A 72,089-nucleotide genomic window follows, 5' to 3' on the forward strand; every position below is an offset into this window, starting at 1 on the left:
GGATGCACAAGGGTGTCTGAGGGTTTGTCATGGGTGTTACTTATATTGAATTTCTGAACAACTCACATTACATATTATAATGGCACCACTACTGCCATGTCTTCGTGAATGCTGACTGGTTTGTGCAATAATGACCTCTCCTGAGGATCACTATGAGGACCCACAACTGATGCCACCCATTGTGTCACTGCAGAGTGGGTGTAGGTGTATTTGCAGGGCTCTTTTGCGCAGACGACTGAGAGACATCGGCGATGTCCCCGGTTGCACCCTGGAAGGATGCGGAGGAGAAGTTGTTGAGGGCAGTGGTGACTTTGACAGCGACAGGTAAGAAGATGGTGCTCGGGCCAACCAGGAGCAGCTCGGCATGAAAGAGGCTGCAGATGTCAACGACTACATGTCGAGTGACTCTGAGCATCCGTGTGCACTGCTGCTCAGAGAGGTCCAGGAAGCTGTGCCTCGGTCTGTGGACCCTGTGGCGAGGGTAGTGCCCTCTGCGACACATCTCTCTCTGCGGTAGCCCTCCCTCCTGCTGTACAGGTGGATGTGTCACAGCACTCTGTTGTGGAGCTCCACGTGTCAGAGGTGGACGGCGTGGATGGCGAGGCTGGTGATGCTGTTCGCCCTCCGAGGAGGTCATGACTGCAGCTACAGCGGCCCCCATCCGCAAGATGTACATCTGAAGGGGTCCGCAAGGTAGGTACATGTATCTGGACCCCGGGGTAAGTGTGCAGGTTGGTGACTTTGACTGTCAGGAGGAGGGTGGTGGATGCCAAACTTTGTTCCAAGTGACAGAGTGGCCTCCTGCAATGGGTGAGGGTCTCCCCCCACCTGTCAAATGGACCTTTGCAGCTGCCACAGGCTGACAGCTGCAACAGGTCCATTTGACCTGGGAGTGTTTCCCCCAGTGTGGGAAACAGTCCCAGTTTGCTCTAAAATCCCACATAATCCTTTAATCAGGTCAGTTAATGACCTGAAATACCTAAATAAATACCTTCAAGTGGAACTCCGCTGGCTTTAATTGCCTGCGGGATTCCCACCAGCGGGGGCTGCGCGCGCACGCCGGCGCGTCAGCGGGGAACCCGGAAGTGCGCGGGTTCGGGGCGGGCTCCGGTACCACGCCGGGATTCTCCGATTTTCGGAGCCCCCCCGCCAGGAACGCACCCGATAGCGGGTGCTAAAATGACGCCCAATGTTTCAGGTCGTTGACCTTTTGTCAAAACTGGAAGAAGTTAAAGATCTAACAGTTTTTAAACAAGTGCAGAGCCAAGGAAAGGGCAGAGGGGGAGGAAAGAACAAAAGGGAAGGTCTCTAATAGGATGGAGGGCAGGAGTGATTCAATGATAAAAGGGATGATGGTGTAAGGTAAGGAGGGTGGTAATGGGACACGTAAAGAAACAAAAGACGGGTCTAGAGGAGCTGTAAATGGCGACATCAGAACCATTACCAGCACTTGCTGTCCGAAAAAATGGGAGTAGTGGTTATGATCTGAAGTTATTGAAATCAGCGTTGAGTCCAGAGGGTTGAAAAATGCCTAAATCGAAAGATTGGGTGCTGTTTCTCGAGCTTCCGTTGAACTTCATTGGAACAATGTAGGAGGCCAAGGACAGAGGGGTCAGAGTGGGAGTGGGACGAGAAAATAAAATGACAAACGGCCGGAAGCTCAGGGTTACGCTTGCAGACTGAGTGGAGGTGTTCAGCAAAGCGATCACCCAATCTGCGTTTGGTCTCCCCATTGTAGAGGAGACCGCATCGTGAGCAGCGAATACAGTATACTAATTTGAAAGAAGTACAAGTAAATCACTGTTTCACCTGAAAGGAGGGTTTGGGGCCCCTAGATAGTGGGAAGGGAGGAGGTGAAAGGGCAGATGTTGCATCTCCTGCGCTCGCAGGTGAAGGTGCCGTGGGAAGGAGAGTGGATGTTGGGAGTAAGGAAGAGTAGAGCACAGTGTTACAGAGGGAATGGTCCTTTCAGAATGCTGAAAGAGGAGGGGATGCCTGTGCGATGCCACCACCAGCATGTGTTTGGTGGTGGCATCGCACTGGAGGTGATGGAAATGGTGGAGGATGATCCACTGAATGTGGGGGCTGGTAAGGTGGAAGGTGAAGACAAGGGAGACCCTATCGTGGTTCCGGGAGGGTGGGGAAGGAGTGGGGGCAGACGTGCAGGAAATGGGACGGACACGGTCAAGGGCCCTGTCAATTACAGTGGAGAGGAATCCTTGGTTGAGGAAAAAGGAAATCATATCGGAAGCACTGGTGTGGAAGGTGGCATCGTCAAAACAGGGAGAAGGGAATAGAGTCCTTACAGGAAGTGGGGTGGGAGAAAATGTAGTCAAGGTAGCTGTGGGAGTCGATGGGCTTGTAGTAGATATTGGTTGACAGCCTATCTCATCAATGTACTAGAAAAAGAGGTGAGGGAGGGGACCTAAGCAGGACTGGAACAAAGAATGTTCCACATTTCCCACAAAAAGGCAGGCATAGAAAGGACCCATACGGGTTCACACAGCGACACCTTTTATTTGGAGGAAGTGGGTGGAGTCAAAGGAGAAGTTGTTCAACGTAATAACAAATTCAGCCAGGCGGAGGAGGGTGGTGGTGGATGGGGACTGGTTGGGCCTCCATTCATGGAAGAAGTGGAGGGCCCGCAGGCCATCCTGGTGGGGGATGGAGGTGTAGAGGACTGGACATCCATGGTGAAAAGGAGACTGTTAGGGCTGGGGAACTGGAAACTGTAAAAGTGTTGGAGGGCGTCTGAAAGAGACTGGACAAGGGGAGGAGAAATAGAGTCGAGTTAGGAAGTAATAAATCCTGTGTGGCAAGATAAAATATTTCCTTTTTTGCTGAAGTTAATGAAAAACTTAACAGCATGTTCTCGCACAGGTTGTCCATAAACCTTTATTTTCCCAAATTGCCTAGCCTCACCCATTTTCTACATGTGGAAGGATTTCAAAGGTGTGTAATTTGGGGTGATTCAGTTCCTGTTGCCTACAGGCTTTTATAATCTAAATTTAGTCTCTCATGGCTTGGCAAGATTATTCAGTGAGCTGCTGAGCCACAGAGACCAGGAAGGTTCCAGATTTGATTTCTGATTTGTGCTGAGTTAATTGATCAGTAAGGGCAATACAATTGATCCTTCCTTAACCCAGGAGTAAAAACTTTGCCAAGATTTATGTACTTGATTGCTTTACAGGAACCCCTGCTGGAAGTATGCAGGTATGGATGTTGGGTGAGGACAAGAGCAGGCTTGGCTGTAAGGCTCCCTCCTCCACTCCCTCCTCCACTCCCTCCGCCAAACAGTCACTGTCAAGACTCACATGAATCATGGCCAGTTGGGAGAAGGACCGGAGGGTGACTGCTGCTTGTGCAATTATACCCCAGCAAGGAAGCAACACTTTCAGGAGAGAAGGGGAGGAGAGAAAATTGGTGAGAAGCAAGAAAACCCCAAGATTGGCATCAAATAATCATCATCTCTCCTAATCTTTTCAAGCTTGATGGTATCTGGCATCATGGGCCTTGCCTTTGCCTAGGCTTCCCAATTTAGAAAAAAAACATTATCCAATAGTCCACAGACATAGCTCCTTTATTTACGCAACTTCTAAAAATATTAACCACAGCCGCACCTATTTCCCTTATTTGTTTGAGGATTCTAGGATATCTTTCAACTGACTTGGGTTCCTTGCAGGCATTTAATTCTCTGAGGTTGTTTTTCCACGATGCTTGCTTCAATGCTGTATACTTGTGCTCTAGATTCTTGTGGCAAAATGCCTGCACTGAAAACACAAGAGTGCATTTAGGGTGCATTTATAATGCAACTTTAATGTCACTGCTGTATAACTCCTGTTCAGGGCCAGTCCAGCAGGAAAGAAATAGGAACAGACCACAGGAAAAGCCAATATCTACTGGCTGCATTCTTCTCAAAACAGTCATTCTTATCCTCTGATGTTGTATGTGCACATGGGTAGAGTATATATGTGAGGGAGTTGAATTGTCTCTGACACAATTACTCATTTTATTTTTTTATTCGTTCATGGGATGTGGACGTCACTGGTGAGGCCAGCATTTATTGCCCATCCCTAATTGCCCTTCAGAAGGTGGTGGTGAGCCGCGTTCTTGAACCGCTGCAGTCCGTGTGGTGAAGGTTCTCCCACAGTGCTGCTAGGTAGGGAGTTCCAGGATTTTGACCCAGCGATGATGAAGGAACGGCGACATATTTCCAAGTCGGGATGGTGTGTGACTTGGAGGGGAACATGCAGGTGGTATTGTTCCCATGCGCCTGCTGCCCTTGTCCTTCTAGGTGGTAGAGGTCGCGGGTTTGGGAGGTGCTGTCGAAGATGCCTTGGCGAGTTGCTCAGTCATGAATCACTCTCCTCTTCGAATTAATATTTTGGATTGTATAGAAACTAAAATGTTCCTGAAGAGTGGCTGAAAGTTATTGGTTTCCATAGAATCTGTTTCACTGCTGTTTGATTCCATTCACTCATCTGTTGTTGGGTTCAATTCTCCCTCATGTTGACCTTGCCTATTCATATCTTTACATCCATGCCATTATTCTGACACTTATTTCAGCATTCCTCAAAAGAGCAATTTTTTGTCATGTACTTAGTGGAAACCTGGATTATACTGCCTCAATTTATTTTACTCTTACTCTTACAATTAGAAGAGAGACTATTGTTTGTCATAAACTTTTGATTTGGATTCTTTATCCAAATCAAAGCCAAACTTAGTGGGAGGATAGAAGATTGGGAAGTCTTCAAAAGACAGCAAAAAGTAACTAAAGGATTGATTAAGAAAGGGAAGATAGATTATGAAAATAAATTAGCAAAAAATATAAAAACAGATAGCAAGAGTTTCTATAGTTATATAAAAAGAAAAAGGGTGGCTAAGGCAAACGTAGGTCCCTTAGAGGATGAGACCGGGAAATTAATGGTGGGAAACATGGAGATGGCAAAAATGCTGAACAAATATTTTGTTTCAGTCTTTACGGTAGAGGACACTAAGAATATCCCAACACTGGACAAACAGGGGGCTCTAGGGGAGGAGGAGCTTAATATGATTAAAATCACTAATTGGTACTCAGTAAATTAATGGGACTCAAGGCGGATAAATCCCCTGGACCTGATGGCTTACATCCTAGGGTCTTGAGGGAAGTGGCAGTAGGGATTGTGGATGCTTTGGTAATAATTTTCCAAAATTCTCTGGACTCGGCAAAGGCCCCGGCAGATTGGAAAACTGCTAATGTAACACCCTTATTTAAAAAGGGTAGTAGGCAGAAGGCTGGAAATTATAGACCAGTTAGCCTAACATCTGTGGTGGGTAAAATTTTGGAGTCTATTATTAAGGAGACAGTAGCGGAACATTTGGATAAGCATAATTTAATTGGACAAAGTCAGCATGGCTTTACGAAGGGGAAGTCATGTCTGACAAATTTGCTTGAGTTCTTTGAGGACATAACGTATAGGGTGGATAAAGGGGAACCAGTGGACGTAGTGTATTTAGACTTCCAGAAGGCATTCGACAAGGTGCCACATAAAAGATTATTGCTCAAGATAAAGAATCACTGGATTGGGGGTAATATTCTGGCATGGGTGGAGGATTGGTTATCTAACAGGAAGCAGAGAGTTGGGATAAATTGTTCATTCTCGGACTGGCAACCAGTAGCTAGTAGTGTTCCGCAGGGGTCGGTGCTGGGTCCCCAACTCTTTACAATCTATATTAACGATTTGGAGGAGGGGACCGAGTGTAACATATCAAAGTTTGCAGATGATACAAAGATGGGAGGGAAAGTAGAGAGTGAGGAGGACTTAAAAAACCTACAAGGGGATATAGACAGGCTGGGTGAGTGGGCGGAGATTTGGCAGATGCAATACAATATTGGAAAATGTGAGGTTATCCACTTTGGCAGGAAAAATCAGAGAGCAAGTTATTATCTTAATGGCGAGAAACTGGAAAGTACTGCAGTTCAAAGGGATCTGGGGGTCCTAGTGCAAGAAAATCAAAAAGTTAGTATGCAGGTGCAGCAGGTGATCAAGAAGGCCAATGGAATGTTGGCTTTTATTGCTAGGGGGATAGAATATAAAAACAGGGAGGTATTGCTGCAGTTATATAAGCCATGATGTGGAGATGCCAGTGATGGACTGGGGTTGACAATTGTAAACAATTTTACAACACCAAGTTATAGTCCAACGATTTTATTTGAAATCTACAAGCTTTCGGAGGCTTCCTCCTTCCTCAGGACATTTACCTGAGGAAGGAGGAAGCCTCAGAAAGCTTGTAGATTTCAAATAAAATCGTTGGACTATAACTTGTTGTTGTAAAATTGTTTACAGCAGTTATATAAGGTATTGGTGAGACCGCACCTGGAATACTGCATACAGTTTTGCTCTCCATACTTAAGAAAAGACATACTTGCTCTCGAGGCAGTACAAAGAAGGTTCACTCGGTTAATCCCGGGGATGAGGGGGCAGACGTATGAGGAGAGGTTGAGTAGATTGGGACTCTACTCATTGGAGTTCAGAAGAATGAGAGGCGATCTTATTGAAACATATAAGATTGTGAAGGGGCTTGATCGGGTGGATGCGGTAAGGATGTTCCCAAGGATGGGTGAAACTAGAACTAGGGGGCATAATCTTAGAATAAGGGGCTGCTCTTTCAAAACTGAGATGAGGAGAAACTTCTTCACTCAGAGGGTAGTAGGTCTGTGGAATTTGCTGCCCCAGGAAGCTGTGGAAGCTACATCATTAAATAAATTTAAAACAGAAATAGACAGTTTCCTAGAAGTAAAGGGAATTAGGGGTTACGGGGAGCGGGCAGGAAATTGGACATGAATTTAGATTTGAGGTTAGGATCAGATCAGCCATGATCTTATTGAATGGCGGAGCAGGCTCGAGGGGTCGATTGGCCTACTCCTGCTCCTATTTCTTATGTTCTTATGTTCTTATTTATCATTAGAAACAGAATGCGATGTGTTTAATAACCCTAGATCACATAAGGTTAAGCAGATATGGCTTGCTATTTTCTGAAAGATGGCCGGAATTTACATTACAATCTGCAATGCAAAAGGGTCACTTCATGATACATTCCAGTAAAGCTTCTCTGATGTGATCACTAGGTCTTCTATGATTTACTCACATACTTCAGAAAAAGGTACACTCTGGATCATAGCGTTAAAACCCCAAAATGTACTAGGTATCTTCATCATGTTCTGGTTGCATTTGAACCAAGATGTCGCCAATATTCTGACACTCCATTTCAACATTTCTCAACAGGGAAATTCTGTTTCATAACATTCATTAAGAACTTGACAAACACTGCCTCAACTCATTTCACTCTGACCTTGCAGCTGGAAGAGAGGGACATTCGTCTCATCTGGCTGGATTTGAACCAGTGTTCTGACCCAGTCCCTCTTCAAGACCCCGGACTGTATTATGAAACCTAAAAAGAAAAAGAACAAATATGCATATATATATAGCACTTTTCACAACCTCAGGACATCCCAAAGCGCTTTAGTTCTCAATTTAAATCAGTTGTTGCTGACTTTGAAAATTTCTGTACATGTTGAAAATCTTTACATGATGTCCAAATATCAATTGACCATTACGGTGATCCTTCTTTAAAGAAGAAGGCAGTACTGGGAAGCAATTACTTGCTCAATCTGAAAAATACATTTTTAAAATTAGGTCAACGTTGATTGTCATTTCCAGGCATTCAGTAATCCGTCAGCACAACTGTGATAAACATTCTTTTATCATCTAACATTAATATGCTGCTAATCTTTCAAAATTGTCCCAATCTCCTTTCATGTCAAAAATATTAATATAGTCATAAATAGATCTGCACAGATATATCTGGCCATAGATCTTCACTAATCAATATCAGAGAGTTCTGTCAATTGTTTTTTACTGATCTACATCATGAGGCACGCCCTAATACAAGAAAGTAGTTAAGCTGATCTAATATTGTGCATTATTCCACAGTGAACACTGATGTCACTGTGTGACATTAATCAGTCACAATAAGACATTAATAGCATGAAAGTTGTTGGGATATAGCTGTGTAATGAACAAATGTTGTCATAGTTTGACATCCTACACTCATTGTAAAAAACAAGATATTGCCTTAATTTGTCGTGTGATATTTCTCGGTGAACTGATCCAGGTGATTGATAAGGTCCACACTTGTCTCTTTTATGTTGACCCCGTTTACAAACTCGGGATCCAAATCCATAACCAAACTGTGTGGGGAGAAGGCAATTACCAACCTTCGAAATGTACAAATCAACGTTTGGATGGGGGATGGGAATTGGAAAGTTAACCTGTGAATGTGCACTTGGTCTAGTCTCCAAAATAAATAAATAAATAAGTATTTCATTAACTCTATTATTGTTCTCCCATATTTTCCATTGCCTCATTTTACATATTATTCCCGAGCTGAAAAATTGTACAACCTTCTCCTGAAGTGCTTCCTAGATATATCAATTTGCTGCCTGTCAGGAAACGCCAAGCCTTCACTTAATCACTTTCTGTGATAGCACAGTTGAGATTGGAAATTCATCTTTGAGGAAATCACAGATGCAAATTGGCAAATCAGGTATGGTAACGTTGTGGTTACGTCACTGGACTAATAATCCAGAGAATCTGGCCTAGTAATTTGGCCATGTAGCTCCTATTTTTCGGGAGCTAAACAAGCTCGTAGGCCTCCAATATGGAAGGCAGGAAGTGCACGTTCATTTCGAGCTGAAAATGCGCTGCCCGCCATATTGGTAAAGGCCAAAAAAATCGGTGTGCAGTGCCCGTGCCTGAAACAGACATTAGTCCCCATGTATATGCAATTAAGGGGACTAACGCCTGTTTGAGGCCCCCCACTGTAAGATTGGTTTGTCCTGAGGCAGCCGATACTTGCTGCATTAAAACCAGGTCTACACGTGGCCTAACTGATGGTCTTTAAAGGACCGCTGCAGGCCGTAAGCAACAAGTTGAGTTTCTTTAATATACTTATCTGAATGTGGAGCCGGGGGGAACAGGAATGCACCTCCCAATCCTACATTCAAAGAGCGCGGGCCGCTGTCGGCCACCACTCCCCAACCCCCCCACCGATCACCGCCGCTCCCCCCACCAATCGCAGCTACTTTCCCCCCTCCGATTGCCCCCCCTTTCTGTCCCGATCGACCCCTTTCCGACCCTGCGAAGACAGGAGCGGCCTGATTTTCAATCCTGTTTGGCTGACGAGCTGCCTGTTGCTGTCAGCTTCATGGAAATGAAGCCCAAGGCCCAATATCAGGTTTGCCCTAAGCCTCATCATTCAGGCATAGGGAATGACCCTTGCTCCTGAATGTTTGGGTCACTGAGTTTAAATTGCAGTTTGACAATTTGAATTAAGTTTTAAAAAATCTGTAAATTAAAAGCTGGCATCAGTAAAAGTGACCGTGAAGCTGACAGATTGTTTTTGGTTCAATAATGTCCTTTAGGGAAGGAAACCTGCCATCCTTACCCAGTCTGGCCTATATATGGCTCCAGTCTCACGTCAACGTGGTTGACTCCTAACTGCTCTCTGCCACTCAGTTGTATCAAAGCACTACATGCAATGTTTCATGAAGAAGGCCCACAACCACCTTTTCAGGGCAACTAGTGATGAGCAATAAATGCCGGCCTTGCCAGCAATGCCCACATCCCGTGAATGAATTTTTGAAAATTGCCAATGGTTGCTACAGTGCATTATGTAATCATGCTACTTAAATGTTTTCAATGTAAATGCCAATATTTTGGCCTTGAGGTTGGATTACAATATAATCCTTTTCTAACGGAACTGCTGGAATTAAGACAGTACTTAAGAAGGTCGTTTTACATTGGCAGAGTGCTGCCAATAATAAATGCGCAGTCACCCACTGTCAGCTGTACTTGTAAATTTAAATGATTCAACCTGCATTGTTCTGGCAGTATCTGAGATCCACTTTCCATGGGTCTTGTGAGTTGCTATGGGATCACTTGGATCCACTTCTGGATCACCAAACATGCAGAAGTGGCCTAGCGCATCTGAAAGGAACATAGGAACAGGAGTATGTCATTCAGCCCCTCGAGCCTGTTCCACCATTCAATTAGATCATGGCTAATCTGTATCTTAACTCCCGCCTTGGTTCTGTAAGTCATAACACTCTTGGCTAACAAAAGTCTATCAATCTCAGTTTTGAAATTTTGAGGGAGAGAGTTCCAGGTTTCCACTACCCTTTGTGTGAAGAAGTGGTTCATGACATCAATCTAATTTTAAGGTTATGCCCCCTTGTTCTGGACTCCCCACCAGAGGAAATAGTTTCTCTCTATTTAACCTATCAAATCATTTAATCATCTTAAACACTTCAATTAAATCACCTCTTAATCTTCTATACTCAAGGGAATATAAGCCCAGTAAATAATAATGTCAGAAGCTGCTCAATTATAATGCTCGAATTGAAACAAAGTGGGGTACTGATAATATTACACTCCACATATCCGCAGGAAAACATATTCTCCATCAGCCTCCTACAGGCCTATTGAGACAAGCCCCTGGTGAATAATATAAGTGGGGAAGAGCAATGCATGGAGGTCGATATAGCGTCACTCACTCAAAACCAGACAAACAAATCAACAGTAAAATAAAAGTAGCTGAAGATAAAAGCTTACTTTTGGACTCCATATACCTTCCATACCTGTACCTTCCTAGTACAAACATCCAGGTGGGGAGAAGCCAGTATTGGTATTTTAGCAATCTAGCCGCTCTAAATGTATCTATAGCAACAGAAGCTTCTTTTTCTTACCTTCTGTTTCTTGATGGTTACGTTCATATTCACAGCTGTCCTGCTGTGACTGTAATGCAAACAGGGCAGACCCCGATCTAATAATGTATTGAGTAGCAACGTGAGAGCGCAGGCAAAAGTGTATGTTGTCTCAGGTAGTGTGACCTTCTCAAATGCACTCGCACTCAATGGGAGAAGAAAAAAAGACAAGCGATCTGTCATTTTATCCTCATTACCCCAAAAAAGGAGAACCATTCCTGTCCTCGCAATACTTAATCAAATGAAGACATGAAAGAAAGAATGAATCAATCACAGTGTACTAAATATGAACTAGGATGTACTACAGAGAGATTACTGCCTGAGAGATCATGTTAGTTCCTGGGGAAAATAATACATGATCTGTTAAGTCTCTAAACTACTTATTGTGTCAATAGTCTTGTTAATGTCAAATCAGTACCCAAAGCATAGAAGCCAGTCACAGTGCAGGTAAGCAGAATAAATCAGTGTAATTTCTTTTACTGAATCCTGTCATACAATCTGCGTTTGGTATGCTGATGGAGTTGCCCTGGACTAAACACCTTGGGATGTTTATCTATATTAAAGACACAATATAAATGCAAGCTGTTGTTGTTCACAGTTTGGGGTCATCATTAGACCCTAATTTCTACATACAGTACATCATCGGTTTGTATGCAGCTTTAGATAACTTCTGTCTATCTGTGCAAGGTGCACAAGCACTTTTTCCTCATAGAGAAGAAGCAGAACAGACAGTTTGTGTAACTGAGAGTGGACGGCACATGAAATTAATTAGATGTAGTGGGGAAAAGTGGAGGAAAGTAAGGGGAGGACAGGGCTCCAATCACTCACACTATCGAGCCTCTGGTTTAGCCCCACTCTTAAACCTATACCTGAAGCATATTTACTTAGAGCTAGGACTGATTGCGAGCACACAATTCAGTGTTTACACCATCAGTCAAAGGTCAGGTTTCACCAGATATCAACTGAACATCAGTCTCCAAAAATTCTTAAGGGGTGAATTTCAACTTGAGTGGGGACACAAAACGGACAGTATTGCATCTCCTGCCCGTTATAGGCCCTGCCCAATATTCAGTCCCAATGACTTCAGTGGAACTCAATATCGGACGCAACCTGTGACGGGCAGGAGATGATACTGCCCGTTTTGCGTCCCCGCCTAAGTCGAATTTCACCCCCTTAATCTTGTACAGCAACTTTTTCTTTCTTACCGACTAAAATATCTTTTATTCAAACACAATACTATAGTAACATGAGTTCTCAGGTGAGTCTCAGGATTTGTTTATAGAACCATTTTTCAGAATGAATGATAAGAAATGAGTATGTACAAATATGTAAGACGCGGCTGCTGCTGTTTGAGGTCGATTGAGAATGGCTTCCTACCGCGTTGCTTAAGCTGACTATCAATAAGTGAGGACAGATAAACAAGTAGATAATAGTGTGACTTGTCAGTGGAGATTTAAAAGCTGCCTTGTGTTATTTAATGTGACCTATATCATCTCTTGTTAATGCAAAAGAGCTATGATGCATTGATAAAAGTGCATTGAGCTCCGGCAGTCATCATACTACATTGCTGCTGCTGGCAAGCCAAGTCTAATATAAATGAGACAGTGCTGTTATGGGGTACCACCTCAAGATGTTGATTTCTTCACACTGTAGAGATCTAGGAGCAACGGTGGCAAAAGGAAATAGTCAACTCTCATGCTGGGAGCTACCACAGGCGACCAATTTTTTTCCATGCTCGTCTAGGTGGACTGAGCACTTTAGCCCCCCTGTACAGGCCAACAATGTGATGTTTGCATTGCTCACCACTTCGGGTCTTCCCCAAAGTGGTGGAAAGTCTGCAGCCAGAAAATTAAAACCATGATTGTATTTTTTTTATAGCTACCCTGTGAAGTTTGTGTTCCAGCTAGAATTCTGAAAAATCACTCCTCCAAAATTCCTGAGCACTGGTAACCTCCTTGTACATTGCAAAATCTCTATTATTTAGAAGTGGTTCTGCAATATAAGCATGACTTTAGGTTGACTTGAAAAAACTGTAAAAATTGCTTCAAAGAAAGTGATCCATTCAACATTCTCAATCTAAGAGTCTCAAGGAGGGAAGTTAAGAAAAGTCTGTCTACGCTGACAAACTTTGTGATCGACTTCAGGTGGCCAGTTTCATGCTTGGTTCATTAAATGGTGGCTGGGACTTATTCTGAGTGGATGCAGCACACAGCTGGTCTTTGAGGAAGAGTCGATTACTGTGGAAAGGGATTGGAACATCTGGAAGCAGATCTGAAACTTGAGTTTAGTGCATTTGTGGGGAAAATGCACTAAACTCAAGTCTGAAGTCTGCCACAGCAAGGATATCCAAGGTGAGGCCCATGAGTCCTAGTAATCTGGCTCTGAAGACAAGGCAACTCAGTCCTATTTGTGCTTATAATTCTTATTTGCTGATTTGTCCTCTTTGAATTTTGTGCACTTGGAAGTTTTGGAGGGGTTGCTTCATTGGTAGATAAATCCTAAATCAGAACACCACGACCTGTTAGCATCAGCAACTTGAGGTATAAATGCAAGTTGATGGACTTAAACATTAGACGCAGCCCTCTAGGATCCATGGTACGCACCTCAGTGACCTACAAAGATGAAAGCTTGAACACGCTTCTGCTACAGGACTTAAGCTGTTGTACCCTAGTATTTTCTTCTACATCAATAACCATTAAAAAAATATTTGTAGATCTTTTCTAATTTAAAAACAAACTAGTTATTGGTGAAAAGGATGGAAAGAATCATCCAATTGCTTGGAGGTGCACTTGAAGTGCTGTAACCTACAAAGCTACGGACCAAGAGCTGGAAAGTGGGATTAGGCTGGATGGCTCTCTTTCGGCCGGCATAGACATGATGGGCCGAATGGCCTCCTTCTGTACTGTAAATTTCTATGATTTTAATAAATGGGCCTTGCTGCACATGTTCTGAAACTGTAACCATCGAATTGGCAACTCTGAAATAATGGACTGCTTCTGTCGCCTGCCCCCCTGTAGTTAGCATCTGAGTTCTGTGGAATGTTAACACCTATAATTCATCTTTAGAGTTTTAATGTTCTCTTTTTATACATGTTCTTCAACAAAGAAGCACCATTCCTGTCTCTTCTATTGACTAAGCAAGTAAACCGCTTTAGGTGCATCAAACTTATTCTAAAACTCTGCTCGTAGACAGATGGTTCTCAGTGTTAATATTATTTCACAGGGGGATGATTGTATGAAATTTGCATTTCAAATCTGAAAGAACCACAAAAATTGCAAGGAGCATCTGGCTGTGTGCCCAGAAAATAATGTAATTATACGTGTGATAAATGTTATCAGTTCTTAAAGCTGTAGTGGCTCCTTGTATAACACCATACAATACTACATTTAATTTGGTTTTTTAACTCTTTCCCATCCATAACTATTCAGAAATGCTTTTATTTTCAGTGAGTGTTGAGCATATGTGGTTGGAGGCATTGCAGAGAACAAGTTGATGAAGTTTACACTGAATAATTTTTGTTTATAGTGAAGAATTGAGTATATTTAACGGTCATTTTAATTACATCAACACAAATGATGAACTGTGCTTACAATGCCTTAAATAGAATGTGTAGTGCTGTAAAAAGTTACTAAAAGGATATAAATAATTTTATAAGAGCTTTCATTTCAGGTTGGTCTGAATCTGAAGGAGTCTCTAGTAGAAATGCTAATTGAGTTTTGTTAGTGGTACTCCTTTATAGAATTGGATGCAAAAGCTTATGATTGTATTTAATATTTTATTTTGGTCCATTTCTATATATTTTTATAATTCTGTTTCAATTGTGTTGCTGTTTTAATCTCATCTGGAAACTGTGTGACTGGATGGCACAATCTATCAGCATACTTATCTCTCACCTCCAGGTTCTGAGTTCGCACCGAGCCCAGACTGATAGGATATAGGAGTGCTGAGTGGGCGGGAGGTGGGCGTGGTGGATTTTGCATGCACTGCATTGGAGCAGGGCTGATCTCATCAGAACTTCTAGGGTCAGCCTCATATTCATAATAGCAGTGAGCTCCTGGCAAGAAGTATACTTGATGTTTGGGTGGTCGGAAATCCAGTACTGCTGCATGATATGAAGGCTTGTCTGAAGGGAAGGTGTATTTGTGCCAGCTAAATTACAAATATAACTAATTAAAGTTCCAAATAATAGTGAACGCTTCTAGCAACCTGAACCCTAGGATGGCATAATCTGTCAGCATATTTCACTCTCACCTCCAGGCCCCGAGTTTGTATTAAGCCCAAATTGGTGGGATACAGGAGTGCTGCTTTTATCAGTCCAAGTGAGGACTGAGTAATACTTCTGTTCAAGAACAGTTGGACCAAATATGACAGAGGAGGATGGCTCTGTTGGCACCCGAGGGCACCGTCCGCACAGGTGAGCAACACAAAGTACTTGGGGGGAGGTGGCCAGGCATAACGATGCAGAATGCGATGCTCAGAGAAGCAGGCTGCCAGTCAGGAAGAAAGAACAGACCTCACCAGGCTAGCCAAGGTCATGCTATCAACCATAAGCATATATTAATTAGCTATCCAAAGTATGCATGGCACATAGGCCTTGAAATTCCATGCCCCCGCCATATTGATATCGGCATCAAAGGAGACATTCAGGGTTTGAGCCTGAAATAGGCGTTAGGTCCTTTACATATGAAACTTGGGGGCCCAACACTTATTTGAGGTCCCCTTTCTTAAATTGGGCTCTTCTGAACGCAGATGTGACCCTTTGATGGTGACATTTTTGATTTTCTATTGGAAGAGGTGTAACAGAGAAGGATAGCCATATTTGGGACTAAGGGGTAGCCAGTTCCTCCACAATGCGCAGCAAGCATGGCCAGAGATGGCTGATAGAGTAAATGTTGTCTCCCATGTTCCTAGATTGTGAAACCAGATGAGGAAGAAATTCTCAAGCTTGAAGAATAGTGCCAAAGCAAGGTGGCCCACAGTTTGACATCTCAAATTAAGCCACTTAAAAATGCTTCTCATGTTGCAACTGTTACATGTTATGAAGACCAAAACAAAATAACACTTGAAATTACTGGCATGATGTTTAGTTATCCATTCACACAAGGTGGGGTCTACGTTGGTCACTGGGGTGCAATTATGTGTTCTTCCAAAAGCCAAAAGTCATATCTTTTGTTTGGTTTTAAAGGGAAGGTTGCACACAATCACAGACAAACTGGACTGGTGGCAGCCTACAAACCTCCGAATTCTGTATCAGCTTGAGGACATAGCCCTTCAAGACATGAAGTCAAAGGAAAAGAGGGATGGTGGACCACAAAGAACTTAACAGCAGAACAATAAGGGAAGTGTCCTTTTTAACTTCTTTGTAATTCCCTTTCAAACTTACTTACTCGGTGATATGCCACAGATAGGTCTGACTTCCTGGTAGATCATATGGAGGCTAGGCTTAAGGGGGTGGCATTACTCTGTGACAACCTTCCATATTAAGCACAGATGGTAATGGCAGGTCTCTTCAGACATCCTCAAGTAAGTGTGCCTAGCACTGAAGATTCACCCCCCAGGACAAGGCCAGAGATCCAGTCACATCTGCCATTGTTCCTTCTGCCTGAACTCCTCTTCCTCCTTCCAATCTAGAACTGCCATTGGAATTCCCATGCTGAACACTGTGACTGATTCAGCAGTTCTCAACAACAAATGTTGCTGTTGGGTAGGATATGGGCACAGAGCTGTGTCATCCAAAGGAATGATCCTGGTCCCTGGTACTGGTCGCTTCTATACTCAAGTGCTATCAGGAAAGCTCTTTTGTGCTCTTCATGCATCAGCTGCTCCGTGCAATGAGCAAATGGAGATTAGTAAAATGAATTGACTTCACAAACTAGTGCAAGGTCAACTATACATGCTACATATGCAGTGATGCAGCTACTGGTCTAGTCGAGACAACATGGGGGAGATTTTAACCCCCAAAAATGGGTGGGTTGGGGGCGGGTGGGCAGTAAAAATAGTGGATTTTTGGAGCGGGACTGCATCGCGGCTCCAACCGCCCACTTCCGGCTTTGACCCAGGCGCGTTTGAATGCGCGTGCACAACTGAAACCCAGAAGTCCCGTTGGTACTTGAGGCCGGCCAGCCGACACTTAAAGGGGCAATGTACCTCATTGTGATAGTTGAGGTACTCAATTTTTTGACAAAAGTAAAACAACTTTAAGCTTACTGTTTCTCATCGCTTCCGATTCATGTCAGGTGAAAGCAGCCGGGAACGGCCGGGTCCATGTGAGGTGAGTTTTTTTTAATTTGCTCATGGGATGTGGGCATCACTGGCAAGGCCAGCATTTATTGCCCATCCCTAATTGCTCTTGAGAAGGTGGTGGTGAGCCACCTTCTTGAACCGCTGCAGTCTGTGTGGTGAAGGTTCTCCCACAGTGCTGTTAAGTCGGGAGTTCCAGGATTTTGACCCAGCATCGATGAAAGAACAGCGATATATTTCCAAGTCGGGATAGTGTGTGACTTGGAGGGGAACATGCAGGTGGTGGTGTTCCCATGTGCCTGCTGCCCTTGTCCTTCTAGGTGGTAGAGGCCGCGGGTTTGGGAGGTGCTTTCGAAGAAGCCTTGGCGAGTTGCTGCAGTGCATCCTGTAGGTGGTACACACTGCAGCCACGGTGCGCCGGTGGTGAAGGTAGTGAATGTTTAGGATGGTGGATGGGATACCAATCAAGCGGGCTGCTTTGTCCTGGATGGTGTCGAGCTTCTTGAGTGTTGTTGGAGCTGCACTCATCCAGGCAAGTGGAGAGTATTCCACCACACTCCTGACTTGTGCCTTGTAGATGGTGGAAAGGCTTTAGGGAGTCAGGAGGTGAGTCACTCGCCACAGAATACCCAGCCTCTGACCTGCTCTTGTAGCCACAGTATTTATGTGGTTGATCCAGTTAAGTTTCTGGTCAATGGTGACCCCCAGGATGTTGATGGTGGGGGATTCGGCGATGCTATGCCATTGAATGTCATGGGGAGGTGGTTAGACCCTCTCTTGTTGTAGATGGTCATTGCCTGGCACTTGTCTGGCGCGAATGTTACTTGCCACTTATCAGCCCAAGCCTGGATGTTGTCCAGGTCTTGCTGCACGCGGGCATGGACTGCTTCATTATCTGAGGGGTTGCGAATGCAACTGAACACCGTGCAATCATCAGTGAACATCCCCATTTCTGACCTTATGATGGAGGGAAGGTCATTGATGAAACAGCTGAAGATGGTTGGGCCTAAAACACTACCCTGAGATGATTGGCCTCCAACAACCACTACCATCTTCCTTTGTGCTAGGTACGATTCCAGCCACAGGAGAGTTTCCTCCCTGATTCCCATTGACTTCAACTTTACTAGGGCTCCTTGGTGCCACACTCAGTCAAATGCTGCCTTGATGTCAAGGGCAGTCACTCTCACCTCACCTCTGGAATTCAGCTCTTTTGTCCATGTTTGGACCAAGGCTGTAATGAGGTCTGGAGCCGAGTGGTCCTGGCGGAACTCAAACTGAGCATTAGTGAGCAGGTTATTGGTGAGTAAGTGCCGCTTGATAGCACTGTCAACGACACCATCCATCACTTTGCTGATGATTGAGAGTAGACTGATGGGGCGGTAATTGGCCGGATTGGATTTGTCCTGCTTTTTGTGGACAGGAATACCTGGATAATTTTCCACATTGTCGGGTAGATGCCAGTGTTGTAGCTGTACTGGAACAGTATTAGATAATTAGAACAACTTTAACCTTACTGTTTCCCATCGCTTCCGATTCATGTCAGGTGAAAGAAGGCGGAAAAGGCCGGATCCATGTGAGGTGAGTGCCTTTATTGCATTGCTTGTGGGCCCAGAGGAGCAGGAGTGCATCATCCAGGCCCAACAAACTCACCTGGCGCGACATGACCTTGCAATCGGCCGACTGTCCCACATCCCCCAATGCTGGACCTCACCCCACCATGGTGGACCACCCCCAAATGGTGGCCCCCCTCTACCTCCGACTCTTCACCTGACCTCCAATCTCTTCTCTCGATCTGCGACCAAACGACCTCCAACCTCTTCACTCGATCTGTGACCTCATCCCGGCATCAGTCTGGCTGTTGGGCGTGAAGCTCGGAAGTAAAATTTATTGTCCTTATTAAGGTTGTGATCGCAGATCGCAACCCGCCAACTTAGCTTTCGGGTTTTGCATCTGATAATCCTCCGTCCCGCTCCCTTCCCTCCTTCATGCTAAAATCTTGCCCCATGTGTCTGTACAACAAGCTGGCCCAATTCGGAGCACACAGCTAGTGACTGGTAAAAAGGGTAAAAGGTGTGCATTGGAGTTCCTGCTGGTTTGTGGAAAGAAGATACATCTGAGCTTATTGGGTGGCATAGGGGCCATGCAATTTATTAGTGAGATTGTGTTCAAATGAAATGCAAAAAAAAATGCAAATGCTGAAATTTGAAATAAAAACCGACGCAGCTGAAAATACACAGTAAAGAGAAAAGATGAGTTAATGTTTCATTGGAACTAAAAACAAGGTAAATAATCATTTTAATGGAAACAATAGAGACATGAGAGGGGAGAAAAAACTGCCCTGGGAAATTGAGTTAATTGGGCCAATGACCTCCAAAGTGCTTAATAGAAAATTGTTAAATGACGTCAAAGATTTCAGTGAGGCAATTAAAAGAACAAAGTAGTGCAAATAGTTAAGATTAAAGGCATAGGAAATGCCCACACAAACAGTAAGATGTGAAAATTGGAGAAAAGAAAGAAAAAACAGTTGATGCATTCAGTTTTTGTTGGTTTAGTTAAAGCTGGCATCTCATCCATGTTAGTCTGGGGAGAAACTACCTTGTTCTTTGAGAATGCTTGAATTTTGAGCCCTTCGCAAACTGTATCCAGAGGCAAAACCACTAAATGTCGATTGCTCATCCCATTAAATTAAATTGTTCAGAGAATGCTGTAGACAAAAATTACGAATTCCTGGACATTGTGTAATTCTATTTGAGAGTACAATATTTATCTTTAGAAATTTACAGAAAATAATTTTGCAATTATGAACTCGGTGCACAAAATTTGCTCCTCGATGGGTTAATAAATCTAACAGTAGGGAGCTGTGGATCAAAATGTGAGCAGCTGTTATTTTTGAAAAGTAGAAGTGATTATAGATTGGCCTTTTCAAAATGCATAAGCGTGAGGAAGTGGTTTTTTTTGTGTGTGACATTACCCAGCTAAAGTTATTCTCACAGCTGAATGTCAAATGAGGTAAAAATATAAAATGGTGGAGAGAAGGCAACAGGAAAGAAGGTGACTTGACATTGTGGCAAACTATGGTTAACCAAGTAGATTAGTTGGTCAAAGCATGATCGAGAACTATTGCACTAATGGTGAGAACTTTCGTTAAGGTTATTGACTCACACTGACCACAAGCTTTAGGGATCTGTTCCAGGTGAGAAATGAGAAGGGGTGGTGTTACAATATGTGAATGGATAGCTTATTGTTCCAATACAGTGATGTGCTAAACTGGGATGTCAGCAATAACGTGCATTGTTTATGGCTCCTTCAATAACGTGGAACTTGTCTAAGATATTGCAATTCTAGTTTCATTTCTGTCAGGTTCCAAAACAAATGTAGCATTAACGGGACCTGCTATTTATATTTGTACACTAGTAATTTCTATATCGCTTTTCATGATCTCAGCAGAAGTCCCTGAGAAATGACATAAATGGCCGTTTATGCCATTTCTCCGAGGTTTCTGCTGATCTTCTGCTGAAGCTATGGTGAGAGATCAGGGAGTCCCAATGGAAATACAACCCTGTAGTGTGTTTAGTGTTCTTAAAGAAAACACTTTTTATTTGTTTTGTTTGGAACATAAACAATTCGAGAAGTGACCAAGACCTATTTTTTTTATTTGTTCTTGGGATGTGGGCGTCGCTGGCAAGGCCAGCATTTATTGCCCATCCTAATACTTTCATCACTTCAGTGATTCACAAGTGATGAAAATCTTGGTCACGAATGGAATGAACTCCACCAGTTGTGGAGATATATTAAAACGCTTGCATCTCTTGTGCACTTCCTGTTTGTCACACTAACTTCCTGTTTGTCACACTAACTTCCTGTTTGTTGCACAAGAGTTGATTGGCTCAAAGGAAAACTGCCGAAAATCAGAACTGATGACATAGGAAGGTAGTTTAAGGGAAGGACCTCAAGTGTAGTGTAGTTCATTTTCTGAAATATTACCTGTACCATGTGCTTGTGACGAGAGACTGAAGGTAATTAGGCAGACCAACGTGTGGCTGAGGCTTTGGTGTAAGGAATCAGGGTTTTGATTCATCAAACAATGGGACAGTGGAATAGTGGGAGCCTATACAGACTGGGTAGGGACCAGCTAAACAAAAGGCAGGGGTGGGGTGGGGAGAAAGGTGTTGGCAGGAAGGATATATAGAATGGTGGTGGAGTGTTTAAATTAGATGTGGAGGTGGTTGCAGTAGATGTAAGAGAGCACCCATACCTATTGGAGCAAACCTTCAGGTGAAAACCCAAAGATTAATAAGTCTAATTCCAATGCTGGGAGATAAACAAAGTAAAAATGTTAATAAAGTAAATGGGAAAGATAAAAAGCATTGGAGCTGAACTTATATTAATGCAAGAAGTCTGACAAATAAGAATTATGATCTGGAAGCCTTTTCAGAGGTTAATAGATTGAACATTATTAGCATCACAGAGACATAGCGGAATGATTCCAATCAATGGGATACATATCTGGAAGGATATAAATTTTATAGAAGAGACTATATTGGGAGAAAAGGTGGTGGTGGGGCAGAATATATTGCAGAGAGCCAGCATGGACTCGACAGGCTTCCATGCTGTAACCATTCTATGATTCTATATATAAACTCCAGTTTTGCAGCACAAGTGAGTTGATATAAAAAAGGAAAGGGCAGACACAAAATCACTTTGGGTAGAGTTAGTAAATGGTAACCGAGGTAAACTATTAGTGGGGCTATGCTATATACATACTGTATAGCACTGTAAGTGGGCCACACAATGCCGTATTCAAAAGACAATTGATCAAAGAAAGATTAATTGACATTTGGATATGGTGGGAGCAACAATGGAGGGGAATTTGGCATTTTTAAAACTTTCATCAGATTGGCCTATGACTGTACACCGTCTCCAATGGAGTGGTAAGGAACTGCTTCAAAATCCCTTCAGATTTGCTGGGGTGGGGGAGAGGGAAAATCAGTAACATTGGTGAAGGTGTGGGAAACCACCCCAATTCTTTAATTGACCCTGTCCCTGTGATTTGGGATGGGGTCAAAGAGAGGGTAAATGGGTAGGCAGACATCCCTCCCCCACACTTCCGATGGTGTAACACAGGGTCTACTTTAGTTTCTACTCTAGTATCTTTCCTCATCCTGCGTTGAGTTCTTTTTATTTTTATTTTTCAACATTAAACAAATTGAAATTTGAATGCTTCTCAGCCAAACCAAAAGGTTCTGTTGAGAATCAGCTGCATTTTGTTGCTGGTTGGAAAATGTAAACATTTTAATTACTGACAGCTGAAAGTTAGAGAGAGAATGAGTAGCGAGCAACAGATAGAGAGAGCCGTAGAGACAAAGAGGGACAGAGAGAGAGAGAGAGAGAGAGATGCAAACTGACAGGCAGATATCCACAAACTAGTCACATGCTGAATTGAGTACTTGCAGAGATTAGTACTGCAAAACCTGGGACCTCTTCCCTCCCCACAGTGCTGATAGTTCTACGTTTTTAGCTCTGTTTCTATCCTTGGTTATTTGTTTGATCTCACAGTCCTCTTCCTGTCATTATCTTACAAAACTGTTTATGGCATCAAGAGAGGTCCACTATATTTTTCTTACATTGACACAAACTATTAAACCCCACCAGTGGAAGAATTTTCTAACAGCAGCATCAGATTAGATTTCTATTTTCCATATCTCATTCCTAAAGCCTTTTAGAGCTGGACTGCTGTGAATGGCGATCAGAGAGAGAAAAGATTGACTGTACACTGTCCTTCCCTATTGATCTTATGAAATTCCCTTGATTTTAAAATGGTCCCTGTGGATTGGAAGGTAGAAAATGTAATCCTGCTATTCAAGAAAAGAGAGAGAGAGAAAACAGGGAACTATAGGCCAGCTGGCCTGACATCAGCAGTAGGGAAAATGCTAGAATCTATTATTAAGGACGTCATAACACGGCATTTAGAAAATCATAATATGATTAGGCAGAGTCAACATAGTTTTATGAAAGGGAAATCGTGTTTGACAAATCTATTAGAGTTATTTGAGGGTGTAACTGGCAGGATAGATATGAGGGAATCAGTGGGTGTAGTATATTTGGATTTTCAAAAGGCATTCGATAAGGTGTCACACAAAAGGTTGTTACACAAGATTAGGGCTCATGGGATTGGGGGTAATATATTAACGTGGATTGAGGATTGGTTAACGGACAGAAAACAGAGAGTAGGAATAAATGGGTCATTTTTGGTTTGGCAGGTTATAACTAGTGGGGTGCCGCAGGGATTAGTGCTTGGGCCTCAGCTATTTGCAATCTATGTTAATGACTTGGTTGAAGGGACCGAATGTAATGTATCCAAGTTTGCTGACGATGCAAAACTAGGTGGGAAGGTAAGCTGTGAGGAGAACACAGAGTCTGCAAAGGGATATAGACAGGTTAAGTGAGTGGGCAAGAAGGTGGCAGATGGAGTATAATGTGGGGAAGTGTGAGGTAATTCACTTTGGTAGGAAAAATAGAAAAACGGAATATTTTTTAAATGGTGAGAAACTGTTAAATGTTGGTGTTCAGAGGGATTTGGGTGTCCTTGCACACAAAACGGTATGTTGGCCTTTATGGCAAGGAGGTTGGAGTACAAGAGTGAGGAAGTCTCGTTGCAACTGTACAGGGCTTTGGTGAGACCACAGTTGGAGTACTGCGTGCAGCTATATTCTCCTGACATAAGGAAGGATATACTTGTCTGAGAGGCGGTGCAACAAAGGTTCACTAGATTGATTCCTGGGATGAGAGGGTTGCCCTATGAGGAGAGATTGAGTAGAATGGGCCTATACTCTCTAGAGTTTAGAAGAATGAGAGGTGATCTCATTGAAACATATATGATTCTAAGAGGGCTTGATAGGGTAGATGATGAGAGGATGTTTCCTCTGGCTGGAGAGTGCAGAACTAGGGACATAGTCTCAGGATAAGGGGTCGGCCATTTAAGACCGAGATGGGGAGGAATTTCTTCACTCAGAGGGTCCTAAATCTTTGGAATTCTCTACCCCTGAGGGCTGTGGATACTCAGTCGTTGAGTATATTCAAGACTGAGATCGATAGATTTTTGGACTGTAGGGGTAGCAAGGGATATGAGGATCTGGTGGGAAAGTGGAGTTGAGGTCGAAGATCAGCCATGATCTTATTGAATGGCGGAGCAGACTTGAGGGGCAGTATGGCCTACTCCTGTTCCTATTTCTTATGTTCTTATGTTCTTGAACTGGAAAAATGAGTGAAGAGAAAAGGGATAAACACCTGGAATCCTGAAATTATATATCAATGCAATTTTAATTTTTTTTTATCATAGAGAACTATTCTTAAAATTAATATTCTATAGATTACAGATCTAAGCCAGAAGTGGGTTTCTTCTCCTTCACAAAATATGTTCACAGTTAAAGCTTTAGATGGATCTGCTCCACAAAAGAGCCTTCAGTGAGGATATGACCTTTAAAATACAACTTACCTGACAGACCCATCTGAGCAATGGCATATTGCTGTCTTTTCATGCACAACGGGATAATTTTTTTGAACCATTAAATGGCTTTTATAATACTTAAAAATAGCAAAGGAAGCATTTTACTTTGTGAGAGAACAGCTGCTGCTTTTATCAGCTGCTGAATTGACACCGAAGCAGTAAGATTTGTATATCACATGTTTAGAATGGAAGAAAAGAAAAGGGAACAACAGGGAAACTGTCTCAGGGCCATCTTTTTGAATCTTCTTCAGTCTGCTGTTTTACATAGGTCAAGAGTACCTTTCAACATTTCTGTTTTTTTAGGGATACATTGTGCTTACTTATTGTACTCTGTCATTCATGCCATGGTTTGCAAGTACTCACAGTCATGTGTTAAATTGAGCTATTGACATAACTGTGTGTAGTTAGAGGGCACCATACAATTGGCAAAGGTATCTTAGTTATTCAATGGGTGGGGAGGATGGTGGGTGGTACAGCTAGACAGGTTATTATTATGTTAGTGAAGGCTTGAAGGACCACTCTTGTGGCATGGAGGCTCATGATTGGGAATCTAGTTAAGGTCAGGTGGTCCTGAGGCAGTGGAGACTTTTCTGATTTACAGAATTATTTTTCATACAATTAGTCACTTCTTCCTGGCAGTAAGTGAATATGTTCATCTAATTATTAAGAAAGAATAGAGGCGACATTACACTACTGGGTGTAATTTATAGGCCACCAACTAGTGGAAAGGGTATAGAGTAGCAAATTTGCAGGGAAATTACAGAGAGGCGCAAGAACTATAGAGGAGTGATAATGGGGGACTTCAACTGTCCTAATATGGACTGGGATAGTAATAGTGCAAAGGGCAAAGAGGGGGAGGAATTTCCGAAGTGTGATCAGGAGAACTTCCTTGATCAGTATGTTTCCGATCCAACGAGGAAGGAGGTATTGCTGGATCTGGTTCTAGGGAATGAGGCTGGCCAAGTGGAGCAAGTGTCAGTGGGGGAATATTTAGGGAACAGTGATCATATTATCATAAGGTTTAGATTAGTTATGGAAAAGGACAAGAAGCAATCAACAGTAAAAATACTTAATTAGAGGAGGGCCAATTTCAGTGGGATGAGAACGGATCTGGTCCGGGTAAATTGGAATCAAAGATTGGCAGGCAAAACTGTAATCGAACAATGGGTGGCCTTTAAAGAGGAGATGGTTCAGGTACAGATTAGTTATGTTCCCATGAGTGGGAAAGGTAGGGAAACCAAAGCCAGAGCTCCCTGGATGACGAAAGAGAAAGAGAGTAAGATGAAGCAGAAAAAGGGGGCGTAGAACAGTTGTCAGGTTGATAATACAAGTGAGAACCAGGCTGAATATAGAAAGTAAGAGGGGCAGTGAAAAAGGAAATAAGAGGGGCAAAGAGAGAGTATGAGAATAGACTGGCGGCTAACATAAAAGGGAATCTAAAAGTCTTCTATAGGCATATAAATTGTAAACCAGTAGTAAGAGGAAGGGTGGGACCGATTCGGGACCAAAGAGGAGATCTACGCATGGAGGCAGAGGGCATGGCTGAGGTACTAAATGAGTACTTTGCACCTGTCTTTACCAAGGAAGAAGATGCTGCCAAAGTCATAGTAAAAGAGGAGGTAGTTGAGATGCTGGATGGGCTAAAAATTGATACAGAGGAGGTACTAGAAAGGCTAGCTATACTCAAAGTAAATAAGTCACCCGTTCCGGATGGGATGCATCCTAGGTTGTTGAGGGAAGTAAGGGTGGAAATTGCGGAGGTGCTGGCCATAATCTTCCAAACATCCTTAGATATGGGGGTGGTGCCAGAGGACTGGAGAATTGTAAACGTTACATCCTTGTTCAAAAGAGGGTGCAAGGATAAACCCGGCAATTACAGGTCAGTCAGTTTATCCTCAGTGGTGGGGAAGATTTTAGAAACTATAATCGGGGACAAAATTATTAGTCACTTGGACAAATGTGGATTAATAAAGGAAAGCCAGCACGGATTTGTTAAAGGCAAATCGTATTTAACTAACTTGATTGAGTTTTTTGATGAGGTAACAAAGAGGGTTGATGAGGGCAATGCGGTTGATGTTGTGTATATGGACTTTCAAAAGGCGTTTGATAAAGTGCCACGTAATAGGCTTGTAAGCAAAATTGAAGCCCATGGAATAAAAGGGGCAGTGGCAGCATGGATACGAAATTGGCTAAATGACAGGAAACAGAGAGTAGTGGTGAACGGTTGTTTTTCGGACTAGAGGAAGGTATACAGTGGTGTTCCCCAGGGATCAATACTAGGACCACTGCTTTTTTTGATATATGTTAATAACTTGGACTTGGTTGTACATGGCACAATTTCAAAATTTGCAGATAACGCAAAACTTGGAAGTGTAGTAAACAGTGAAAGGGATAGTGATAGACTTCAAGGGGACATAGACAGGCTGGTGGAATGGTCAGACACATGGCAGATGAAATTTAATGCAGAGAAGTGCGAAGTGATACATTTTGACAGGAAGAATGAGGGGAGGCAATACAAACCAAATGGTACAATTCTAAAGGGAGTGCAAGAACAGAAAGACCTGGGGCTATATTTGCACAATTCTTTGAAGGTTGCAGGACAGGTTGAGAAAGTGATTAAAAAAGCATACAGGATCCTGGGCTTTATAAATAGCGGCATAGAGTACAAAAGCAAGGAAGTTATGTTGATCCTTTATAAAACACTAGTTTGGCCACAACTGGGTTATTGTGTCCAATTCTGGGCACCACACTTTAGGAAAGATATGAAGGCCTTAGAGAGGGTGCAGAAAAGATTTACTGGAATGGTTTCAGGGAAGAGAGACTTCAGTTACGTGGATAGACTGGAGAAGCTGGGGTTGTTCTCCTTGGCACAGAGAAGGCTGAGCAGAGATTTGATAGAAGTGTTCAAAATCATGAAGGGTTTAGATAAAGTAAATAAAGAGAAATTGTTCCCATTGGCAGAAGGTCAAGAGCCAGAGGACACAGATTTAAGGTGATTGGCAAAAGAACCAAAGATGACACGAGGAAAAACTTATTTACGCACTGATTAGTTATGATCTGGAATGTGCTGCCTTAAAGGGTGGTGGAAGCAGATTCAATCATGGTTTTCAAAAAGGAATTGGATAAATACTTGAAGAGAAAAAATTTGCAGGTTTACGGAGAAAGAGTGGGGTATGGGACTAACTGGAATGCTCTTACAAAGAGCCAGCACAGGCTCAATGGACAGAATGGCCTCCTTCTTTGCTCTAACCATCTATGATTCTATGATTCTATAAATTATCAGCTTAATTGTTTTCATAGAAACAGCAAAGCGCTCGCTACCTCAATAAAATCAACCACTGTTTTGTTTGAGGAATGAGTCTGGTATTTACTGTTAGTGATATCAGCAGATGAACAATTAATGTGACCCTATGATATTTCTCTGTTCATTATTCTTGTAGAAGCATTAACACATTTAAAAAAAATAGGTTAAGATCTGTGTAAAAATAGGAGAGAGAGGAATGTGCTTAGTATTCATCCATTAATATTACAAATGGTGCCCTGGAGAGTGGAGATGAGATTTCTGGTCTCTGAGCAAAATACTCACATCCAATAGGAGTGGAATATCCCACCCCATCATTATTGTTGCCTCATTCAGCATGAGACCAGAGCTTCAGCCTCTGAAGACTGGGTTTACATCCAGCTGGGTACCCGCATCAAATATGAATGGAGTAGCATCCCTACCATATCAAAACGGTCCGCTGGATGACAACAACAACAAAAACAACTTGCATTTATACAGCACCTTTAGCATAGTGAAACGGCCCAAGGCACTTCACAGGAGCGTTATCAAACAAAAGTGATCACCAAGCCACATAAGGAGATATTAGGACAGGTAGGCAAAAGCTTGGTCAAAGAGGTAGGTTTTCATAGTGTCTTAAAGCAGGAGAGAGAGGTAGAGAGGTGGAAAAGTTTAGGGAGGGAATTCCAGAGGTCAGAGCTTAGGAACATAGGAACATAGGAACAGGAGTAGGCCAATCAGCCCCTTGTGCCTGCTCCGCCATTTGATAAGATCATGGCTGATCTGTGATCTAACTCCATATACCTGCCTTTGGCCCATATCCCTTAATACCTTTGGTTGACAAAAAGCTATCTATCTCAGATTTAAATTTAGCATTTGAGCTAGTATCAATTGCTGTTTGCGGAAGAGAGTTCCAAACTTCTACCACCCTTTGTGTGTAGAAATGTTTTCTAATCTCACTCCTGAGAGGTCTGGCTCTAATTTTTAGACTGTGCCCCCTACTCCTAGACTCCCCAACCAGCGGAAATAGTTTCTCTCTATCCACCCTATCTGTTCCCCTTAATATCTTATAAACTTCGATCAGATCACCCCTTAACCTTCTAAACTCTAGAGAATACAACCCCAATTTGTGTAATCTCTCCTCGTAACTTAATCGTTGAAGTCCAGGTATCATTCTAGTAAACCTACGCTGCACTCCCTCCAAGGCCAATATGTCCTTCCGAAGGTGCGGTGCCCAGAACTGCTCACAGTACTCCAGTTGCGTTCTATCCAGGGTTTTGTATAGCTGCAGCCTAACTTCTGCCCCCTTGTATTCTAGTCCTCTAGATATAAAGGCCAGCATTCCATTTGCCTTATTGATTATTTTCTGCACCTGTTCATGACACTTCAATGATCTATGTATCTGAACCCCTAAGTCCCTTTGGACATCCACTGTTTTTAACTTTTTACCATTTAGGAAGTACCCTGTTCTATCCTTTTTTGATCCAAAGTGGATGACCTCACATTTGCCTACATTGAATTCTATTTGCCACAGTTTTCCCATTCACCTAATCTATAAATATCGCTTTGTAATTTTATGTTTTCATCTATACTGCTTACAATGCCACCAATCTTTGTGCCATTGGCAAACTTAGATATGAGACTTTCTATGCCTTCATCTAAGTCATTAATAAATATTGTGAATAATTGAGGCCCCAAGACAGATCCCTGCGGGACTCCACTTATGACTTATGACTCCACTAGTCACATCCTGCCAATGTGAGCACCTACACATTACCCCTACTCTCTGTCGCCTTTCGCTCAGCCAACTTCCTAACCAAGTCTGTACTTTTCCCTCGATTCCATGAGCTTCTATCTTAACTAACAGTCTCTTATGTGGGACTTTATCAAAAGCCTTCTGGAAGTCCATATAAATAACATCCATTGACATTCCCCTGTCCACTACTTTAGTCACCTCTTCAAAAAATTCAATCAGGTTTGTCAGGCACGACCTACCTTTCACAAATCCATGCTGGCTCTCTCTGATTAACTGAAAATTCTCGAGGTGTTCAGTCACCCTATCCTTAATTATAGACTCCACCATTTTCCCCACAACAGATGTTAGGCTAACTGGTCTATAATTCCCTGGTTTCCCTCTCTCTCCTTTCTTAAAAAGCGGAGTGACATGTGCAATTATCCAATCTAGAGGGACAGTTCCTGAATCTAGAGAACTTTGAAAGATTATAGTTAGGGCATCTGCAATGTGCTCACCTACTTCCTTTAAGACCCCGGGATGGAAACCATCTGGTCCTGGGGATTTGTCACTCTTTAGTGCTATTATTTTCTTTATTACTGTTGTTTTACTTATGTTAATTTTATTGAGTCCCTGTCCCCGATTCAATATTAGTTTTCTTGGGATTTCCGGCATGCTATCCTCTTTTTCTACTGTAAAAACTGACGCAAAGTAATTATTCAACATTTCCGCCATTTCCCCATTGTCAATGACAATATCCCCACTTTCAGTTTTTAAGGGGCCAACATTGCTCCTGACCACCCTCTTTTTCTAATATAACTATAAAAGTTCTTCGTATTGGTTTTGATACCCCTTGCAAGTTTCTTTTCATTCTCTCTTTTTGTAGCCCTTACTATCTGTTTTGTGACCCTTTGTTGATCTTAGTATCTTTCCCATTCGCCAGGATCTGTGCCATTTTTTGCCTTTTTGTATGCCCTTTCCTTATGTCTTACATTGTCCCTTACATCTTTAGTTGTCCATGACTATTTTTTTGGCAAGTAGAGTTCTTGCCCCTCAGGGGTATAAACCGATTCTGTATCATGTTAAATGTTTCTTTAAACATTTCCCACTGATCATCAGTCGTTTTATCCATTAACAGATTTGCCCAGTTTACTGTGGACAGTCTCTGTCTGATCCCATTGAAGTTGGCCTTTCCCAAGTTTAGAATCTTAGCAGCTGACACTTTTTTCCCTTTCAAACAATACCTTGAACTCGATCATGTTATGATCTCTGTTGGATAGATGTTCACACACAGTTAAGCTGTTAACTAAATCTGGTTCATTACTCATTACTAAATCTAGTATGGCTTGTCCCCTTATTGCCTCTAGGACATACTGCTGTAGAAAACGATCCCGGACACACTCAAGAAATTCATTACCTTTCTGACAGTTGCTAGTCTGCTTTTCCCAATCTATGTGAAGGTTAAAATCCCCCATTAAGACCACTATGCCTTTGTTACATGCTTGTCTAATCTCTGCATTTATACAATCTAGCACTTCAGAGCTGCTGCCAGGGGTCCTATACACAACTCCCACTATAGTCTTAGATCCTTTCCTATTTCTCAATTTAACCCATAAGGTCTCTGTTGGCTGCTTACCTCTCATTATATCCTCCTTTATCATTGAAGTGATTTCATTCTAATCAGTAAGGCTACTCCTCCGCCTCTTCCATTTTCCCTATCTCTCCTGTAGACCTTATAACCCGGTATATTTAGTTCCCAATCCTGACCATCCTGCAGCCATGTCTCAGTAATAGCTATCATGTCATACCCTTCAATTTGAATTTGAACCTGTAGTTCGTTTAATTTATTCCTTATACTCCGCGCATTTGTATATAGAACTCTTAGTTGGGCCACACATCCTAGCCTGACCTTCAGCTTTGATGTTGGGTTAATCGCTTTACGCCTTCTAGTTTTCACTTTATCTGTTGTGCCTAAAGTACACTTTCTTTCTGCTGCTCTAGGCTTTTCCCTTTCACTTGTTCTTGAACAACTGTTTGTACTATTTGTACTGTAAATTTCCCCTTGGTCTTCCCCTCTCTTGGTGCTCTCAACTTTACTCCCTTCTGACTCCCTGCTCAGGTTCCCATCCCCCTGCCACTCGAGTTTAAACCTTCCCCAACAGCACTAGCAAACACCCCCGCGAGGACATTGGTCCCGGTCCTGCTTGGGTGTAACCCGTCACGCTTGTACAGGTCCCACCTTCCCCAGAACCGGTCCCAATGTCCCAGGAATCTAAATCCCTCCCTCCAGCCACGCATTCATCCTGTCTATTCTCCTGTTCCTATTCTCACTAGCACGTGGCACTGGTAGTAATCCTGAGATCACTACCTTTGAGATCCTGCTTTTTAATATATCTCCTAACTCCTTAAATTCACCTTGCAGGACCTCATCCCTTTTTTTAACCTATGTCGTTGGTGCCGATATGGACCACGACTACTGGCTGTTCACCCTCCCCCTCCAGAATGCCCTGCAGCTGCTCCGTGACATCCTTGACCTTAGCACCAGGGAGGCAACATACCATCCTGGAGTCACGTTTGTGGCCGCAGAAACGCCTATCTGTTCCCCTTACAATTGAATCCCCTATCACTATAGTCCTGCCACTCTTCTTCCTCCCCTCCTGTGCAGCAGGGCCACCCGTGCTGTCACGAGCTGGCTCTTGCTGCTTTCCCCTGATAAGCCATCTCCCCCAACAGTATCCAAAGCAGAATATCTGTTTGAGAGGGAGATGGCCCCAGGGGACTCCTGCTCTACCTGCCTAGTCCTTTTACTCTGCCTAGTGGTCACCCATTTCCTTTCTGCCTACGTAATCTTTACCTGCGGTGTAACCGCCTCACTGAACATGCTATCCACGATAGTCTCAGCATCACGGATGCTCCACAGTGAATCCACCCGCAGCTCCAACTCCGAAATACGGTTAGCCAGTAGCTGCAGCTGGACACACTTCCTGCATACATGGTCACCAGGGACACTGCTAGTGTCCATGACTTCTCACATAGTACAGGAGGAGCATATCACTGGTGTGAGCTGTGCTGCCATGACTTGCCTTAGATTTACGCTGCGTTCACCTTTCCGACTAATGCATCTAAGGCACTGCCACCAATGGTGGAGCGATTAAAATTAGGGATGCGCAAGAGGTCAGAATTGGAGGAGTGCATAGATCTGGGAGGATTGTAGGGCTGGATGAGGTCACATGGATAGGGAGGGGCAAGGTCAATGTGGGTCAGCAAGCACAAGAATGATGGGTGAACGGGACTTGGTGCGACTTAGGATACGGACAGCAGAATTTTGGATGAGCTGAAATTTAGGGTGGGTGGAAGATGGGAGGCCGGCCAGGAGAGCATTGGAATAGTCAAGTCTCGAGGTAACAAAGGCATGGATGAGGGTTTCAGCAGCAGATGAGCTGCGGCAGGGCAGAGACAGTTGAGGGAAGTCGGCAGTCTTGGTGATGGAGCGGATATGTGGTTGGAATCTCATCTCAGGGTCTAATAGGACACCAAAGTTGTGAACGGTCTGGTTCAGCCTCAGACAGTGGCCAGGGAGAGGGATGGAATTGATGGTTAGGGAACGGAGTTTGTGGCAGGGACCAAAGACAATGGCTTCAGTCTTCCCAATATTTAGTTGGAGGAAATTTCTGCTCACCGGACAAGCAGTGTGACAAATCAGATACAGTGAAGGGTTCGAGAGAGGTGGTGCTGAGGTAGAGCTGGGTGTCGTCAGCGTACATGTGGAACCTGACGTTATGTTTCCGCCGACGGGCAGCATGCAGATGTGAAATAGAGGGGTGTCAAGGATAAATCCTTGGGGATTCCAGAGGTAACGATGCGGGAGCTGGAAGAGAAGCCATTGCAGATGATATTCTGGCTATGACTGGTTAGACAAGAATGACCTGTCCACATACAAAACGGTCTTCATTATGGAAAAAGCCAGAGCATGTTCTGTTGGTTGTGGAAGAAATGGGTTGTCTCATGCCATTAGGCACAGAATAGAGAAGAAGAATATTACAAATGGTAATTTCGAGGCTAATCTATCTGACAATCTAAAATCTTGAGGGTAGAAACTTAGGGTTTTTGGAGGTGGAAATCAAATGCAGTGGGGGCAGAAGGGCAGGTATTTGGGGCAGAACTCATTTCCCCCAGATGCCCGTCAATTTCTGACACCTAAGAGAAATTCCGATGGAAGGGTGGATGCCTCTTCCACCCACCCTGCATCGTGATGTTAGATTTGGGGATGGGACAGGTGGGATGTTGGGATTGCCTGGAAATCTCATAATTCCACCTCCTATACAGTCAAGCAGTAAGTACGCCTGCATAAAGCAGTCACACTTGCTCGATAGGACCTTATGTGGGCCCCACAAGATCTCAAGCTAATTACAGATGAGGAATCGCACTCAATCCATCTTAATTCATCCATTCTTTCTTGATCAGTGTGTTTCCAGCCCAATGAGGAGGAAAGCAGTGGATCTCGTTCTGGGGAATGAAGTGGGTCAAGTGGAGCATGTTTCATTGGGGGAGCATTTGGGGAACAGTGATCATAATATCATTAGGTTTAGAATGGTCATGGAAAAGTACAAGGAACAATCAAGCGTAAAAATACTTAACTGGGGGAGTGCTAATTTCAGTGAGTTAAAAGGGGATCTTGCCCTGGTGGATTGGAATAAAAAATTGGTGGACAAAAGAGTAATTGAACAATGGGAGGCCTTCAAGGGGGAAGATGGTTCAGGTACAGAGTAGACACATTCTCATGATTGGCGGGTTGGGGGGGGTGGTGGGGTTGTGAGGGCATCCAAAGCTAGAGATCCCTGGATGACTAAAGATAATGGCCTGAAAATTGCTCAAGAAATATCGGAGAGGCTAACAGGGCTCACCATTATTTCAGGGCAAATGGAAGAGCAGTCAAACATGGAAACCGGAACTTGCTCTTCCTGATTCCCTGCTAATCTGACAGCTTCATGTTAAAGCGATATCTCAGGCTGAAATCAATGGACCACCACGAATTTGCTCTCCTGCTCAGCTGGAAACTAACTAATCTCGCCAGTAAAAAAGGTATGCTGAATTATATCAGGTCTAAACTAACTTTTAATGACATGGTAAGTATTAATGACTGTCAATCAAACTCTCTGGCACTGAAAGTTAACTTTTAAAAATGTGGAGTCTCATTACATTTTTTTTTAACTTTTTCTTTCTGTCTCTGTTATCACAGTCTTTTAATCTTACCCTCTCTTTATTTTGCTTTCTCTATCTGATTTTATAGTACATTTACTAATCTTATCTGACACTTCCTGGTTCTCACAGTGTGGCTTGTATTTAAGCTGATTGGTGAAGGGGACAGAACGATTCTTTCCTCCTCTCATTCCTCAGAGAATTCCGGGAAAGATCGCTGCACTTCTTCCAGCTCTCAATTGAAGCAAGTTGGCGCCCAGAACCCCATGAAAAGTTTGTGGGTGAGTTAGTTACTTACAAGCGGCGGGCGACGATCGTTTTCTGCTTGGCGCAATTTCTGGCCCATAGAGATTAAAAGGAGGCTTATGATAAATGTAAAGTTCATAATACAGTAGAGAACCAAGCTAAATACAGAAAGTACAGGAGAGATCTAAAAAAGGGAAGAATGAGGAGAGGCTATATAAACATAATAGTACAATTTTAAAGGGAGTGCAGGAACAGAGTGACCTGAGGGCATATGTACACAAATCTTTGAAGGTATCAGGACAAGTTGAGGAGACTGCTAAAAATGCATACGGCATCCTTGGATTTATTAGCAGAGACATAGAGTACAAAAACAAGGAAGTTATGCTAAAGCTTTATAAATCAAAGGTGAGACCCTAGCTTGAGTATTGTGTCCTATTCTGGGCACCACACTTTAGGAAGCATGTCAAGGCCTTAGAGAGGGTGCAGAGGAGATTTATTAGAATGGTACCAGGGATGGGGGAATGCAGTTATATGGAGAGACTGGAGAAGTGGGATTGTTCTCCTTAGAGAAGAGAAAGTTAACAGGAGATTTAATAGAGGTGTTCAAAATCATGAGTTTTGATAGAGTAAATAAGGAGAAATTTTTTCCAGTGGCAGAAGGGTCCGTAACCAGAGATCACAGATTTAAGGTGATTGGCAAAAGAACCAAAGGTGAGATGAGGAGAAATTTTTTTATGCAGCGAGTTGTTATGATCTGGAATGTACTGCCTGAAAGGGTAGTGGAAGCAAGTTTAATAATAACTTACAAAAGGGAATCGGATTATTACTTGAAGGGGAAAAATTTGCAGGGCTATGGGGAAAGAGCAGGGGAATGGGTCTAATTGGATAGCTCTTTCAAAGAGCCGGCACAGGCACAGCCGCATGGCCTCCTTTGTGCTGTATCATTCGATGATTCTATGATTCCTTCCTTCCTTCTGTCCTTCCTTCCTTCCTTCCGTTCTTCCCACACGTAAAAGAAGGCTGGAGGAGGAACTGTCCTATTCGCTCTGTGTAGCAACATTTTAATTTATGAAGATTATTGATCAGTATCTCAAGCAAAAATGTAAAGTTATTAAAAATAAAGTATTTATGATTCTGCTAGAAATACAAATCAGTGGAGATTGCCATGAATGCATTCAAAATTTTGCTACACATAATGATCAGAGCAATTCTTTTCCTACCCAACCCGCATGATTAACTCCATTATAACCTAAGGTGAAACAAGTGATAGATTGTGAATGCTTTGTTTTTTCTGATCTGTTTTTGTTCTGGATGCCCTTCCTTATTATACCTACGGTGACTACCGAAGCACCTCATTAATAACGTGTTTGTCAGAGATAATGAGCTTAGAACACTTCATTATTAAACCGAACTGTAGACCTATGTGAGTGACAAGAATTGTGGAGAAGACTTAAAAACAAATATCCAATTTAAAACTGAAAAATCAATATTCCATTCCTGCAGCACAACCCACCTTTCTTTTTACATTCGAATTGTATAGAATAAACAAAGGTACAATACATCTGAGAAATTGGATATCACCATTGCCTAATTAGAATCTGGAGAGCAGGTAATTGGCCAAAATAGATTCTTGGCCTCTTCATCTCCTTCATGCAAACATTAGTATTTTAATCCTTTGTTAAGTATATAATTAGTACTGGAATGATAGAAAGAATCATTACTAATGGTGGCGTGTAATATGTCAGGAGATGTAGGTCATGACTTCATTCTCTTTGTGCCAAGTGTCGAAAAATGTTCAGCAGATCCTGTTAACATTAAAGAGGATTTAGACTAAGTGGGAATGAGGGATGGATAGCAGCTGCTAACTGAATATGGAGGAATCTTGAAAGGTTACTCGGGGTCAGAAAAGAAAATGTAAATGCAAGAGGAAAGAACATAAGAAATAAGAGCAGGAGTAGGCCATACGGCCCCTTGAGCCTGCTCCGCCATTCAATAGGATCATGGCAGATCTTCGACCTCAACTCCACTTTTACGCCCAATCCCCATATCCCTTGATTCCCCTAGAGTCCGAAAATCTATTGATCTCAGTCTTGAACATATTCAACGACTCAGCATCCACAGCCCTCTGGGGTAGAGAATTCCAAAGGTTTACAACCCTCTGAGCATTATAATAAGGAAAAAATTATGGGATTGGAATGAGGAAACAGATTTAAGGCTTTGGAAAATGTTACAGGTGAAGAAAACAAGAGAAAATGGAATTGGAAGAAGCTGCAAGGCATACGCAGAGTGCAAGAATCTGATTCAGGTTATCATGAAGGTACCACAGGGTTTATTGATCATTGCTGTGCTCCCAGGAAGGAGCCTTGCTCAATGGGAGCATACTTGCTCAATCAGAGACTCAACACTAAAATGTTGTTGGACTCTCATTGAGTGTGACTTCTCAGGGGAGAAAAGGATCACTGCATTTATTCTTGTAATGACATCATGAAATAACATCTGTCATAGGGAAAATGCTAGAATCTATTATTAAGGAGATTATAGCGGGGCACTTAGAAAATCTCAATGCAATCAGGCAGAGTCAACACGGCTTTGTGAAAGGGAAATCGTGTTTGACTAATTTATGAGAGTTCTTTGAGGAAGTAACAAGCAACATGGATAAAGGGGATCCTGTGGATGTGGTGTACTTGGATTTCCAGAAGGCTTTTGACAACGTGCCACATCAAAGGCTACTACACAAAATAAGAGCTCATGGTGTAGTGGGTAACCTATTAGCATGGATAAAGGGTTGATTAGCTAACAGGAAACAGAGACTAGGCATAAATGGGTCATTTTCAGGTTGATGTAACGAGTGGAGTGCCACAGGGATCAGTTCTTGGGCCTCAACTATTTACAATCTATATCAATGACTTGGATGAAGGGACCGAATGTATGTTGCTAAATTTGCTGATGACACAAAGGTAGATAGGAAAGTAAGTTGTGAAGAGGACATAAGGAGTCTGCTAAAGGATATAGATAGGTTAAGCGAGTGGGCAAAAATTTGGTAGATGGAGTATAATGTGGGAAAATGTGAACTTGTCCACTTTGGCAGGAGGAGTAGAAAAGCAGTATGTTATTTAAATGGAGAAAGATTGCAGAACTGTGAGGTACAGAGGGATCTGGGTGTTCTAGTACATAGGAACAGGAGTCGGCCATTCAGCCCCTCGTGCCTGCTCCGCCATTTGATAAGATCATGGCTGATCTGTGATCTAATTCCACATACTTGCCTTTGGCCCATATCCCTTAATACCTTTGGTTGACAAAAAGCTATCTATCTCAGATTTAAATTTAGCAATTGAGCTAGTATCAATTGCCGTTTGCAGAAGAGAGTTCCAAACTTCTACCACCCTTTGTGTGTAGAAATGTTTTCTAATCTCGCTCCTGAAAGATCTGGCTCTAATTTTTAGACTGTGCCCCCTACTCCTAAAATCCCCAACCAGCAGAAATAGTTTCTCTCTATCCACCCTATCTGTTCACAAAAAGTTAGTATGCAGGTACAGCAAGTGATTAGGAAGGCAAATGGAATGTTGTAATTTATTGCAAGGGGAATAGAATATAAAAGTAGAGATGTTTTGCTACAGTTGTACAGGGCATTGGTGAGACCACATCTAGAATACAGTGTGCAGTTTTGGTCTCCTTATTTAAGAAAGGACATAATTGCTGTGGAGGCGGTTCAGAGAAAGTTCACTTGACTGATTCCTGGGAAGAGGGGGTTATCTTATGATGAAAGGTTGGACAAGTTGGGCCTGTATACACTGGAGTTTAGAAGAATGAGAGGTGACCTTATTGAAACATATACGATCCTGAGGGGACTAGAAGGGGTAGATGCTGAAAGGATGTTTCCCCTTGTGGGAGAGACTAGAACTAGGGGCCACAGTTTAAAAATAAGGGGTCTCCCATTTAAGATGGAGATGAGGAGAAATTTTTTCTCTGAGGGTTGTGAGTCTGTGGAACTCCCTTCCCCAGAGAGCGGTGGAGGCAGGGTCACTGAATATTTTTAAGGCTAAGTTAGATAGATTCCTGATTAACAAGGGAGTTAAAGGTTATAGTAAGTAGACGGGAAAGTAGGTTTGAGGTCACAATCAGATCAGCCATGATGTTATCAAATGGCAGAGCAGGTTCGAGGGGCCGAATGGCCTACTCCTGCTTTCAATTCGTATGTTCGTATGTATGTTCGTATGAAAGTACTGGTCTGGTGATATGAAAGGGGAATGTTGTGTAATCTCATCATTCCAGTGCATGACACCACAGCAAAGGCAGTTCTACACAAAATATCTGTTCCCAGGCTACATCTGACCAGCATTTTAAACTCTTGAAAAACATTGTGATACAAAAAAATAGTCAGCAAATGTCCTTGATAATATTTAAATGGTAAAACATCAAATGAGTGCCTGTTAAGTATGGAATATCTAAACTATTTAAATTAAAATGAGCAAACAAAATAAAAGTAAAGGATCTCCAAGAAATTGATATAAAATCATTCAGACAACGGAGGCATGCACCAAAGAAAGAGCCACCACTAAGACCAATGTTAATTATTCTGGAGGAAAGAGAGAAGAACTTGCATTTATATAGTGCCTTTCACATCCTCGGGATGTCCTAATGTGCTTCACAACAAATTAATTACTTTTGAAGTGTTATCATGTAGGCACACATGGCAACCAATTTGTGCACAGCAAAGTTACACAAACAGCAATGAAATAAATGACTAGTTAACCTGTTTTTGATGGTATTAGTTGAGGAATAAAGGTTGGCCAGGACACCAAGAGAGCTCTCTTGCTGTTCTCCGAATCCTACAGATTTCTTCTGGGCATTAAGTGTAGGAAAATCGAAAAGGTGATCTTCATAAATATGTTTAGAATTTCCCTCTACCTTCGCAGATCAAGTTTTCTCCTGAATGAAAATGGGATGAATATGCAGAGATTTTCAAATGCAAAGTTGCATTTGTGTAGATAGTTCAACAATGCTTTTTCATTTGATATATAAGAAAGAGAACATGGGAGGAATTATATTTTAGCTGCTGGAAGGTAGAAGATTTGTGATTGTAATGTCAGATATTGTGATATGGGCTATAGAAAGGGATAACAAATTTAGTGTAATAGATGTCAGTAAAGCTAATTCTAAACTAATGATAAAAGAATTTGGGAGGTTGCAGTGGGAAATAGCATTGCAGGGGGTAAATCGCCAGAGTCAGAATGGTTTTATAGAAGAAAAGGGAAAAGGTGCAAATTAATTTAATTGACGTTAGCTTTGTTGAGTTTTGACAAGATCCTTCTAAGAAATGTACAGCTAAAGTGAATTAATGAGAACAAGGAGAAGATTGCCAATGCTAATTTTACTAATAGGGTAGCAGTTATTGGCAGAATGTTCCAGCAGTTTCTACCGAGACAGCTGACAATTATAATAATTAATGACTATCGAGAGTATTGTGACTAGAAAGTCTACATTTGGCAAGTTATGATGTTTTAAAGAGAAGGATGTCACTCAGAAACCAGAATTTGATATTTAGCAAGTTGTTGAAAGTGTCATCAAAAGATATATGGTCGTCAAGCTGGTTGGAAGGCTGTTGAGCTACAGAAATGGCAGACAAAAAAATTCCTCAAAAACTATTTTAAGATCAGCTCGAAATGATAATGATCAAAATAACACAAGCTTATCCAGCAAGATAACTCCATCACTGGCTAGTCAACAAGAACTTAAAATATAAACCACAGGAATCTTATGGTATGCAGAGCTCAAGACAATCAGCTTCTAGCCTCAGACATAAACATGAAATAGAACCAGAGGCAGAGGTAACATGTTTGTTATTTGATTAGATACTGACCAGGACAAATCTTTCTTGCATTTGTTTACAATGCAAGAAGAGATCATCCACACTGGTCTAGTAAAACTGTTGAATGCGAACAAATAACATCAAAGTGAACTGCTTTACTTCTCTGGTACTGGTGTTTGCTGTTATAATACTTTTCCAGACAGTCTTTGCTTGCCAGGCTAAGGTCTCACCTTTTTCTTCAGTTGCTAAAAGTAAGTCATTTGGGGAGCTGTTTTTTGGGGGCGATCCTGGCTTGCTACTTTTGCCTTCTGGTAGCTGGCAAAAGCACAGAGGATTCTCAGCTGGCTATGCCCTGTGCTTTTGCAAGCCACCAGCACTAGCTGCTCATTACACTTGCAGACATTTAGCTAAATCCAAGTACGTTTCACCGAGGAGTTTTTTCCCTCAAATTTTGAGTTTCTAATTCCACAAATAATTGCATTTCTGATCAAAGATTCATATAAATGCATTTCATCCAAAATTGCAGATAGCTGCTAAAGTAGTCAGTTCTGTGACATACTGCTTTAGTTACTCCCTTGTCACTTTGTCGAAGGTGAGACTAATTGTAGCACTCACCAATCTTGTTTCCTTAAGGTTAAAGTGCTCTTCAAGTACCTTCATTCTGTCTTCTACGGTGCATTCTTTGGGAAGCCTGGTAAACTGCTTAGTGCTATGCAACTCTTGGCGGCAAGTAGACATGAAAATATTTTTATTTTAATTTTTTCAACTCTATCAGTCAATGCATGTCCATACATAACTGATTTTATATAAATGCAGTTTTTATCCCCAATGTTTCTAGATCTGCAGTACTTTCTTGCATTGATTTAACTTTTTTAACAGCTCGGGGGCTGCAAATGTCTGGTGCTTTCATTGTGCTTATTGCAAATTACATTTTAAAAAAAAATTCTGGCAAAATTCTGTGCTGTTTAGTAGTTAAGAGGCTAGGGGCTGAATTGTCCTGCTGATAATGATACTACAGTGGGACAGGACTTCGGCCTTCTGCTCCAACCCTGCCATGACCCTGCCTCATTTTCCTGGGTTGAGGGACATCACATATGCAGGGCTGGCCCCTGGCGGGATTCCCACCACCCAGAGGGTGCCTGCCACTGCAGGACTGGAAAATTCAGGCAGTGCTGCAGAATCTGAGAAGGAAGAGTTCACTTAAAGGTGCAGGAAGAGCCCTGAAGATGGAGGAGGGAATTTTGTATTAAGCCTCAGGCTTGTCCATTCTCCTCCGGGTGGGTCCAAAGGCCAGCCGTATCAGCAGCAGAAACCAGGGAGATAGCGTGACTTCCTGGACCGTGCCTCCCTGCCAACATTTACATTTTGTATGCAAGAATGAAGCAGCCGATGTCTTTCATTTGCAACAGGACAGAGTTCATTCTATGTCTCCCTACTGAACTGGTGCCCCCTTGAGAAGACTTCTTCTAATACATGCTCAAGAGTAGAATGCGGTCTGTAGACTGGTGGAAGGATGCCTTCTTGTTTGTCCTTCTCCTTTGGCTTAGCCTTATCATGTGTATGTCTCTCACTTCTTCTTCCTTCTGCTCCTGTTCTGCTTCTGTCATTAGGACACCTATGTGAATTGCCATAGTAAACCTTATAACAAAGGCTCCATAAAAGAAGCAAAATATTTCTCTACCTGAAACTGCTGAAAGGCAGCAGACAGAATCTTTTCTCAGTAACTGTATATTGGTTTGGGAGCGGTTAAAGCTGATATTTCAGATAAAGTTTGTAGATTTTCAAAGCTTATGAACTCAGCCACTTCTCGGTCATGCAGGTAACTTACTGTTTTTTTCTACATGCTTAACTTATGTCAGGTGCAATTCTGGCTTAAATGACAGAATTTCTGGTATATCAGGCTTTGCCCTGATTATCTTTTATTTGCATACATCCACCATTTTGGGATCGGGAACATCTTCTGCTAGCTCTCACCTCCAGCAAAATGGGGCAGGTATTTTAGAACGGGCTTAACGCTGCTTTAACTTATGCTCCAAATATTGGCCTCCTTATGCCAGAAATACCCCAATTTTCGCCCAAAAAATCACAGAATTTCTAGTTCTCAATCTAGAATTTAATTCATACCTATAGCCAATCAAAATCCCAAGAAGCTGTCATGTGATAATAAGTAACTCTTTGCATACTGAATTTTATTAGAACTTTCAGAATATTCACATATGATCTGTTTTAATATAGTTTAATATCTGTGCAGTTAGTGATGCATGGTCTGATTACATTATGTTAATCCTTAGTGAATGATACCGCTGCTAGAATATGCAATACCTTCAAATTGCTATTACATGAAATGTAAATTCTGGACAGTATAACCTGGAATTGGAAGGAAATGTGGAGCGAGAGATGCACTGACTGAAAAACCACAAAAATTACAAAAACTCTTCATTTATTTTAGTGCAAAAATGATTGTGGGGTTCTCAAACAGTTAATCCATTCACTCTCCTGTTACAATTCAGAGTGCAAATTTATCTTACATGATGTTGAATATCGTAAGGATGGGCAAAAAACAGAATGATAATAAAGGAGGTTTGCATATTGTATCAAATGTAAACAATTTTACAACACCAAGTTATAGTCCAGCAATTTTATTTTAAATTCACAAGCTTTCGGAGACTTCCTCCTTCCTCAGGTAAATGTTCAGGATCTCCTTGAAGCCTACGCATTTATACATATAGAACAATACATGGTGTTTACAGACTGCCCCTGCAACTGCCCGTTGCCAAGGCAATCACCGTGTTCAGACAGAGAGGTGTCACCTGCAGAACCCCCGAATACACATTCAACAAAAAAACAAACAGGGAAAAAAAACAGAGAAAAAAAAACAGAGAGAGGCAGAAACATCCGGAAGGCAGAGAAAGCCAGCAAATGACCCATTATATTAAAAACAGATAACATTTGTATCAAAGGCAAACTCGGAATGGAAGCCCACTCAATGCAGTGAGGAACTGATGACATATATATTATTTTGCCTTATCTGGTCTCCAAAGAAAAGCTGTAACTGTATTACAGAAGGTTGTATATGTTCATATGCTTCAATAACGGATGATGCTGGCTGTAGTCCCCTATAGAACATAGCCCAGTACTTTATCACCTGCACCATGTAAAGAACTTGGGTACTTCATTTTCATAATTTGCAAAGACACAAATGTTTCAAAAGGGAGAAATCATGTAGCAAGCAGAAACAAAGACTCATTTTACTTTGCTTGCAAGCTTTTTAACGTGGCTGCAAAACTGTATTGCCTTAAATGAATGACATTCCTTTCGAATAACTCGAGTAAAATTAAAAGCCATTGTCAAATGTGTCTTATTTCAGTTAGTGATGGAGGGTTTTAATAGGTGTTATTGAACTCCATGTTGAACCTTGTGGTATATCACTGTAGGTGGTAAAGAATGCATGCCAGAAGGTATGCCACAAACATACGATGTTGTGTTGTGATTCTGTAGCTGACCATGGGAAAGTAGGGGGCTAAATTAAAATGCTGACCAGGTACAGCACTCCAGAATGAGGCTGCAATGCATGTGAAGTGATATTTCTGCCCTTTGTAATAAGCAATTAATAATTTCGAAGGATGTGAAAGCTAATGCGTCATAAAGTGAATGATGAGAGTCCTAAGAGTATTTAAGTTTTTGCTCAAGAATTTTTAGTCAAGAAGACAAGAAACACTAGCTAGATACAAACAGAAGCCTGGGCTAAAGTCCTGTGAGGAGCCTGGCAGCTAGTACTGAAAATATGTACCTTTAACCTATGACCATATAGTGTGTTGTGTGCAGTGTGAATCATTCACAGGTTTTAAATAGACCTTTTGATTTGTACTAATGTGCCTTATACACCATCCAGATATGTTGATATGGTTTTGGTGAATATGAACATGAAGAAAAGCTTAATTAATCAAATTAAGGTCAACTTTAATATAACTTTGAAATGGTGAAAAAGACAACCTTACTACTAAGGTTAAAGGGAATTACCTGGTGAATGGATCAAAAATCTACATTTCTTTGAACATTCTGATCAACATCTAAAGATAATGCAAAGCTATTAAAAATGTTGTTTGGCAAAGGCTTTTTAGTCCATATATAACATTTATTTATCTCTATAAAGTATGTTTTGTTGGAATCTCCTAATTTGGGTTGCTGTGTGAAGAATCTAGACAAATGATATGTCACATGCAGGTACTTGGGGAATTAGATACCCATTAGTTGTTGGATTAAGGAAAGTCCACTGCCTTTTATGGATAGCATTCTGTAGTCCAAAAGTCATAAAGTATAGCACATCATGTTGTTTGATTAATGTCGTATCCTTGTATAATTTGCACTATTTGCAGGTGAAAAGCGATACAAGAGGACTTTTATATGGTGTGATGTGCAGCCATTGCCAGCAGGTTTTATATTGCAAGGATTCATAAATGAAAGATTAAACATTAAAATGTGTCTGCAGGGAGACTGTTAAACAGTGACTGACTGTTGAGGAAAGAGAAATGTATGTGAAATAATCAAGTTAAATATTGTATACTTTCATATTGTGGAGCTCTCCTGTACAATTGAAAACATAAAAGCATAAAGCATAAAAGACCGAGGAACATTATCATGAACATTTAATAAGAAATGACAGTTATTGGAAGTGTGAGACACAAACTATATGGCAGAAAAAAGTCTTCACACATTTTATTGAAATAATTAATGGTTAATGAAGCAAGATACAACTTTTTGCAAGTATGAGCTCTTTCTTTGCCATCTTCCCTTCTGCCCAATGGTGGGGTTGGGGAGTGGGGAGGGGGGGGGGGGGGAAGAATGAAACATTTAACGTTACCAATGAATCTCCTGTAATTTTGCTCATGGGCTGAGGAGGAGGTGGTGCTGTATGTTTCACAGGGTCATTTTTGAAGCCAGATGCGTAACTCCAGACCTGAGGAGCGGGAGTATAAAGGAATGACAACCTGAGATCTGTGCAAAGGGGAACTGTGGGCTTGCAGTCGGAGCAGGGAGAAAGCAGACCTTACTTAGAGACTAGGCCAGTGTGCCGTGTTATTCCTCACCAGAATAACCTGATTCTGCAATTGCTTGTTTTTCCCAGGTTTAACTTATCAAATAAACTTTCCTATGGTCATGTTGTTTCGTGCATTGTTGTCCTCCTTTACTTTTAGTCAGGTGCTGGTCACAATGGGCTCCATTGCGGAATCTGAAGACCCCAATCGCTGTATCAGTAGAAACTCAGGCTCCCCACGTATCCTTTCCTAAACCTGACTCCTACGATCCAATGGTACATTAGTAGATGCTGTCAGTTCTCCAAGCAGGATGATGTGGAGATGCCGGTGATGGACTGGGGTTGACAAATGTAAGGAATCTTACAACACCAGGTTATAGTCCAACTGTTTTATTTGAAAATCACAAGCTTTCAAAATCAAAGCTTGTGATTTTCAAATAAAACAGTTGGACTATAACCTGGTGTTGTAAGATTCCTTACATCTCCAAGCAGGAGGCATTTATACCATGGAATACAGTCAATGAAGGGGAGAACCATGTAGTTCCTGTTCTCTGCACTCCTACAAAATATAAAAGCTCCTAAATTCTCTTGGTGTTGTCCATGAAACACTCAAAGTAATTCCAGATGCAGTAAATATCCACAGTTCTTTTATATTTTACCATTTTAAAGATCACCCTTTTCACCAATAGTATACAGGGGCACTGGAGTAGGGAGGTGTGCATTTGAGAGAAGAAAATTTTCCCAGTACATTTCATGTAAGCTTAATACAAACCATTGTTTTTGAAAAGGATAAGTAACTGCTTTTCCATTTATTGCATGCAGCAGCAGCATTGAGCTGTGGTCTTTTCTCACTTGCACTTATTTCCTCTGTTCTTATACACTATTAATAAAGCTAGGGACTGCTGTAAACTAAATTAAATGCAAGATTCTTCATCAATCATCCACAAGACTGTACTGTACAACACCTGGGGCCTCTCTTCTTGGATGGCTTGCATTAATAGCCTACTTGTGAGATTGAATAAAATTACAGGCAATATAGTACAAATTGGCAAACTTTTTAATGTGCAAAATTGCTATTAATATTTCATCTTTATATGAAACTATTTATTTTACACTTTCCTAGGTTGCACTTAAAGGAAATGAAACCCTAGGATTAAGTTATTGAAAACAGTCATTCTAAACAGTTAACTTCTAGACTAATCCTTGGGTATGTAGCTGAGTTTACGTTAGTGTCCTCTTGTGGTGTTGAATAATATTTTTATATTTATTAAAAAATATATACAATATAGTTTGACCCTTTCACCCTCAATGACCTTTGAGGGAAGTTCTTCCTCCCTGGCCAGTGGCAGGTCAGCAAGCTGAATGCTTTGACCTGAGTAGAGAAGTTGAACTAAACATCTGTTTCACCGACACACTGAATTAATTCCTTTCACCAGTTCTGAGAAATTGACTTCCTGACTTGTAGGTTGCATACATTTTGTGAAACATTGCAAGAAATCTATAATGAATTGGACTCCATTTATAGATCTTACCAGTTATTTTAAAAAAGTTTCTTTGGGAATTCACAATACCGCATGATAGCTGACTGTATTGACTCATATTGGAAGCTCCTGTCTCTAAGGTGATGACTAGTACCATAAGAAGAGCATTGTCTTTGAAGGGCTTTGAGCTCCTTTGTTCTCCCAAAGCAAATAAATAGAAATTGTTAATATACGTTACCTTGCAGATCTTTAATTGCTACTTATCGATCCTTGCTCGCATAATTATCAACAAAGACGACCATTTGGCCCATCTTATCCATCAAGCCAGAAAGACCCTGGCAGCATCCAATTATTTTTTAAATAATTAGAGGACATCACCTCTACTACTCTATCCAAAGTCCATTGCATATATCAATCATTCTGTGTGAAGAACTTGCTGACATTAGCCCTAAATTTACCTCTTCCTAGTTTGAACCTGTGCCTCTTTGTTCCACTCTTGCAATTTAGTTTCAAGTAATTTTCTGGTTTTACCCCTTCCATAACATTTACTATCTTATGATATCCTTTGTGACTGTGACCATGGTAAACTATCCCTCCTCATCCTTCTCGACCTGCCTGCAGCCTTTGACACAGTTGACCCCATCATCCTCCTCCAATGCCTCTCCTCTGTCATCCAGCTGGGTGAGACTGTACTCGCCTGGTTCCATTCTTATCCAGTCATAGCCAGAGAATCACCTGCAATGGCTTCCCTTCCCACCCCCACACCATTACCTCTGGAGTCCCCCAAGGATTTATCCTTGCCCCCCTCCTATTTCTCATCTATGTGCTGCCCCTCGGTGACATCATCTGAAAACACAACATCAGATTCTAGGTAGAGACACCCAGTTCTACCTCATCATCACCTCGCTCTGTCTTTCATTTGTCACACTGCTTGTCCAACATCCTGTACTGGATGAGCAAAAATTTCCTCCAACTAAATATTGGGAAGACCGAAGCCATTGTCTTTTGTTCTCGCCGCAAATTCCATTCCCTAGCCACTGACTCCATCCCTCTCCCTGGCCACTGTCTGAGGTTGAACCAGATCGTTCGCAACTTTGGTGTCCTATTTGACCCTGAGATGAGCTTCCAACCACATATCCGCTCCATCACCAAGACCGCTAACTTCCACCTCCGTAATATCGCTCGTCTCCGCCTCTGTCTCAACTCATCTGCTGCTGAAACCCTCATCCATGTCTTTGTTACCTCTAGTCTTGACTATTCCAATGCTCTCCTGGCTGGCCTCCCATCTTCCAACCTCCATAAACTTGAGCTCATCCAAAATTCTGCTGCCCATATCAACTCACACTAAGTCCCATTCACCCATCACTCCCATGCTCACTGACAGACATTGGCTCCCGGTCCAGGAACGCCTCAATTTTAAAATTCTCATCCTTGCTATCAAATCCCTCCATGGCCTCACTCCTTTCTATTTCTGTAACCTTCATCAGCCCTACAACCCTCCAAGATCTCTGCGCTCCTCCAATTCTTGCCTCTTGCGCATCCCCGATTTTAATCACTCCACCATTGGCGGCTGTGCTTCCAGCTGCCGAGGCCCTAAGCTCTGGAATTCCCTCCCTAACCATCTCCTCCTTTAAGACGCTCCTTAAAACCTACCTCTTTGACAAAGTTTTTAATCACCTGTCCTAATATCTCCTTATATGGCTCAGTGTCAAATTTTGTTTGAAAATTGCTCCTGTGAAGTGCCTTGGGATGTTTTACTATGTTAAAGGTGCTATATAAATAGTAGTAGTAGTAGTAGTAGTAGTAGTAGTAGTAGTAGTAGTTGTTGTTGTATGCTTCAATGATGTTGATTCAAGATCTGCAAAATCTCTGACCTAGGAAAACAAAGGGCTCGATTTTCGCACCCCTGAGTGGGTGCGTTCATGGCGGGGGGCTGAGAAAATCGGGGATTCCCGGGGCGGGTCCGGAGCCCGGCTCCAACCCGCCCACTTCCGGGTTCCCCAGTGACGTGCTTACATGCGCGCGCAGCTCCCGCATGTGGGACTCCCACCGGCAATTAAAGCAGGCGGGGTGCTACTTGAAGTAATTAACCAGGTACTTCAGGTCGTTTACAGACCTGATTGACCTGATATTTTAGGAGGGATAGGATTTTCGAGTCAACTGGGACTGTTTCCCGTACTGGGGGAAACACTCCCAGTTGAAATGGACGTGTTGCAGCCACCAGCCTGTGGCAGCTGCAAAGGTCCATTTGACAGGTGGGGGGGGGGGGGTTGGCGGGGAGACCCTCACTCATTGCAGGAGGCCACTCTGTCACTTTGGACAAAGTTTGGCCTCCACCACCCTCCTCCTAACAATAAAATGCACACTTGCCCTGGTGTCCAGACACATGTACCTACCTTGCGGATCCCCTCAAATGTACATCTTCCGGATGGGGGCTGCCGTAGCTGCAGTCATGACCTCCTCGGAGGGTGAACAGCTTCACCAGCCTCACCGGCCACGCTGTCCACCTCTGACACGTGGAGCTCCACAACACAGTGCCGTATCACATCCACCTGCACAGCAGGAGGGAGGGCAACGGCAGAGAGAGATGCGTCGCAGAGGGCACTACCCTCGCCACAGGGTCCACAGACCGAGGCTCAGCTTCCTGGACCTCTCTGAGCAGCAGTGCACATGGAGGCTCAGAGTCACTCCACATGTAGTCGTGGACATCTGCAGCCTCCTTCATGCCGAGCTGCTCCCGGCTGGCCCGAGCACCATTTTCTTACCTGTCGCTGTCAAAGTCACCACTGCCCTCAATAACTTCTCCTCTGCATCCTTCCAGGGTGCCACCGGGGATATCGCCGACGTCTGTCAGTCGTCTGCACAAAAAAGCCCTGCAAATACACCTGCACCCACTCTGCAGTGACACAATGGGTGGCATCAGGTGTGGGTCTTCATTGTGATCCTCAGGAAAGGGCATTATTGCACAAACCAGACAAGATTCGCAAAGATGTGGCAGTAGTGGTGACAATATAATATATCATGTGAGTTGATCAGAAATTAAATATAAGTAAAAACCATGACAAATCCTCAAACATCCTTGTGCATCCCCTTCATGCTCACAACACGTTTGCCTTACGCTTCCTGCTGCACATATGTGATGCATACACTGTGGCTGCAGCACAGGTAGTGGCAGGTTGGGTGAGGCTGACCGTGAAAGAGATGCATGAGAGGGTGAGTATGAGATAGAGCCATGAGATTGTATGAGGATTGGGTTGAGTGGTAGTGTTGGGATGAGTACTGGCGAGGTGAGTAAGTGCAGGTAAGGTGAGGATGAGCTTTGAGTGGGTGTGAGGAGTGATGTGATAGAGTAGTGTTGGCAGTGTAGAAGGAGATGTGGGGTGGGGGCGGTGATGTGGCAGATGGAGTGTAGGGGAATGAGTAAGTGTACTCATTTCGGCTGACCTACTTAGGTCATTGAAGCGCCTCCTGCACTGTATGCAGGTGCACGATATGTTGGTGGTGCAGGTGACCTCCTCTGCCACCTCGAGCCAGGCCTTCTTGGTGGCAGAAGCAGGCCACTTCCTCCTGCCCGCCGGGGGGGGGGGGAAGATCTCTGTCCTCCCCCTCCTCCTCACCCCATCCAATAAGACCTGGGAGCAGCCTTCCCCCTGGGCTGCTCCATGCTGTCATTTTTCCTATTTTCTGCAGCATCAGTCAGTGGAGGACTGCCCCTTTAAATCGGGCTCCTCCAGCTGACAACCTATTCAGTGCATGCACAGTCCGCCCGCTGCGCAGCTTTCCAGCACGAAACCCGGAATCAAAGGTAAGTGGCTCCAATTAGCCTGCAATTGCATGCGGAGCACTCTGATTTCACCGGGCACGTTACTCACATACCCAGTCGACCCTCCGCTGCGAACCCGCTGCCCTCCTAATATCGGACCCAAAATCTTGTGCTTTTATTTGTTCACGGGATATAGGCAATGCTGGCAAGGCTGCATTCATTGCCCATCCCAACTTGGTCTGGGAATATAGAGGTGGGCCTTCTTGAACCACTGTAGTTTTTGTGGTGATGATGCTCCCATGGTGATGTTAGATAGAGATAATGAAAGAACAGTGGTGTGTGTCAAAGTCAGGATGGTGTGTCACTCCAGCAGAATTTGGAGGTGCTGGTATTCCCATGATGTTGCTGTACATTTGTTAAAATCTGCATGAGAGAAGTAATTCACAGGTGGTGCTATCTCAGTGAACTATAATCTAATGTGATCTGAGCTGTTATTGGAACTATTTTCACATGCCATGTCGAGCATGGATTTTAGTACTTATGCAACAGCAGTTAAACTTGGTCCATGACAAACAGCTTGAACTGCAATGGATGTCATTAAATTTCTAAAAAAATTATCCATTTTAAACATTGTGTGTGAGGAAAACAAATAAGAATTTCAATGAGTCTGCCTTTCATTAAGCAAAGCGCATCATAATTCATAGACTGGAAAAATTGAAATGAAAACAAGTAGTAAACATTTACCAGCACTTTTTAACGGACAAAGGTTGTCGTTTTACTTTTACTTTTGTACTGCGGCAAAGCAGTTCCCTCAAACCATAGGTGGCACCATAACTCTGAAAGCAGGTCCTGATCTGACTTCAGAACACAGAATTGACACCTCAATAGGGGGTAGAACTGGATTTAAAAAGTGCTTGGATGGTCCATTATATCTTCTCTGCAGGTTATAAATTCAATTTAAAAAAAACATTTTGAGACAGTTGTTGGTCCCACCCATGCTCTTGAAACATTTAAAATGTAATGGCTGGGTGCACAGCTCTAGGCATGAATGAGCTCTCTTGTGGTGGTGAGAGTGTGGGTTCACAGCAGCGGACAGCCCACAGTATAAATAGTGATTTAATCACCAGGAAATCGAGACTATAGTGAATCAGTTGCACTGACCTCCATGCCAATTCTCCAATCTGTGCTTCTACACCAGGAGCTTTGCTTCAAATTCACCATACAGCTTGTAAGATTTTTTTTAAAGATCAATAATCAGTTTGCTTGCCACTATTTAGCAAGTTTGCTGAGTACAGTAGAAGTTGAGTAATGTTGGAGAAAAGACAATAAAGATGTTAATAACATGGAGCCTGAAGGTACAGGGCATCACATTACTGGTTCAATCGTAATAATGCCAGTTTTCTGTCAGTGAGTTATTAGGCAATATGATACACTATGGAGCAGTGGGGGACCTCCCCTGCATTCTACATGTATTAAAATGGTTAGTAATAACAATAAATACCATACTTCCACCAAAATCAATGCTTCAAATAATGATTTTAATAAAATGATTTTTAAGTTTTCAACAAATGATGTAAATAATTCTGTATGAAGTTACAATGTGATTGTTTTTCCTACTTTGCTTGTGTTGATGTATTGCATATACCATGACAGATATTTTGTAAAGCAAAAAGTTAAATCTTAAAGTATTACCCCAGATGAAGATTAATGTCTCCTTTAATGAGTTGTACTCATTTAAAATACACAATGGCAGCAAGTATTGATATGACAAGTGAAACTTTGTACTTGAAATTTGGAATTGCTTGATTATTTCATAATGTGTTCTGAATGATTTGTGTTCCCTCTCAGATACCGAAGAACAGACAAGAGGTTAACTTAAAGGAAGGAAATCCTAGAAGGACTGTGCCATTATTCAATGGTAAGGGTAAGGGGAGGGGGAGGTCTGTATAAAAGACCTGTATCAAAATAATACATAAACAGAAGCTCTATTGCAGAGTTGACGAAGAAGGAAAACTAATTTTAATTTTAGGTTACTGATTTTTAGTATAAAAGCATACACTCTAGCTCTCTGTTTGTTTAATTTTTATAGATAAGGTTTGATCATTCTCACAGGAATGTATTAGAATTTTTATAGATTTTGTTCAGAGCATTATATTTTATACCTCTAAACAGGTAGAAAGTATGTAAATAACTTTAGCAACATTGGTTGAGGGATAAATGTTGGCCAGGCCACTAGAGATCCTTCTCCTTAGAGCAGAGAAGGTTAAGAGAAGATTTGATAAAAGTGTTCAAAATCATGAAGGGTTTAGATAAAGTAAATACAGAGAAACTGTTCCCATTGGCGGAAGGGTCGAGAACCAGAAAACACAGGTTTAAGGTGATTGGCAAAAGAACCTAATGTGACATGAGGAAAAACTTTACGCAGCAATTTGTTATGATTTGGAATACGCTGCTTTAAAGGGTGGTGGAAGCAGATTCAATGGTGGCTTTCTAAAAGGAATTGAATAAATACTTGAAGGGAAATAATTTGCAGGGCTATGAGGAAAGAGCGGTGGAATGGGACTAACTGGATTGCTCTTACAAAGAGCTGGCATGGGCTCGATGGGCCAAATGTCCTCCTTCTGTGCTGTAAGCATTCTATGATTCTATGATACCTCCCCTACTTTTCTTTGAATAGTGCCTGAGATGGTAGACAAGGCCTGGGTTTAACGTCTCATGCGAAAGGCAGCACCCCTGACAGTGTGGCACACCTCAATACTACAATAAAGCATCAGTCTAGATTATGTGCTCAAGTCTCTGGAGTGGGACTTGAACCCACAATTTTCTAATTCAGTGGTGAGAGTATTACCATTTGAGCTAAGGCTGACACCTACATTATAATTAAATAATGCATAATATGGGACAGTCAATATTGAAAATTGACTAGGCACTCCTTAACTTTAGGAGGGTATTTGTGGAATATGTATTAAAAATCTTTTGCAAATTTTTATAATTTTATTTTTCTTCTTGCCATTTTCTCCCCCTCCATCCCCTTTGATTCTAAAGGCATTGATTCCTTGCTAGGATGCCTTTCCATGACACTGGGCAGGACCATCAAATGGATTATAATGGCACCAAAACACATGAGATTGCTCGAGGTGGGGTAGTGGGAGGTTAGTTATTTGGTTAGGAAAGCAGTAATAATCGGAAACTCGATAGTTAGGGGGTGGCCACTTTTGCAGTCCAGACCAAGAGTCCTAGATGCTTTGTAGCCTTCCAGATGCTCGGGTAAGGGACATTTTGGAAAGACTGAAAAAAAGTATGGAAGGGTAAGGAAAGCAGCCAGTCATCGTGGTCCATGTGTGACCCAATATAGAAAAGGTGAGGCCTGGATTCCTGCAAAAAGAGTTTGAGATTAGGAAGCAGGCTTTGGAGCAGGACTTCAAGGACTTCAGATTATTCCCTCAGCTGTGTACTAGAATAGGGAAAGATAAAAAGATTAGGGAACCCAATGCATGGCAAAGGGGTGGTGTCAGGAAGGAGGTTTCCATTTAATGGGGCATTGGCACCACTTCTTGGAAAATGGGAGCTTTTCAGCAAGGAAGGTAGATAAGGTAGTTAAGCAGGTATACGGGATACTTTCCTTTATTAGCTGAGGCACAGAATATAAGAGCAGGGAGGTTATGCTAGAACTGTGTAAAATACTAGTTTGGCCACAGCTAGAGTATTGCGTACAGTTCTGGTCTCCACATTACAAGAACGATGTGATTGCACTAGAAAGGGTACAAAGGAGATTTATGAGGATGTTGCCAGAACTGGAGAATTTTAGCTATGAGGAAAGATTGGATAGGCTGGGGTCATTTTCTTTGGAACAAGGAGGCTGAGGGGAGATTTAATTGAGGTGTATAAAATTATGAGGGGCCTATATAGAGTGGTTAGGGAGGACCTATTTCCCTTAGCAGAGGGGTCAGTGACCATGGCGCATAGATTTAAAGTAATTGGTAGAAGGATTAAAGGGCAGTGTGAGTGAAAAAATTTCTCCTCGAGGGTGGTAGGTCTGGAATTCACTGCCTGAAAGGGTGGTAGAGGCAGAAACCCTCATTGCATTTAAAAAGTACTTGGATGTGCACTTGAAGTGCCGTAACCTACAAGGCTATGGACCAAGAGCTGGAAAGTGGGATTAAGTTGAATGGTTCTTTTTCGGCTGGCACAGACACAATGGGCCTAATGGCTTCCTTCTGTGCCGTAAATTTCTATGATTCCATGATTCCATGATACATCGGATCAGGGAGGGAACTAATAAACTGGCAAAACAAATAAATAGGGATGTGGATAAATAAAGGTTCAAAACAAACTAAAATTGAAAAAGAGGGCTCTTGGAGCACATAGGCATGATTAAAAATAAGAGAGAATGTGAGATAATAAGGAAAGTGATTAAAAAAGGGATACAGGGAGCATGGAGGGAGTAAGAGGAGAGAATCTCAAAATATTAAAAAGAACATTAAGCATTCTGTAAATAAATCAGTAAAAAACAATTGTTAAATGTGAGGTGAGGCCCCTTAGAGGAGAGGACAGTGAGTAGAGGTTAAGCAGAAATTGGAAAGGATACTTCACTTCAGTGTTTACAAAAGAGAAGGATATTGGTAAAGGGATAGATGCTGAATTGGTTGAAAGCGAGATGAGAGATATAAAAGGAAAGTATTAGAGAAGTCAGTTAAGCTAAAGTGTCAGGACCTCGAGAGATACCTCCAAGGTTGCTGAGGAAAATAGGGGAAGAAATAGGAGAGGTCCTAGAATTATATTTCAGTGTTGTATCTGTTAGAAATTGGATAGCCAGGTGGTGAAGGATAGAACACTAGAGCCTAGTCTTCAGTTGTTTCCAACCCTTTATTCACAGAGCTCCATATTACACCCACACCACATCCTAGATCAGCTCCCTTATAAATGGATACAAGAGAGTTCCCAATTGATAAGCACCACCTGAATACAATTAACATTAATTGATATAAGTCACATGGATACAATTAACGGATTCCCTTTTCTCCCTTTAAATAAAAAATTAAACTTTATATATTCAATATAAACAAAAATTTCAAAAATCAAAAACTTCAATACTCTGTACAACTTATGCTATTCAAAGCATTACATTGTGAGGCAACCCTTCTCCAGGACCACTATAATTTCTTTGTGCATGTACTTCTTTTAATAAAACAATCCGACAGTTGATGGCTTGAATCCACCCATTTAATTTTAGAGATTTCCTTTCTCTCCAGCATTTGTTTCAAGCCAGCAAGGTCAATCCGTAATCTTTTCTCACTCACATTTTTCGTAAAGTGTACATTATCCCACAATGAACGATTGTCTACATAACATTCAATGGGTATACTATCTTCAGTACTCCCATTGTGCAGGGCGTCACGCAAAATATTTGCCAAATAGAATCAAATATCCACTGCATCTACAAAAGCCAGTGTTTCAGCAGCCAGAGTACTTTTAACAACCCTTTTTATTTTCTTAGCTTCCCAAGCTAAAGGACAACATTTCCCATTCTCACCCATAAGACACATTATGAAACCAGCTGCACATTTATACCCATCAGGAAGATTAACATGTGAAGCATCGCTAAAGATAACCAGCTTCATTTTCTTTGGGTCACCTAAGGATGGGAACTGAATTACGCATTCATCTATATTTAATTTTCGTAATGTTTTATTAGTCCTTAAAACTTTATATATTGTATATATAAAGTTTAATTTTTTATTTAAAGAGAGAAAAGGGAATCTGTTAATTGTATCCATGTGACTTATATCAATTAATGTTAATTGTATTCAGGTGGTGCGTATCAATTGGGAACTCTCTTGTATCCATTTATGAGGGAGCTGATATAGGATGTCGTGTGGGTGTAATATGGAGCTCTGTGAAACAACTGAAGACTAGGCTCTAGTGTTCTATCCTTCACCATCATTGAAGTACTTAACTCCAACACATCAAAACTAGCATCTGGTGTGGTCTGAGTGCACAACCAGTTCAACTGACCAATCAAGCTTCATAATTAAAAGCAGAAAATGATGGAAAAGCTCAGCAAGTGAGGCAGGATCTGTGGAGAAAGAACCAGAGTTAATGTTTCAGGTCAAAGACCTTTCATCAGAACTGGAAGATGTTAAAGAGTTAATGTTTTTAAGCAAGTACAGAGCCAGGGAAGGAGGGGGGGGAACAAAAGGGAAGGTCCATGATAGGGTAAAGGACAGGAGTGATTAAATAACAAAAGGGATGATGGTGCAAGGCAAGGAGGGTGGTCATGGGACAAGTTAAGAAACAAAAGATCGGTCTAGAGGAGCTGTAAATGGCAACAACAGAACCATAACCAGCTGCTGCAGTGCCACAAAAAAATAAGAAAAAAAAAATGGGAGCAGTAGTAATGATCTGAAGTTATTGAAAACAGTGTTGAGTCTGGAAGGTTGTAAAGTGTCTAACCGAAAGATGAGGTGCTGTTCCTCGAGCTTCCATTGAGCTTCATTGGAACAGTGTAAGATGCCGAAGACAGAGGTCAGAGTGGGAGTGGGATGGGGAATTAAAATGGCAAGCCACCAGCAGGACAGGGTCACGCTTGCGGACTGAGCGGAGGTGTTCAGCAAAGAGATCACCCAATTTGAGTTTGATCTCCCCGATATAAAGGAGACCACATTGTGAGCAGCGAATACAGTATACTAAATTGAAAGGAGTACAAATAAACCGTTGTTTCACCTGGAAAGAGTGTTTGGGGTTCTGGACAGTGGGAAGGGAGGAGATGAAAGGGCAGGAGTTGCATCTTCTGTGCTTGCGTGGTAAGGTGCTGTGGGGAGGAGGGCGGGCATTGGGGGTGATGGAAGAGTGGACCAGGGTGTAATTGCTTTGTCTCTTCTTTAGATCACCTTTCTGTGATGACCTAATACGATTCACTGTGATGGGAGTAACACCCTCATGAATATGTTGTGAAAAGAGCCACAATGATTAAGATTACCTTTCCAGCAGTGGGAGAATCCACTCGAACATCTGTATCACCCAGTTTCTCTTCAAAACCCTTAGCTACCAACCTCACTTGAGCCTTATAAGTCCCATCTGCAAGGACTTTTTCAGTACAAACCCATCCATGTGACAAAGCTGGTTGACCCTAATCTGTTACCTCAGAATAAACTCCAAATTCTTTCCAACTATCTAACTCCCTTTGTTTTGCCTCTCGTACTCATTTATCCTCAAGTTTATTGGCAGCCACCAAAACTGCACGATTATGAGGACTTCTGTTTCTAGTTCTGTTATGTGACTGTTCTGTGGTCTTTGTTTCATTGCCTGACCTAGTCAAGCTACTTCCACTCCTATGTCTGTAGGAGCTACTACTGGGGGATCTCCCTCATTCATCTCTAGTTCGCGATCATTTTCTGACGTGAGATTCACTTCCGGACTCCCTATCACTACTTGTACTCTGCTTTCATACTCTCCACTCTTTTATCCCATTCTGCCAGTCCATGGAACCTCACTGGATGGCCACCATCCTGAACATTCAACCAAAATTTAAACTTAACAGTAGCTTTGCTTGCACGTCCCAAAATTGTTTCATCCCTCCATTCATTAGTCCCTTCTGGAACATATGTCACCCATGTACCCACTTTGGGTAATTGTTCTGTGGATGTGATAGCTCTGTCACGTGTTTCTTAATCAAGGCTGAGTTATCAGAGAAAATTCGTAGACTTTTACCACTATCCAGCCCTTGATTTACCTCATTCTATAGCTCAGGAACCTCATTAAAAGAAGCGTGAACATTTGAGGCACAAGATGCCTCGTTTACATCTACCAACTGCTCAGAGTCTGAGATTTTATAATTAATTGTGAGGGATGAACCTTAACAGTTTGATTGCCATGTTGGACAATTACTGTCTTACCATCATGACCTATTACCTTAACAGGGCCTTTCCATTCCATATGAGCCTTTCCTTTATAGTACACCAAATCTCCTGAATTGAATTCTGTCTCAGATGATCTAATATGATGCCTCAGTAATCTACAAATTTTCTCTGATAACTCAGCCTTGATAACAGCCTGACTCTCTGCATACATAGCATTTAAATTCTCAGAAAAAATGGCACTAATTGTAGCACCTTCTAGAGCAGGAGGATTATCACAAAGAACAGAAGGTAATTTGGGATTGCGTCCATAGACTAATTGGTAAGGACTGTATCCTCCAACCATCTGAAGAAAATTCATTGCATGAACTGCCCATGTTAGGGCAGTTGACAATTTACACTCGGTTCGATCAGCCAAAATTTTATGCACCATGCTATCAATCACAGCATGATTCCTTTCACAAATACCATTGCTAAAAGGGCTCTCAGCTGCTGTATTCACAACAATTATATTCATATTCTCACACATATCTCTGAACTCTGTGTTACCTCCATTATCGATCAAAAACTTTTTTGGTGTCCCAAGTACAGTCCCTATCCATTTTTCTGTAATTTTATCTATAATAACCTTCTTCTCCTTAATATATATTGGTGTAGAAATTCTAAATCTCGTAGCTAGGTCAATAAAATGTAAGATGAAAACATTTCTGTCTTTGTCTCATACCTTTAGATCCATGGCAACTACCTCATTAAATTTACATGCTAATGGAACACTTACAATAGGATGTGCAGACATTCGTCTATAATTCTTACAGATTTCACAGTTCTCAATAATCTCTATGATTCTCGTATATTCCTCATCAACTACACCTGCATCTTTTAGCAAGATCTTTAAAGGTTGACAAGTAGGGTGGACAAATTGTCTATCTAACTTTGAGACAATTTGTTGTTTTCTCTGTTATCCCCTTATCGCCTGATGCCATTAATATTTGCCTAACACGCTGATGAGAAACATCAGGTTTTATTAAAGGGGATACAATAATGCCCTGACTGGGTAAACTGCAAATCAATGGATTTCCCAAAAATGATTGCCTCATCATGTTCCATGTCAAGTTTAGTTTTTGCCTTTTTCATTGAAAGTTTGCCCAAAAGCATAGGTATCTCACTAGAGACTACACCCGTATTTATAAAATGGCTTACTCCAACTATCTTACATGGAATTACCACTCTCTTGTGTGACCTCAAGGTGTTGTCATCTCCAAATCTAAAACATGTAGAACTTTTATTTTCCTTAACCTTGCGTCGATCCTCACTACTTAGTGAATCAAGATAAAATTTTAACCAATCTACCCTGCATACAGTTGAAGTACATGCACTAACATCGCACAATTAAAGGAATCCGCAACTAATACATTCATCACAGGATTAAAATTCCTTGTGGCCAGTATAATCTGTTCATATTCATCATTATTTTCAATCTCTTCCTCATTATCTTAATCCTCTTCCTCAGAACTACCTTCTTCATGCATCATTTCAAAGACCCGGCGTCATTTCAAAGACCCTGCGTCTTCGCTCTGGGAGATTTGCCTCATAATGATACTTAGAGTCACATCTAAAGCATCTACTGATTTTTCCTTGGGCATTCTTGGAATTCATTCACCCATTATTACTGTCCCAATTTTGTCTTCTGTTGATATAACTGGATTTGCTGTACCTGCTTTCATCACCAATCCGGCTGTCTTTAATCCTTTCATCATATCAATGCCTACATCCGGTCCATTGAAAATTTTGAAACCTGGACTGGAGCCTGCGTTTAGTATCTGGAACATTTCGAAACCTGGTAACCATCGAATCTTGCATTCTTTGTGTCACAGTGGGAGACCCCATAAAGGCTGAAGAGAATGACTACTCCCCCAGGAATTTTTTTAAGGCAGCGGACACTTGATCCAACTGAGTCTTCTTTTCCAAGAACTGGACGTCAGTTAGGACCAATTGCCTGTCCATATAAGATGCCTTAGCACAATCTAGTAATTTAAACGCTAGTACCGATCCAGGGATTCACAATTGGAACTCAGTCAAACTTTTGTACAATTTGTTAAAGTCCATGATACACTCTTCCATTGAATGACTGTCCATTTTCCAAAATCTATCAAATGTTGACCAGGACTCATAGGCACATAACAGCTCATCTTTCTTGTAGATTTGATCTGGAAATTTTATTAGAAAGGTAAAATCTTAATCATTATTCAAAAGATCTGCATCCATCTCAGAAAATACCTTACTTCTGATTTTACTTCGTTCAGGAAGTGACAAGGCCAAGGCCATGCCTTGTTTCCACTTTGACAGAGTAGAAACTCGTGTCCACATATCAACCTCATTCTTCCACTGGTCATATGGTTCAAACTCCAAGAACATCGGAGGGAAATTGTACCTCAACGATTTAAACTTGCTTTCTGCCATGTTCCACAATGGCCATTAAGCTTTCAGGTTTTGTTTTTATGTCCAAAAAAAATCGTAGTTTCCAACCTCCACCTTTAGGCAACCATCCTCTGCTACCATGTTATAAATTGGATAGCCATATGGTGAAGGATAGATTACTAGAGCCCAGTCTTCAGCTGTTTCCAAGCCTTTATTCACAGAGCTCCACCTTACACCAACACCACACGCTGGATCAGCTATCTTATAAATGGATACAAGAGCGTTCCCAATTGATACGCATCACCTGAATACAATTAACACTAATTGATATAAATCACATGGATACAATTAACAGTATCGAGAGTGGATGTGTTCCAAAGGACTTGAGAGTGGCAGGCTGCCCTGGGACGCTCATTTTTCTTCCATAGCCCACCGTCCCTGTGGTAGTGAGGCCTGGCCATCAAAATGGTCCCCGATCAGAACTATCTGGCGGCTGGCTGGCATGCTTCACCAGGCAGCCACCATAATACCACTTGGTAAAAATCTACCCTCATGTAGGTTTTGATTAAATTTATGGTTACGCTACAGATGTGTGCATGCAAATGTTGCTTTTTTTCAAGATGTGGAGATGCCGGTGATGGACTGGGGTTGACCATTGTAAACAATTTTACAACACCAAGTTATAGTCCAACAATTTTATTTGAAATTCACAAGCTTTCGGAGGCTTCCTCCTTCCTCAGAGAGGCAGAAACATAGAAAAGACAGCAAATGACCCGTTATATTAAAAACAGATAACATTTGTTCGCTGGTGGGGTTACGTGTAGCGTGACATGAACCCAAGATCCCGGTTGAGGCCGTCCTCATGGGTGCGGAACTTGGCTATCAATTTCTGCTCGACGATTTTGCGTTGTCGTGTGTCTCGAAGGCCGCCTTGGAGTACGCTTACCCGAAGGTCGGTGGCTGAATGTCCTTGACTGCTGAAGTGTTCCCCGACTGGGAGGGAACCCTCCTGTCTGGCGATTGTTGCACGGTGTCCGTTCATCCGTTGTCGCAGCGTCTGCATGGTCTCGCCAATGTACCATGCTCTGGGGCATCCTTTCCTGCAACGTATGAGGTAGACAACGTTGGCCGAGTCACAGGAGTATGAACCATGCACCTGGTGGGTGGTGTCCTCTCGTGTGATGGTGGTATCTGTGTCGATGATCTGGCATGTCTTGCAGAGGTTACCGTGGCAGGGTTGTGTGGTGTCGTGGACGCTGTTCTCCTGAAAGCTAGGTAATTTGCTGCGAACGATGGTCTGTTTGAGGTTGGGTGGCTGTTTAAAGGCGAGTAGTGGAGGTGTGGGGATGGCCATACGAGGTGTTTGTCGTCATTGATGACATGTTGAAGGCTGCGGAGAACATGGTGTAGTTTCTCCGCTCCGGGGAAGTACTGGACGATGAAGGGTACTCTGTTGGTTGCGTCCCGTGTTAGTCTTCTGAGGAGGTCTATGCGATTTTTCGCTGTGGCCCGTCGGAACTGTTGATCGACGAGTCGAGCGTCTTATCCCGTTCTTACTAGGGCGTCTTTCAGCGTCTGTAGGTGTCCGTCACGTTCTTCCTCGTCTGAGCAGACCCTGTGTATTCGCAGAGCCTGTCCGTAGGGGATGGCCTCTTTGACGTGGTTAGGGTGGAAGCTGGAAAAGTGGAGCATCGCGAGGTTGTCCGTGGGCTTGCGGTAGAGTGAGGTGCTGAGGTGCCCGTCTTTGAAGGAAATTCGTGTGTCCAAGAAAGAAACTGATTCTGCTTTTTTTCAAGATTTGGAATTTGATTTCATGTGGTTGAATGAACAAGAAAGGTTTTGCAAATGATGGCTTGTTAGCAGAGGGAAGGAGAGGAAATCCGCATAGGACTGTTCAAGCAATGGTAGGTGTTGTAGTGAGATGTAGGTCTCCTGTATCAGTGTGGCAAGAATGTGCCTTACAAGCAGGAAAGGCTTGCCTGCTCTTTGGGCAAATGTAGGTAGTAGTGCCTTTGCCGATAACCTCTGATATGTGGGGGAACTAGTGAATATCCCATGTCTCTCCATTACAACCTCACCAGTCTGGCCGTCCTAAGTTGCTTCTCCCCCTTTCCCAAGACGCAAAGGGGAAGGAGAATTCCCCAATGGAAAACCCACAGTGCCCTGCCGGGAAGGGAGGGGGGGCGGGGTGGGTGGCATAGAGAAATGGCAGCCCCTCAGCAAAAGACAGAAATGCAGATGACAAAGTTTGTCAGGAGCAAAAAGAAAATCCACAAATTGGTGGAGAATTAAGAAGTCTGTAAAGCTTTCAAGTCTATGCGCTTGGCCTTTTAAAATTACTTCTGTTTTTCCCTGAAGTATAGCAACCCATGACACACATGTTATCAAGCCAAATGTGCAAATAAGGCAGAAAGAACAGAAAATGGGATGGATGAAGTGATCACATAACTGCTGCCTCATTGACATTCTGCTATCCACTGTACCTGACAATGGAATGGGGCACACAACTGAATAGGGATCCGGAACAACGGATCTCTACTCCAATCCCTCGCCAACCCGAGTGCCACCTGAAAGTTGGTTGATGATCAGTGGAAAGTCCAGGCCACTGTACGGTTTGATGAGAGATGCATGCGAACATCAAACCATGCTTTCAGTCAGGTAATTGGAGAAAATGCCATTTAGCAATAGCATACCAAGTGCAAAGTCAGTGCCAAAGTTCGTTTATTTGTGATGAGTGTTTGGTTGGAACCCCATAAAGATACTTGAATTTGGAAGGAAGTTGATTAAGAAAAGAAAATATGAATATTTGTCATGCCTTTGTACCATTCTATTGGTTCTATGTGGACTTTGGCACAGCCAAAATGAATTTTTCAAATCAAATAATTGATCTCAATTGACTTAGCCTTAGGTCAACTCAGTCCAAATCTTACCATAGAATAAAACTTGGGAAATCTCTTGAGCAAAAGCCCAAGTCATTCCAGCTATATCTAAGGTGCAATGGTTCTGTAAATGTCAGTTAATTAACATAAAGAGTGCCAGTTATAAATATAGTCTCTGATACATGGCAGACACATTCATCTGGAGTTTGTTCACAGCACCCGGCCATTAGCATATATGCAGATGTTTTAAAAAGTAAGTAATAACCCAGAGCAGCAGGGAGGTATCCTCATTAGAGAGGCGATTGAATTAGACAAGGACAAGCAAGGTCACAGCACTTCAGTGTGTCAAAAACTTTTTGCCAGAGCTGACATTTCTGAGCCCTGCTCAAATTATTTCTGCTACTTAACTAGAGATGCTAATTTAGATTTTGTTCAAGTAGTTACTGATTGATAGTGCGGAATAAAATTAAAATCACAGCACATTATTGTGTATTAAATTTTGTTATAGGGAATTTCACTCAGCAGCCACACCTAATTTTCATGGAATATTCTGTGCCATAACTTAGTTCTATGGCCACCTATATAAAAAAGTATATTCAAGTGCACAAAGCCTCAATCGCCTCCTATTGTTTCAATATATTCAAAGCAGTATATATATCCTATTCATACTTGACAAAATGAACAATTTTAATGTCAAATTAAAATATGCAAATTAATAAAGAGGGAATGCAGCATGTCCCTTCACACTAATTACCCTTAATATTACTAAATTATTGATACAATGGTTAACAATACTCAGCATGGTATATTTTCTCTGCAAAACGGGTTACATTCAAAAAATATATGATGTATAAATATTTGCCTCACTGCTAGGTCCGAATATCTCCTTTTTTGTAAGAGTTCAATCAGATTTTCAAGAAAATGGGAGAAAATCCAAGTTTTAAAGTAATATTCTGATTTGAATTCAATGGGGTAGATCTTGACTTTATGCGATATTGTAAAATGGATGATAGCGAATCGGCAGCCTGTTTTACATCTTTCCTGATTTTTATTTCTATTGAAGTCATCCCTAGGATGCTGTATCTCCTCTGCTTCCTCATTAATATATTCAAGGATCATTCCCAATTTGTGTTTAGAACCATTACTAAGTCACCAGTATCTTACTATTAAGTTACATATCTATTATTGAGAATAAAAGATTCAAATGATGCTAATGAACGTGATCATTTGAGAGTTATTTTTTATTCATAAAATGCCTGATCTGAAGGTAATTAAAAATTTAACTAGTAAATTAGATTTCTAAGATTTTCGACAGACTTTAAAAGTCCCTGAAGGAAGAAAATATCTAAATACCTAATCTCCTGTCATACTACTATATTAACCCTACATATAATATTGAAGATGGGAATTAATTATTGCATAATGAAAATAATGTGGATCAGAGATCTGTTTAGAATATCTATTAAAAAGGTAAACGTATGTTTTGTTCATCTTTGTTCTTTTTAGTATGAGGACAGCTGATGGATAGACTTGTGTCAAAACTATGAAAAATTAATAGACCAGAAGGCTGATTAGGATGCAATGCCACAGACCATAGCTTCTAAGTAGCCAAAGGCATTCTACTGGCAAGGTCATTATATTAAGAGATTCTGGAGGTGAAACTGGTCCTCAGTAGTAGTGTGAAATGGGAGATAATTGAATCAATGGAAAAGAAAATGGGCTGGGGTGTAAAGCAAGCTTCTGATTCACTATCGCTCATTTTGCGCTACCTCCAAAGACCAATTTCAGCCCCTCTGTATTTACACTGTTCAATAATACTCAATTGTAGAGAGTCAAGAACTGTCTCTCCCGCTCCTGTGATTCAGAATTTACAAACTTTTCGTATTATACTGTTTAGTATTGTAGGATTGTACTTTTTGTCTGTGTTTCGCTTGTACAGTTTTATCAAATAGTACATTAAGGGTTAATTGTGGATTTCTGTGAGTCAGGATGTGCATTGTGTATGCAGTACAAGGTAAGAAGTAAGCCTATATTTTAAAGTCTGTGTTTAAATTAGATCATTACATTTTGATTTTAATGCATTAATATTTTGCAGTCCTCAAAGAACAACCAAATGATTTAAATAAAAAACTTAGTTAAAGAACTGCTTCAGTCCCACTTGAAACAAACAAGTTTTATCCAGAGGCTATATTTTTCATCATACTAATCCAATCCAGCAAAGAAATAGAAAAAAAGGTGACACTCTATCCAAGTTTTGTTTTTGGAACTGGAACAGGAACATATAATCATATATCAAGACTAAGTTTTTCCTGTAACAATCCCCTTGATGTGTTAGGTTCCCTAAGCACTGCAGTACTGGTTCACTTACAATAGCAAATAAGAGTAACTATCAGACAAATTTAATTTATCTTATGTGAGATGAAGAGAATTTGCATAAATATTTACACTTTTAAAATTATTCAAAACCTGAATATTCCAAACAACAATGCAACATTGAAAAGAAGTCTCCCTACTCCATCCCATCTATGTCTAAGGACAGCAAGTTGTTTTCTGATCCATGATGGTACAACAAGGAACAATAGATTAACGTTATCCACAATAAACCCTTTAAAAATCCAATTTATTCACTTTGAATGTCTCTCACTATATTGGAGAAAGAATTGCTCTGATCACTGTGTAGCAAAATTGTAAACGTGCTCTTTTTGAATGCAGTTATAGGCCCTGAAATTCCACAGCCGTTTTCCCGGTCTGCCATCATAACTCCGGCAGGCAATCGGCAGAACTCCAGGGAAACAGTGTGAATGGCCATTGATGCTGTTTCTCTGGAGGTTCTGTCAGTCTCCCACTGGAGCTCCAGCAGGAAGCCATAAGAACCCCCATGGGATTTCATGGTCATAATGTCACTGGACACAGTGCAATTCTGCCCCCCACCCTCCACCCCCCGCCATTATCTCCAGATGTGTAGCCAAAACTTTGCCCAGTATTTTAAACAAATACATAAGCAGAGCCATCGGTCTTTAAGAACAATTAGCTGGGATGACCTTTCTGATTAAAAGAATGTATACAACATACATCTCTGTGAATGAACTGCGACTTAGGGAGCACTATATCTCTACGAGCAATAGTGCCACTTCTCGTAACAGTACTACAAAACCCACTGGGTATCAATCTTCACTAGCTTTTTTGTCCAACTGGAGACTTCTAACTCCCTCAGTAATCTTTTCTATTGTAATTGGACTATTTAATCTATCACCATCATTACTCGTCATCAGAAGGTCTAAGACACTTAGAAAACTATTGATTTGAGTGGGGGATCAATGATGAGATGTATATAGTTCTTCATATATCTTTAATTGCTGCATAATCTTTCTCTTGGAGCCAACATGAAGAAAATAATTGAATTTTTTTTTCTTAAGTTGTTAGGCCACACAAGTTAGTCCAATCTATGACTCTTTTTATAAACTTATCGGTATGAAAACCTTAGTAGAAATGTCATTTTCCTGCTAAAAACAACTACATGTTTTCCTAGCCCTAACCAGCGACGCAAGGGCAGCCCGTCCATGGGTTTGTTCTTTCCCCATTTTTAACGCTTAAGAATTCCTCTGATATTTATGTTTAGTGAAATCATAAGTACAGTTGTGAAGATCTTCTCTGTTTGCTGTTTATAATGAAATTGTAAACACATTCTTTTTGAATGATTTTAATAACGATTGCCCTTTATATGTTTTGCTTTCCCTTCAATTGTGATATTTCCTTTTTTCACTGAGTGAGGACTTGAACCTACATAACATACAGCCATTATAAAGAATTTTTTTTCTTCTGTATTACTCTCCCTTGTTATGGTCCCCACACCCTGCTCCATTCAACAGCTGAGGAAGGGCAAGCTGATCTCCTCTTAATGTCTTATTAGTTAACTGCAAAGAGATGCAGTATGACTCTCATCCCCCGTTCCATTCTCCTATCCTCCTGCTAAAAAAGTTAAACTCTAATTGCTATTTCTGTCTGAGGTTACAATTGACCATACACACAGATTGGTATTTGGGTATGCTGAGGGGAAAATGGCACTCTTTATGTTATCAAAAATAGAAAAGACTGGAAAGGCACATGAGGCTGTTAACATCTGAAAAATATCAGAGTAGAAATCTTGGATGGAAACAGTCAGTTCAATGGCATTTTAAGCACTTACCTGCAATTTTTGTAACACTTTCATCACATTTTAAAGCTTTTCATTAAAGGGGAAACTAGACCACCTTGTCCAACTCTTAAAAGTATTGTAAGAATATAGCTTCTTTTTATTTTACACCGTTGTTCCCCCAATTAGCAGGTGTGTGTGCATATGCTTGTATGTAGGTGCACTGGATACATGGGTCCAAAAATTCTCAGGACTTGATCCCGGTAGTTACACTGGGATCGTGGTGACCTTTGCCCTCTTTGTCCCGACCAGAGTTTTAGGGGTTAATGGAAGGGCATCTAATTTGAAAATCTGGTGCATGGCTGCCTTTTGGGAGTGGAGGGGGGATGTCCAGGCCCCCATTAACCCTAGCCATATCCTTCTCGCCCACATATAAGGGGGCCAATTATGAAGATTAAAAAAAAATTGTCATATTTTTGGGGGGTCCAGGCCACTTCCCTGACCAAGTCTCATTTTCAATCACTTTTAATGCAGGGAATAAAAAGCTAAAGTACACAAGTGTGATGGATTTAGAAAATACTTTAGGATAATGTGCATGCTGAAGGTGGGAGAATTATTTTCCACAGAATTTTGGGCATACCTTTCCCTCAAGAAAATTTAGATTTTGACATTTCTTGGTGGATTTCTGGCATTTTGGAGCTTACCGTAATTCTGCTTTTCAAGCCAAAAATAATGGCCCCAAAAATTCAAGGGCCTTATTCCCAGCAGCTACATGTCTACTATTTGAACAATTGACCTGATCAGTTCTGACAGCTCCCATTCCTGCTTTCCAACAAATCTGATTGGCTGACAATGTCCAATGCCAGTGAAATGGTTGCATTTTCTTACACCGTTTCTGGTGAGCTGACACATGGGCTGAAATGCTGACTGTTAGCTTAAAGCATTTTTAACTGAATTTGCCTTCAAATTGGTTTCTGTTCTTGAAACGGTACAATAAAGCCCAAAAGAAAGAGAAAGAAAGAACATGCATTTATATAGTGTCTTATCACATTCTCAAGCATCCTAAAGTGCTTCACAGCCAATGAATTAATTTTTGAAGGGCAGTCAATATTATGTATGCAAGTGCGGCACCAACATGCATGCAGCAAAGTCCCACAAACAGCAAATGAATGAACGACCAGATAACCTGCCTTTTGGTCATGTTGGTTGAGGGAGGAATGTTAGCCGGGACACCACATGACCTCCCTGTTCTTCTTCAAATAGTGCTGTGGGATCTTTTAGATCCATCTTGTAGACAAAACCTCATCGTTAGCACTTCCAACAATGTAGCACTCCCTCAGTACTGTGCTGAAGAGTCAGCTTAGATTATGTGCTTAATGCTGGAGTGGGTCTTGACTCTACAAGCTTCTGCCTCAAAGATGAGAATGTTACAAAATGAGTCAAACTGACACTAAAGGGAGAAAATCTTGAACTGGTGTGTCTGCCAACTGTATTTATTTAACACCATGAATTCAATTGTGGAGCCTGCCAAATCCATACTGGTGAGAGCTCTACATTTAGCGCACTCATAAATGCAAGTCACATTTTTGGATCTAAATTTGCAATGTTTACATTGGGAAACAGAAGTCAAGCAGGTGGATTCATTTGATTTTTTTCATTCATTCTTAGGATCTGAGCATCACTGGCAAGGCCAGTATTTTTTGCCCATCCCTAGTTGCCCTTGAGAAGGTGGTGGTGGTCCATCTTCTATTTGGCTCCAGCTTGCCACTATAAGCAAGCTATAAGGGTCCTAATTGGAAATAATTTGAATGGTCTCCATGCTCTTAGAATTCCACAGGATTGTCCATAATTCATCACATACATCTTCCCTTACAGATTCATGGGTAAAACTACCATATGGTATGATACTAATCCATACAGATCAAAAGGTCCCACATTTGATCCCTAGTCTTTATTGTTTTAATTGATATTAACTGAACCACTACCCCTTGCTCGGGAAGAGGGAAAAAAATGTTTCCCACTCTTGATTGGTAAAAGTGACACCCAATCAGAAAGTGCAAAAATGTGGGCAGCGGATGAGAGCAGCATCAGGTTTGGCTGTCATTTCCTCCACTAGCACTTGTGGAACTGTACCCAAACTTGAGTGAGTGCCTTCAGGAAAGAGAGGGGAGAAAATCAGGGAGAAATGGTTCATGTAGATTGACAATCTCAATCGGAGAAGCCAAAGAGTGGCTGGCATAGAAAATGGGGAAAAAACATTACATTGGTGCAGTAGAAGTGGTCCTTTGAAGTTAACGCACATTCCTTTGCTAGAGTAAAGATTGCTTTTGGGTACTCATTGTCACTTGTACACAATTTAAAGTTTTTCATTCCTGTTGGAACTAGAATCTCTCACTCAACTTTTAAAGTATTTTTAAAAAATACAATTCCCTGTTATCTGTTACCATTGTTCTTCCAATTAGCAAAAGGTGTGTGTGTGTGTACATGTATTCATGTGTGCCTCTCTGTGCGTGTGTGTGCATTCGTGTGTGCGTGTGCGGTAATGTGTGTGCATGCATATGTGTATTTGCGTGTGTGCACGCGCAAAAGTCCCATCACTCTTGCTTTGTTCAAGCCAAGCAGCAGTGATGGACATTGGTGGCTGATTGTAATGTCCAATAAAAGGCAGAAAGGGTAGCATTGCTGCGTACCTTAAGATCTACGCATTAGTAAACTGCTCTGGGCACCACCAAAAGAAGTTTAAGGGAGCGCAGGATCAACTGTCATTATTGGGAATACAGAAATGTAAAACACAGAAGACACTGATATGCCTCACTGAACAAGAGTCAGGTGATGTCAATTGGTCTTGCACCTGTAGCTCTCGGGAAGAGTGAGAATTTATTAAGCTGAAGACGAAGGAGTATCTTGGCTGTATTGCTAATTGCATCTTAATGGCATCTGTAAATATGCTTTGCAAGTCTGTACCCTACATCTTTGTCGTACGTAAGTTTCAATTCAAGAATAGATTCCAACACGAGAAATAGGTTTAAGTAATTTTTTTTCTAGCGTTACAAAATGGGATTGACACATAGATTACTTTTGTAAAGGAAGTCTATGCACTAAGTAGAAGGATCCATTTTGGTGTCTGTGCTCCAATAGCCATCCAGAGTAAAGTAATTCTGGGTTGTAAGCTCCACAAAAATGTGTCTGTGGCACATTTGTGTTAAAAATCATTGGAAATTGGTCAGCATTGAGCCAAGCTAGTGATCTGACCTATTTTTACTTCCAGTACTTTCAATACAACAGTTTGAAGTATGGGTTTCTCAATTTATTAATGCGTTACTGCAGCAAAATTAATTTTGTTCATTCCATGTTGCTAATGTAAAATGCACAGTTGGCGTGAGTGAAAAATGGAAACAGTAATTATTTGGGTCATGCAATGCGAAGAGTGTTAGAAAACAGACCGTATCTACGTGTATTAAAATAGAAGCCAAGAAAAATAGACTCAAAAATAGATTTAAATTGCTGCTCAGTAGGTTTTACTTTCCTGTGTGAATAATGCACTGGCTTAAATTTATATCCAAAGATGTAGGTGCAGCACGGCCCGAAGTCATCTGATATCGGCATTATTGAAAACTTTTCTTACTAAGACCTGCACTATACTTAGTCGAAGTGCTGTCAGTCTCAGTGCACCAGAATTTTTTGGCCCCCTCCCTATGCATTCAGGGA

The 72,089-nt window shown here is 41.8% G+C and overlaps 1 long non-coding RNA gene across 2 annotated transcripts; it reads left to right on the plus strand.

Moving 5' to 3' along the window:
• The first annotated feature begins 16,259 nt into the window (after nucleotides 1-16,259).
• On the plus strand, nucleotides 16,260-58,297 carry LOC137335484 (uncharacterized). 2 transcript variants are annotated; one of them, XR_010966432.1, is made up of 3 exons: nucleotides 16,260-16,327; nucleotides 52,945-53,014; nucleotides 57,982-58,297. It is a non-coding gene; the product is annotated as an uncharacterized lncRNA (long non-coding RNA). The 2 variants fall into 2 exon arrangements; XR_010966431.1 differs by lacking the exon at nucleotides 16,260-16,327 and adding an exon at nucleotides 34,934-35,043.
• The last annotated feature ends 13,792 nt before the right edge of the window (nucleotides 58,298-72,089 follow it).

This window comes from Heptranchias perlo, chromosome 19 (genome assembly GCF_035084215.1).
Source record: "Heptranchias perlo isolate sHepPer1 chromosome 19, sHepPer1.hap1, whole genome shotgun sequence".
Classification (NCBI taxonomy): Eukaryota; Metazoa; Chordata; class Chondrichthyes; order Hexanchiformes; family Hexanchidae; genus Heptranchias; species Heptranchias perlo.